The following is a 72089-nucleotide window of genomic DNA, read 5'->3' as shown; positions in this document are numbered from 1 at the left end:
AGAAGGTTGAGCTGATTTACCCTTCTTTCAGTCTCAGTGATTTCTCTTGTTGTCGGCCGCTTTGGCTGGTGCTAAGACAGCAGCTGTAATAGTAATTGGAGGAGGAACCCTGTGATCGATAAGCCTTTGGGCCAATTTCTTGGCACTGTCAAAGGTCGCAGGGTTTGATGCTAGTACGTTTCCTTGATACAGGGGTACCAGACCCTATATGTATCTCTCGATTTTTCGGCTTTCGGTGGGGACCATGTTTGGACATAGAGTCACTAGATCGTTAAATCTGGTTGTATCGGACACTATGTCGGAACCCTTCATCTTAAGGCTCCACAGTTCCTCTTCGATTTTCTGCACCTCACCCCTTAGGCAGTACTCCGTTGTCATTAGGTCTTTCAATGTCTCCCAGCCCATAGCGTTAGCCACTACCAGTGTAAGTGACTTGACATGGCCATTCCACCATGTCAGGGCCCTTTCAGAGAAGGTGCAAGTATCAAATTTTACTTTGCTTCCTTCGGGACAGGAGAAAATCTCAAAGATTGCTTATGTTCTTTCGATCCATTGGAACAGTGCAATGATTCCTATGATTCCTTTGAAGAACACCAGCTTGCAACTGATGAAGTCTTTATAGGTACACTCCCGTGTATGTGATTGGCTTTTACCATGGTTAGATTTGGTGCCCGTTCCAGCTCCACTGGTGCCACCAGAATTTACTTGAGTCATGGTTGCGGTCACAGCCGCGGTCACAGCAGCCTGGAATATCACCGCATCAAACTGCGGAGGGGTGGTAGTGGTGGAGTTTGTTTTATAAGAATGCCTTTGTTCGGACTCTTGCGAGGCGGCATCTTTTATCTATAAAATATAAAATGGAAATAAGACTTCATTTACGGTTATTAAGAAAACACAGTGTCAGAATAGAATTTAAAAGAGATGATCGTATAGCGGAAACTACTTCTGTCATTATAGCTGCTATGGAGTTACATAGAGTTCAGAAAATTCGACCTTGGAGTAGGTCTTACATCATACCAACAAAGGGAAAATTTTGACAGAATAAGTGTTTTAGTTACAGTACGGGAAAGACAAGAATATTTTATAGGAAAGTGCTACATAGATCATAGATACGAAGGCTATTCCTTAAACCAAAAGAGGAAACGAGTAGAGCATCTTCTACCGGTGATGGGTACCCCTCGGGTGAACCCTCAAGCTTGCCAGCTGACACTCCATGTCAAGAAGGTAACGTTCATAAACCCTCTGGCAAACCTGGAGTTCTATGACTTCAGCCTGAGTCACAGCAAGCTCTTGCTGCAGGGCCTCGTGATCTCTCCTAGACCTCTCACGAGCATCTTCAAGATGAATGGTGTGGATGGTATGCATTCTCACATTGGCATCAACTTCCGTGATTCGATGGATAGTTTTCCTTCCCTGTATTTCGTTTTGGGCAACTCTGCTGACCAGGATTGGCAAGACCCTGTCTGTTGAGCCTCCTTCACTCATGTCGTAAAAGCTTTTGTCTCCATTGAATGGCATGGGTTGATCCTGCTCTTGACTCCATGTTTCCAAGCTTTCCACCCATGGAGGCGTCGGGCCTTAAAAATTCGTACGAGGGTTAGGATTTGGAACAGGAGCCACCGAGGGTAGGTTATTGACTTCAGGCTCGGAGTTAGAGCCCTCCGAAAATCCCTCTGCGAGGTGATCATCCAAAGGGATTGGATGGTTCTCTTCTGGCTCATCATCGAGCCACCCACCATTGCCTTGGTTGGGGAAGTGCAGATCGTCGGGGAGATAGAATCCCACCATGTTATCTACGCGAGAATAGGGGAAAAGAAAAGTTAATAGACACACTAATTAAGATAACTATAGAATGATCTTTACCAGCTACTTCAATACTTGCACAGTGCATACCAGTTATATGTGACTAGAAATAGAATAGACCTTTGAATAAGTGACCCTAACTCCAAGTCCACAACCAAACAAGGAACAGGAAGTAAAGCAAAGATCGCATATTCTAAGTCTATGACACTTTAGTCACCTATAAACTTAGCGTATTCACTCCGCAACTATTGACCTACTGGTAAAGACCTTTTTAGTGCTTAGATTATGGTAACATAAAATACTCCAATAGTATTTTAGGATTTATGTTATGTCCTAGGATTCTCATTGTAGTAGTGTTGGTAAGTTTTTAGACTTGTTACAACATCACAACCATTCTTGGGCATATGCTAATCACTTCTCGGACTGACAGAGTTAATCAGGCTATGTCATTCCAAGAACTGACCATACATCCCCAAGCCTACCTATGTTGTTCAACAATCGTAATAGTTTTATTCTGCTCTAGTATGATACTGACCTTAGTATGAATGCATGTATGTATACTTAGTTAAATATTTTATTATTTAAAAGCATAGACCCTTGGTCAAAGTATTTTAATCCCGTTGTGTTTAGAGTTTGTATATCCTTTATGGGTTGATATACTCAATTCACTATAAACAATGTTCTAATACCAATTTGTCACACCCCCAAACCGAATCGGCGGAAAAAATCGAGGGTGGAGGACGTCATGTACAGTATCATAACAACACATAATAGTAAAAACAAGCAAAAACATCCATTGCATTAATAGAATAGTTAAATACATGTGTATTATTTTTTAAGTTTAAATGACACCAAAAATGTACAATCAAAATAAAGACGAGTCTTGGATCCACTCTGTCCTTCAAAAGCTGCATGGGTGTACCTGTCTTACTGGTTCCCTGAGAATACAACTTATTTTAAAAGAGAGTATCAGCATAAAATGTTGGTGAGTTCATAAGTATTTAGTGTCATTTAGTAGTTAAAAACCTCGAAATGCTTGTATCAAAACCTTGAAAAGTTTGTAAAGTTTTCCCAGAAAATCCTATATTTCCTGCTTATAAATAAAGTAGCGTTCTACCCGAGGCCCGACTGTTTTACATGTCTGTTCTTGTATAAAAATGTAATGTTTGCATGTGTACTTGTAATAGTATGGAAAAATATAGTAGTACTTTGTTACCGTGTAAAAGTATGTTTGCTCCCATTTATCACTATCATCTATTAGGAAAATAAAATGTTTTATCTCAGCAGTGACACTACTAACTATCAAATGATAAAAATGAAGACTCAAGGTCGTATTAAATGTACTATACTCCTTGGATATTCTTATTTCCTTTAATTCTTATTTGGTTAATTAAAGGTTTAGATGTGAATTAGTTTGTAACCATGCAGATTTACGGTTGAATACCTGACGACCTTCCGGTGTCATAAAATAGCAAGGTGACATTTTGTCACCCCTTGGCCTTCCAGTTGGGACTGTAGCTAGTGGTCGGTGTGTGGGAATGTCTGTCCCATATAGATTTACACACATGATGCCTGCTCTCCCTCCAGGAGACTCTGGTTACAATGTGATACAACAATGTATTGTTGTATCATGAAGTAGTATTTCACATTCTAGTTATCATATTCTAGTGTTTGTATAGTATATTCTCTTGTATAGTATAGTGTATGTTCTCTTAGTTTCTCATCATAGTATGTTCTTTCTGATTCTCATAATAGTAAGTTTGTATTGACTTATAAAGAACTGACTCTTGTATGTTTCATTGTACTAGCAATAGTGAGTAGCAATCTCTTAAACTATACTTATTATAGTTTACTAGTAATGGTGGTTGAATGACTGCGTATGTATTGAGCTGGAAAAAAAAGCTTTTATATCTATATACATATACATATTATATAATTAATTTCCAAACGACACTCGGACAAACAACCGAATACTCTAAGTCCACAATCAAACAAGGAACAGGAAATAAAGCGAATTATCAGTCCTAAGTCCTTTCAACCTTATTTATATAACTATATCTATATAGACATGATTTTGACAATATATATGTTTAAAAGAGTTTAATAAAGAGTTTTAGCATAAAAGGGTTTGATAAAATGTTTTGAAGTATGATAAATCTATTTGTTTGTTCTAGTTATTAATCACATGCGATTGATATAATAACTACAATGTTTCAACTTGTATTCACCCCCCCCCCCTATAAAATCATTTAAAATTATTTAAAAGGTAGATTAAGGGGTATGAACTCACCTGTAGTGAGTGGTTTGGATGAAAGAGTGATATAGGATGCTAAGTGTCAAGTGAAGTCTTAGGCACACACGGATCCTATTTAGTATACAATGACACATATATGTATAGAGTTAGGGCTTATACAACTATTCAAGTAAAGTAAATACCTTAAGGACTAGGGTACCCTTGAATGGAAAGGTAAAAACCACAAAGGATTGTGTGCAAGGTGAGTTTACGGCCGCACTTGGAGTTCATGGCCAAGTGTTCACGACTGCAAGTGTTTACGGCCAATGAGTTTACGACCAATGATTTTACGGCCGTAAAATCATGATGAAAAGTGTCAATGGAGGTGTTTTTAGGTCTTACAAACCAGAAGGAAAGGTTTTAACCTCAAGTCCAAGCCCTAGGAAGAGTTTAAGACTCATATGCACATCTAACGAGGGTTTACGGCCAAGGGAGACGCCCTTGGCCGTAAACACCTCTTATTCTTGGGAATGGATGATTTCAAAGTGTTTAGCATGTGATTCAACTAGATATCGAGTATAGGGAAGTAATACTTACGATATAGGAGCTTAAAGGGGTGATTTTTGGACTAAAACACAAATGTGTTCTTGGTGTTCTTGAAGATCTTGAAGATCTAACGCCAAAAGATGAAGTTAGTGGATTGAATCAAAGGGTAATGATAGATAAGGGATGTATTAACTAGACAAGGGATAAAACACTTACATTTTTGGAAGAAATGTGAAGATTCTTGATGATAGTTGAGAACAAAACCCGATTTCTTGGCTTGGAAATGATAAAAGTGTTGGAAAATGGATAAGTATCATATATATACGGGAGTTATCAGCGAACCAAGAGTTTACGGCCAGCCTTGAGTTTATGGCTATAAACTCCAATCCTTTGAGTTTATTTTCTTTATGCAGTGTACTAAACTCTAGAATATACTTCTTATCATTCCTTATGGTAGGTGCTAGGCTCAAAATGCTCAAATAGACTCTAAACAATGCTAAAAGTTAGCAGAAATAAGTCTAACTTTGACTGAATTGAATGGTTGTACAAGATAGAAATATCGGGTTGTTACATTATTCATGAAAAAGAAGGACGGAAGCATGAGAATGTGTATAGACTACCGAGAGCTGAACAAGGCAACTATGAAGAAAAAATGCCAAGGATTGATGACCTATTCGATCAGCTACAAGGGTCGATCTATTTCTCAAAGATCGATCTTAGGTCAAGATATCATCAGTTAAAGGTAAGAGAGCAGTATATTGAGAAGACTACATTCAGAACAAGATATGGACACTAAGAGATCTTGGTTATGTCATTTGGACTAACCAAGCTCTATGAGCATTCATGGGTTTGATGAACAAGGTTTGTAAACCATTCCTCGATAAATTCATGATTGTGTTCATAGATGACATTCTAACTTACTCGAAAAGCCAGGAGGAGCACGGAAAGCATATGCGAGAATTATTAGAAGTCTAGCAGAAGGAGAAGCTGTATACAAATTTCTTCAAATGCGATTTTTGGATTTGAGAAGTCCAATTATTGGGTCATGTGGTTAACCAAGAAGGGATAATGGTTGACCCAGCAAAGATCGAAGTTGTGATGAAGTGGGAACGACTGAAAAGTCCCAAGGAAATTTGAAGCTTTTTGGGATTAGCCGGATATTATCGAAGGTTTATCCAAGGCTTTTCTTCGATAGTTGCTCCATTGACAGCTTTGACCCACAAAGGAGCTACATATACATGGAGTGAGAAGCATGGAGAAGCATTCGAGAAGCTAAAGAAGAAGCTATGTGAAGCACCCATTCTTTCTCTACCTGATCGAGTTGAAGACTTCGTAGTCTATAGTGATGCATCTGGAGTCGGGTTGGGTTGTGTTCTGACCTAAAGAGAAAAGGTGATATCATATGTATCTCAACAATTGAAAGAGCATGAAAAGAACTACCCCACTCATGATCTGGAGTTGGTAGCGGTAGTATTTTCCCTAAAGATATGGAGGCATTATCTCTATGGCACAAAGTGCAAACTTTTCACTGATCATAAGAGTCTCCAGTATCTCCTTAATCAGAAAGAATTGAATATGAGCCAACGATGCTTGCTAGAGTTACTCAAGGACTACGACTGTAAGATACTTTACCACCCAGGTGAAGCAAATGTTGTCGTTAATGCTCTAAGCCGAAAAGTCAACCTTGAAAGAAAAAGGCCTAGAGCATTGAGAATAGAAGTTGTCTCGATGATTGTGGAAAGTATCAAGAAAGATCAGGAAGAAGCTTCATAGAAAAATGACCGAAAGGAAGAACGTTTAGGCAAAATGTTGGAGTTCAGTACAAACAACCAAGGATTAAAGGTATTCCAAGATAGGATTTGGGTACCTAAGATGGGAGGAGTAAGAGATCTTATGATGGAAGAAGCTCACAAGGCCATGTACTCTATTCATCCCGGCAGCACAAAAATGTATAGGGATCTAAAACCCTACTACTGTTGGCCGACGATGAAGCTTGATGTTGCAAGTATGTGGCCGAGTGTGTAACTTGTGCAAGGGTTAAGGCACAACATCAAAAACCGTATGGGAGTTTACAACCTTCACCTGTAATCGTAGGTAAATGGGCAGACATCACCATGGATTTTGTGACTAAACTGCCCAGGACGAAGAATGGTCACGACATGATTTGGGTGGTCGTGGATCGTTTCACTACGAGTGCACAATTCATAGCAGTCAACGAGAGGTGGTCTATGGATAAGCTCACAAATGCTTACGTGAAGGAGGTCGTAAGACTTCACAGTGTTCCTCTAATGATTATATCGGATCGTGATAGTCATTTCACGTCAAGGTTTTGGAGAAGTCTACAAGATGAATTGGGTACGAAGTTGTGTTTAAGTACAGCTTACCATCCGCAGACTAATGGTCAGAGTGAAAGACTGATTCAAACACTTGAAGATATGTTGAGAGCATGTACCCTGGATTTCCAAGGTAACTGGGATGAGCACTTACCTCTGGTAGAGTTTCCTACAATAATATTTCCACTCGAGCATCAAGATGGCACTTTATCAAGCTTTGTACGGACAGAATTGTCGTACGCCGTCTTGTTGGCGTAAAGCTAGAGTAAAGTAGTTTATGGGACCCGAAATAGTCAATCAGGCTGCTGAAAAGCTAAAGGTGATCAGGGAAAGAATGTTAGCCGCTCAGGATCGTCAGAAGATCTATGCTGACAAGAAAAGACGACCGATGACATTCGAAGTTGGAGATTCAGTTTTGCTTAAAGTCTCACCATGGAAGGGACTTATAAGATTTAGGAAACGAGGAAAGTTGATTCCAAGGTTTATTGGACCGTTCAAAGTTCTTCAGAAGATTGGGAATCAAACTTACAAGCTTGAATTACCCGAAGACCTAGATGGTATTCATAACACTTTCCATGTGTGTTATTTGAGGAAGTTCACGGGAGAAGTTCCCGGCATAATTCCAATCTCAGAGTTAAGGATAGATGAGAATAAGAGGCTAATCAAAGAGCTCGAGGTAATTGTTGACCGTGAGACTAAGAAGTTACGATGCAAGATGGTCGACTTAGTGCTTGTCCGTTGGAAACATGCGAATGGGCCGAATCTCACCTGGGAAACAAAAAGTGACATGATGAGTCGCTACCCACATCTGTTTGCTAATGCATGATTCCGGGACGGAATCATCCTAAGGGGGAGAGAATTATAACATATGTGTTCCTGGACTAAGCGTTAGTGTAGTAATGTAATAGTCAGGTCAACCATTGTAACCAATTCTGAAGTAATAAAGATGAATTATTTGAGTATTATCTGAATTATGTGAATTTATGTGTTTTATACTTATTTATAAAGGTATAATAAATAAGTGATAAAAATAAGCGTAAAAAATAAAGTGTTAGATAAACTCGATATCTATACATAAAGTTTTAGTGGTCGAAACAAGGATTATGGATATATAAACAACGCCGAAATCCAAGTTATAATGACGAAGTTATGGCCTGTCGAAGTTTCGCAACAAAACCGGCACGACACTGCGTGACGTAAAAAGTGAATTTACGATAGAGTGATTTTTAGCATTAGCGATCTAAACGAAAGTCATAGTGTTCGTTAAATCGAGATCATGCATAGAAAGAGCGCCCAAATCTGACTTCGTATGAGGAAGTTATAATTTTTCTATGTTTCGGGTCAACAGTACATAGCCCGAAGTTCAAATATTAGATCGGTCGATTTTAGTCTGACACACCAAAACAAGAATCGAATATCTCATTAATTGTAGCGCAACGGAAAAAAGACAGACGAAAACGAACGCCGAATGAAGAAGTTATGAATTTTTAACGTACTATTCATGTCCCAGACTGTTAAAAATATAACTTTAAAAATAAATTCAAAATTAGCCAACGGAGTTTAAACGAAAGTTATAGAGTATGATCCCACCTACGCGTGTATATAAAGAACGTCGAATACGGAGCTAGTATGCAAAAGTTATGAATTTTAGAATTCGTGATACGAATCTGCGAAATTGATGAAGTGGCACGATCTCAGCCGTCGCTTATTGCCTATGGCCTCGCCTTCGGATAATGACACCTAGCCTCGCCTACACCCAACGTCCGAAGTACGCCCTGCGTACGAGGATGGAGCGTTCACATACTCGTTTTTATTGGTCTGGAGATGGGCCATGATGCACCACCAACGAGCGACACGTCTCGATACGAATGCCCCGCTTCTGAGCATTATGCCCGACGTACCTGTGAGGCTCCGCCTATAAAAGGGCTGTGAAGGAAGCTTATTTTTCACACCTTTCCAACTTCTCTTTCTCTCTCTACCCCCCCCCCCCCCTCTCTAGCCTACCCCAACCCCCAAACCTTAGGGAACCCCCTAGCACTAGAAGGAAGCCCCGGAGCTCCCGAATGCTCTGAGAAAAAGAGCTTTTCGGCTCGGAAACGCTGTTCTAGCGAAGCTCGGTTTTTAATAAAAATTCATTGTAAGTGAGATACGCCTACCATACTTTAAATATAGCTTATATATAAATATAATATCGTTATTATGAACCTATAAATAAGATTTATCAGTGACTCAAATTCGTTATACTGATTGAGCTACTTACGGGAGAGGTGTCTAGAATGGTCACGTTGGGTTTGGTTGTTGGATTTTAGAAAAGCTATATGCTGAAATGGTCTTGCCTCCCAACTGTCCTACTTGGCTGATCCTTACTTGATGGATCAAGAAGTAGACTCCGAGTTAATGACGAATCTAGACTAATAATTAGTACTAATGAATATTAGACTAAAATCTAGTGGTAATGATACTACGTTTCGTCAAAGGAAAAAAAAATTAAGCAAAGCACTGTCTGGGTTCGGAATCACCACCTTAACAGGTGAGTGCATAGTTAATTTCATCTTACACATAAATATGAAGTATTTTATATAAATTACATGTTATTTGTGTACATTATCTAAATACTTGTTGTCTACGTTGGATGAAAGATTTTATACATGTTTTAAATGATTCAAATTGTATATGTATTTTATATCTACATAATGTGTTGGATAAAACATAGTTAGATGCAACAGTTGGGTGTGATGAAATAAAATGATGAGAGGTCTCGATGTTGACGATGTTTCTAGTCATCTAGTGGAGTATAGATGATGACTACTGACTTTTTTAGACGGTCCAGTGAACGCTAGCAGGCTCGCAACCTATAGGTGTTTGTGAACGATGTGTTCACCAGTGTACTCCATCCCCCTCATGGTTGCCTTTAGGACATTTATTGTTAAGGAACCCCCTTAGCAGTGGTGTCCATCCCGATGATGATCCTTAGGCTAAGTCCCTTATGATAGGTGTTTAGGGACATAAAGTGAGGATAACGGGAAAGAGTAATCGGTTTATTGTTGGTTGATGAAATTAATAAACTTATTTATTATGGGTTGAAAACCATATGTGCTCACCAAACTCCCAAGCCTGACACACTCAGTTTCTTATATTACATATAGTGGCATTCGAGCATAGATTTGATGTGTTGATGAGGGATTACAGATTATAGGCATGTAGATATGAATAAATGTTGTAAGAATTATATTGTAAAGTTTATGCTTTTGATTTGTATCGAACATGACATCCCTAGGTTTTTAATGAAATACATTTCTCCATAAATGCTTTGATAAATCTTTATCATATTTTCTTTTGGGAACAAATTTCGCAACACTTTTATTTAAAATATTACTCTGATTTTTAAACAAAGCATAAATAAATTGATTTTTTCTGGACATAAAATTAGGGATGTCTCTCACACACACACTCATATATATATATATATATATATATATATATATATATATATATATATATATATATATATATATATATATATATATATATATATATATATATATAATGCAAATGTCCATGTATTACATGTTCAAAATTATAAGTTAAAAAGTTTTTCAAATATATTATAAATGATTATATTATTGAGACTAAATATAAAATAATAATTTTTATATATAGTAACTATTTAAACAATATGATAAAATAAATATTATTAGCATCACGTTACTCAATAACTTTTTAGTCATGACTTACGTATGAATAAAATTAATACTATTTTTTAAATACTATTATAATTAATCAATTTAAAAATAACTTAGTTTACCATCATTTAATTTCAAAAATAATAATTATCGAAAATATCAATCATTTTAATATAATAATTCGAAGATAACACACAAAATAAAGCACACGATCATAATTAAAATACATGAGACTTGAAATCCAGTCATGAAACCACTTTACTTTCCATCTCCATTATCTAAACCAAACATGATATGTTAAGCAACTAAAAAATTAACAAAACATCTTCAATGTTGATACGTAATAAAATAAATAAAATAAGAAAAAGATGAATCCAACACCTCGCGCTCTATTCTGTTAAGCATGGCCCGTGTCTAAAAAGTTGTATGACGACCACCATAAAGTTAGGCTCAACTACCATATTTCAAGTAATATCAAATTTAATATTATCACTCAACTCAATAGTTTCATAATCCAACATTATTGTATATAAAAAATTTATAGCTCACGACTTAAAATTAATATGAAGCTAGCTTATTTTTGTTTACTAATTTGGATCACCTTTTTATAAATCTGAAAAATTATTATAACTAACAAAACAAGTGTCTTTTTAATATTGAAATATATTTATTAAAAATATTAGAAGGGAATTCTGGTTAATATACACATTTTTTTATTCTCTCTTATTCTCAATATTTGTTCAAAAAAAAAAAAATTCAATTTTTTATTCAAAATTAGATGGACAAACAGTTCAAAACCGGTGCCAAAAAGACCCCTAAAACATTGTTTTAGTAAAAAATTCTTTTGACTGCTGTTTTACATTATCCTTTTTATCTAATAAAATAAAATATAAATTATTATACTCATCCACCGGTTAATAAATCAATATAAAATACATTAAAACATTAAGAAACCAAAATAAAATGTTTTAAACACATCAAAAACAGCATTCAAAATCATGGCCCACATGCAGTCCTCTACGTCTTCTTTCTTCCCAATTTTTGGTATTTTTTCTTTTCTTTTTCGTTACATTCCAATTTACAAGCCACGTCCAAATAAACAACAAAATAGCTCGGGTTGGGCGAATGAGCGGTGCTTTTGTTTCGACATTCTCATTTCTCACACAATCAACACACACACACACACAAAAATACACACATCTTTCTTGTTTTCTTGCTTTTCGAACGAAACATGTTTATAAAACTAATCCCCAGTTCGTTCTTTCGATTACTTCAATAACATGGACTCTTGAAATTCATGTTCTTTCCATACTCTGTTTTCGTGAAGTAAAACAGAGTCAGAATTCCGTGTCTAGTTCCACCACTCAAATATAATAGAAATTTTCTGTTTCTGATATGAGTGTGTTTTTTTAATCCATAAATCCAGAAAGTGAGAGAAATGAATTCTATAATCGTCGGGTTTGTGGTCTATATCTGCATCTGAATGGATATTGGATATTTCTCGAGTATCTATAACTAAAACCTAGAAAAAAGAAGTGGGGATCTTGCATGATACCAAAAGGGTTTCTCCGATTTGATTCTTTTCTTGTTTTAAATCAATTAGATTCTGTCGGGTAAAGTCGGATGGATTTCTGGCCGGAATTTCTCGCAAGCAGTTGGGGTAAGGAATTTGTCGCCGGAGGATTCGGTGGAATCGCCGGAATCATGGCTGGATACCCACTTGACAGTATCAGAGTCCGGCAACAAAGCTCCCCTTCCGGCTCTGCTCTTCGCATTCTCCGGCAGGTTGCTACTACCGAAGGTCCTCTTGCCCTTTACAGAGGCATGACTGCTCCCCTTGCCTCCGTCACCTTCCAGGTTCTTATTCTTATCTTCGCTTCATCTTCATATATGAATCTAAACATCGTTTTGTTGTTGCTTCATCTAAACTTGTAATTTTCACTTTTGATAAATTATTTTTCCTTTCAGAACGCGATGGTTTTCCAAATCTACGCCATATTATCGCGAGCATTTGACTCATCAAATTCCTCCACAGACCCTCCATCTTACAAAGGCGTAGCCCTAGGAGGAATCGGAGCCGGAGCAATCCAAAGCATAATGCTTTCCCCAATCGAATTAATCAAGATCCGACTTCAACTCCAAACCCAATCAGAAAAAGGTCCATTAAGTGTCGCGAAAAACATTATAAAAACAGAAAGTTGGCGTGGACTCTATAGAGGCTTAACAATCACAGCCTTAAGAGATGCGCCTTCACATGGTTTCTATTTCTGGACATACGAATTCATGAGAGAACAACTTCATCCCGGGTGTAGAAAAAATGGCCAAGAAAGCTTCAACACCATGCTTGTTGCAGGTGGTCTTGCGGGTGTTGCTAGTTGGGTTTGTTGTTATCCTTTAGATGTTATTAAAACTAGACTTCAAGCACAAACACCAAATTCAATAGTGAAGTATAATGGGATTGTGGATTGTTTTCAAAAAAGTGTTAGAAATGATGGGTATAGTGTGTTGTTTAGAGGACTTGGAACTGCTGTTTCTAGAGCTTTTGTTGTTAATGGTGCTATCTTTACAGCTTATGAAACTGCATTACGGGTGTTTTTCAACAATGGTGATAGTAATACAATTGAGAAGCAAGAAGCCCTTCAAGCAGATAATGCTATTTGAGGAAGTTAGACTAAAAGAATTCAGAAACAACACATTATGAAGCAATGTAGTTCAGAAATCGGAAGTGGGATATGTTATATGTAAAGATGTTTTAAACTTTTAATCATAGTCATGTAAAGAATTCAAGAAAAGGTTGCAATTTATTTTGTTATCACAACTTTTCTTGTTATATTATATTGAAATTAAAGTTTTGATTTTTAGATTCAGTAGCTAGTAACTACTACCTCCATTGTCTCTAAGATTGAGCCCTGTTAACATATGAACATCATTGTAGTTTCTAACAGCCTGCACAATAGATCGAACTTGTTTGTAAGGATCTGAAGAGTTGAAAATTTCAGAATCGATGAAGACTCCATCGCAGCCCAATTGCATCATGAGAGCAGCATCTGCAGGTGTGACAATACCTCCAGAAGCAAAATGGACTACAGGAAGCCTACCGAGTTGCTTGGTTTGCGCTACAATGTCGTAAGGTGCACCCAATTCTTTTGCGAATGTGAAGACTTCGTCTTCATCCATGTTTGTTAGAACCCTAATTTTTCCCATTACTTTTCTTACATTTCGGACTGTGTCAACAATGTCGCCAGATCCAGATTGATCTCCTTGAGTTCTAATCATCGCCGCGCCTTCTCTCGCTCTCCTCAACCCCTCTCCCAAATCCCGACAACCTGACACGAAAGGGACACGAAAGTTATGTTTGTTGATGAAGTTATCCTCGTCGGCTGCAGCAAGAAGCTCGTTTTCGTCTATGTAATCAACGCCAATGGCTTCAAGTACCTGTGCTTCGACAAAATGGCCGACTCGGGATTTTGCCATCACGGGAATCGGGACAGATTCTTGGATTTCTTTAATAACAGCTGGATCTAACATCCGTGAAATGCCGGAAGTAGGTGTTGATGGTTCCGATACAATCACACAGCAAGCTCCGGCGGATTCAGCGATCTTGGCTTGGTTGACGTTAGTGACATGGATAATTGCTCCGCCACTAAGCCGTTGAGCTAGTCCGACCTTGACTGAGAAGGGATTTTGATCTTTTTTGTTGAGATCCGACACTGTGGTGTTGCCGTAAATGGTGACTGCAGAGTCGTCGGCCATCTGCTAGGTGTTTGTCGAAATGCCTGAAAGAGGAGTTGTAAAAGCAAGGGTCGTGCACAATGATTTGAGTTGGGAATCGATGTAGAAGAGTATAGGAGGTTTCAAGCAAGGTGGAAACTTCCGTCGAGGTTCGTCGGTGGCATATTTTCAGGAATATGCAGAAAAGCCATGTTGCATGATACCTATAATTGAAATAGACAATCATTTATAATTTAACAGAGCTAATATTATTAAAATAATAAGTTTGTTTGTTTAGCTCTGGAGTTTTTTTAACATGTTTCGTGCAGTAAAGTTTAAGCGTAGGAATGCGAGTTTATTGGTATTTTTTGAGGGAAATCTCCATAAAAGTTCTAAAATTTTAGTTTAATTTATGAAAAAATTTCAAAATAAATTTTATTTACAGAAAAGCATAGAATACCGGTTAAAACTTCGAAAAAACCCTTTTCGGTTGGTTTCGCAGATTTTGCGGGTATTCAGTCCTTTTTCGTTAGTTTACTCAAAATTTTAAGACTTTTCCAAAAATTACATAATAACCAAAATATTGGGATTTTTTTTAAAATTACCATGAAATTAATGGATATTATTATTAACAAATCTTTTATAAATTACATAATAACCAAAATATTGGTGGCCTAAGTACTCCTTTATTGTTTCCTGACCACTCAAACTCTCTACGTTCTTCCTATGCATTGTTGTGGGTATGATGGTGACATGAAGTTAGTTAGCATTCCTCTAATCTTGGTGTTCTTCTTATGTTGTTTAACCTAACTACCAACCAACATTCATACCTTACATGTTAACAATCATCGGCTAACACACATCTATAAAATGTGAAAAGTGAACCCTGAATGATAATTTATATGGAAATAAGTTAAGGGTGATTATCTATTTAAATTCTCATTCAAAGTTTACTTTTCACTCTCGATAGATGTGTGTAATTTTATGGTTGTTACCAGGTAATGTTTGGAGGTTAGGTGGTAGTTAGGTTAAAGAACATAATGAAAGATCTATATGTTCGTGTAATGATATTTTCTAATAACACATGATCATATAGCATCATGCTTAATAGCAAGTAGAAACTTATTGATTGTGTATTAATAAATATTATCAACTCTTGTATTGGTCACGCCTAATAGAGTACTTCTCACTATGACACCCACAACGATACATATGAAGAGCATAGAGACTTTGAAGTGGTCAACAAACAATTGAGAAGTACATAATCGACCATTTTATTTCTAGAAATTAACAACAAATGTATTTCCTTTGTTTATAATAAAAAATATATTTTTTATGTTTATAAATGATTTGTTAATAATAATATCCATTAATTCCATAGTAATTTTCAAAAAAGTCCCAATATTTTGGTTATCGAGTAATTTTCAGAAAAGTCCTAATATTTTGAGCAAACTAACGAAAAAGGACAGAATACCGGCTAAATCTACGAAACCGGCCAAAAAGGGTTTATTCGAAGTTTTAGCCGGTATTTTGTGCTTTTCTGTAAACAAAAATTAGTTTGAGACTTTTTCATAAATTGGACTAAAATTTTAGGATATTTCTGGAGATTTCCCTTTTTTGGAAAAGCCAAGAATTGTTGGTTTTTTGCTAAAGTTTTTTTTTTCTGTTTTCAGAATTTTTTAACTTATTGGTTTTTAGAAAAGCCATAAGCTAATAAAAGTATGCTTTCATAAGCTTTTTGACCCAAAGTTTGGATCTTTGTGAGTATGAAGTACTCCAAAGCATATTAGTTGTCCTTCTTGAAATCTTAAGAGTGTTGTGAGTCATAAAAATGCTTCCTTGATGGTTTCCTTAGAACCATGTAAGAGTTAAGTGGTTTTGAGTGTTGTGAAAGTAAAGATCTTGGAGATTTAGCAATCTTTAGCCATGCAAAGGCTTAAAAGTTTCGACTTTATGGATTAAGACATCATTTAGGGTTAAGATAAGTGTTTAGATGCTTTTGTCTTAACCATTAAGAGCTTATCTCGGGTTTTTGGGCCTCTGATGAGTACGTTGGGCATACGTAGAGAGTACGCTCAACATAATGGGTTTTGTGCATGGACAACTTGTACCTTGTGCTTCAAGGATGAGTACGTAGGGTGTGTACTTCTGGTATGTGGGGCGTACTCCCCAGGATGTCAATTTTGGGTCATTGGACTTTTGACTTTGGGTCATGGATAGACTAAGAGTTTTCTTGGAATTAGGTCCATGATGGTTTTTAGGCTCAATTAGGAAGATGAGCCATATTATGCCTTGGGATGTCATTTATGGATTTGGGCTTTTTGAGCAAATGGGTCGGGCCTTAGTTTTTGGTCAAGTAAGAAAAAGGGTAAAATGGTCTTTTACCCTTTAGGAAGTTAGATTATAGAGTGGGCCTCGGATTTTGGGATATCAGGTTAATTATTAATTAAGGTTGTATTTATTGTTAGTTGGTACGAGGTTACATGGTTCAGTGACCCGAGCAGTTATCTGGTTAGCAGCGGATTGAGGTGAGTCTTCCTTCGCAATATATGTGGGTTGAAGGCACCAATGTTGGCCCACTATTTATGACGGACGATTATTTTTGTGACAATTGTCAGTTATGCCTATATTTTCTTGATGACTCTGTGACTCTTGTTATGATATTATGTGGTAGTAGTAGGGGCTGAAATAGACCTAGTATCCGGTTGAACTAGACCAAAGGGGATTGCATGCAACCAAATATACTTGAAGGTATCCAGTTAAAATAGACCGAAGGGGATTGTAAGCATCCAGATATGCTTGATAGTATCTGGTTGAAATAGACTGAAGTGGTAGGCAAACACCCAGATATGCTTGATAGTATCCGGTTGAAAGACCGAAGGGGTAGGCAAGCACTAGATATGCTTGGCAATATGTTTGTTTAGCATATGGTATTTTAGGGAACTCGCTAAGCTTTGTGCTTACGGTTTTATGGTTATGGTTTCAGGTACTTTCTGTTCGAAAAGGAAGGGTCCGAATTGATCGCAGCGCATCCACCCATGTTTCCACATTGTGATGATTTTGAGATTGTACCGTGATGACTGTACTATTATAATATATACTTACGGATGTTTGAATAAAATATAATCAATGTTTTAATTGAACTAAAAATGAAATTTTACCTCATAATTTTTGGGATGTTACAAGTTGGTAGCAGAGTCTTGGTTTGATGGATTCAGACACACTCTCAGGTATGTCTAAACTCAAACTGAGGAATTTATAACCTTTTGAAAGAAAATGAGTTTATAAAATGATTTTGTAAAAGGGAATAAATTTCTAAAAGGATTTTATAAAGACAAAGGGGGTGTGATGCGTGCAATCGGCCAAGCTCAAGTAAGTTTTCCCAAAATACCCATACATGTTTATGTTATGCTTTGAATTGTGAATATGTGAATCACATGCTAGATTAGGGCTAAGGATTTGCTCAGGATTGCATGATAGAATGCTAGGAGCGATGCCTTTATATGTCTACTGTTTTGGTCAAAAATTACACAAGTACTAATCAACCAAATTGTATGAGAGGTCGTGATGTTCAAATTGTGCAATAGCTAATGATAAAAAAAATAGTGGCACAATGGGTTACAAGAAAAAGCCATTGATCCTTGCTAGGATCTCTGACACAAAACATTGGGAGGTGACAACCATCACCTGCCTTGATGATTTTATTAATGTACAATGACAATTACAGAGAATATTTTAGTAAGAATAAGTGAATAATTCCATAGAATAAGTTTCTAGTAAGAAAATAGTGTGTTGTGTGCGTGATACAAGTGTCAATTTATAGTCTAAACTAGCCAACAAGATATCCGATATTTTCGGGATCCTTTATGACCAGCTTCACGAACATTATTTGACCAAGTATTCCAGGTCTTTAGCATAGTTAAGATGATTCTTCATTAAGAATTGGTCTTCCCTTGACTACTTCTGCACATGTATTAGTTATGAACAAAATATTACCTTTATAAATATTAATAAAAATAATAACGGTAGTAGCCGGGATCCTGAGGTAGCTGAAGATCCTGGATATTTGAGGATCCTGAATATTTTGAGGATCCTGGCCCTAACAATTGCCCCCAAGTTATTCCTGGAAATATAAGAGTTAGTTTCGTAAATATTAAATGAATAATTTAAAGTAAAGAGATAAGTGGAGAGAAATCTTCAGAGTTAACCCTCAACGGCTAGGTAACTTTGAATTTCAATGGGCAGATAACTAGCTGTTAATAAACAAATCAATCTCAAATCCTCAGTATAAATAAAGGTGATCAATTCCACATTTCTTTACTTGTCTCGATTTTCTTTGCTTTCCTTGTGCTACTAGTGATTTTGATAAAGGTAACATCCTCTCTGCCTCATTTCCTTTCTACCAAATTTTCGATCATGGGTAAAAAGATGATCGTTTCTCACAAGAAGATCCTAGGTCTTCCTGAGGACGATTTCGTTGATCAAGGAGTCTTGTCTTATGACAAGACGTGCTCCTTTGATGATGGTGATATTGAAGCATTGAAGGCTATTGGTGCCTTCCCTCGTGAAGCAATCTTTAGACCTTATGACCCTTTGATCCAACCAGACTTTATTTCCCCTTCTTAGGTGTGATTTTCAGAGTATTCCTTCTCTGTTTTAGGCCTTAAATTCCCTTTTTCTAGAGTGGTCTCGGAGTTTTTCAGGATAACGAAACTTTCTTTCATCCAAGTGATGCCTATCATTTGGAGGATCTTGTACTGGGTTGAGTGTCTGAATCAGACACAAGATCTTGGCATGGGACTGGCTGAATTGGCCCATGTATATGATCTTTCAACTTTTGGAAATTCTCGCTTCCTATTCAAGGTTAAGAGTGGCAAGCCTCCTCTTGTGTTGAAAACAAAACACAATAACGGGGCTTGGAAAGGAAGATACTTCTTTTTCCGGCATGACTCCATTCCTGGCGGAGATCTCTTACCCAAATATTGGATTAAGAAGGGTAGGATTTCAATACTTTTCCATGTGATGCTGAAATCTTATTCTTATTTTGTTTTTTCTGTTACAGGTTTCAAACTCGGGGAGCTCGTTGCTACTGCTGAGGACACAGAGGATAAGATTGCTAATTTTCTTTCTCTTCCAGGGGCAGATAGATCTCTCAGACTTGATCAATCCAGTCTCCAAGAAGGATCTTCCCACACAACTTCTATGGCTATAGGTATATCATTCTTTCTGCTTGATTTGAATTGTTGTCTTAGGATCTTCGATCTTCTAAGGATCCTTGTTTCTTGCGTAGGTTCCAGGACTATTCGCAGTAGTGCTCGCTTCCCTTTGGACGACCTTGAGGATGACATGACCATTGGCTTGGTCAGGATCAAGCAGGAGAAGCTCTCTGCTCTGCCTCCTTCAAAGAAATCCTAGCTTGAACTGGTTGTGAAGACTCCGGGATCCCGAAAGAGGAAGACTTCTGAGGCCATAGATTCCAGCCTAGAGAACCTCAGCATTGATGTAACAACGTAAATTTTAAAACAAATTTTTCATTTTTACAAACGTCAAAAACCATCGTTTAATATTCCAAATTCAAATGTGAATAATGTTATCATAACAAAATACATCCCCAGATCATAAAAACAGTTCCCCCGTCAGTGTGTACAGTCATGCCGGCGCCTTCCCACGGTCCTCGCTAGTACCTGAAACACATAACACAACAACTGTAAGCATAAATGCTTAGTGAGTTCCCCAAAATACTATTTACGCACATACGCCTTTCCAGGCCCTAACCTTCCGGTCCATGTGTCTCAGGGGACTTCCATCCCGACTCAGTAAACCTTCCGGTCCTACCTGCATCAACCTTACGGTCCACATCACAACGCCTTCTGTCCCATATCAAGCATATCATACATAGCACATATAACGATTAACTTATCATATACAATGCGTATAACTCATAACATATCCGACCTTCCGGTCACACAATAAAACCCTTCCGGGTACAATATAGTGAGAAAACTCACCTCGTGGAAAGTCTAAAATCTCGCGTACTCGCTATCTCCAAATCCCAACGACAACTCTACCTCGCCTAATCATGAAAATATCATTTTAATAATTAAAGACTTCCACAACTAAACATTACCCCTTATCATCATTCCTCAGAGGATAAAAGACCATTTTACCCTTCCTTGACCCAAAGTCTTCATGTTGACCAAAACACTAAAAGTCAACAAAAGTCAACCCTTTGAGTACGTGGGGCGTACATCGCTAACCCATGGATCGGGGTTTCCACACAGTACGCTGCGCGTACTGGGAGTTACGCCCAGCGTAACCATCAGACTTTAGCATGCATCATTTCTGGTCTTAATCGGTTAAGCCATTACTCCAACTTCTAGATCCAACTTTATTTATGCATCTATACCCATAAAGTCGAGATCTTTAAGCCTTGGCTTGGCTGTAAAGGCTCCAACACTTCTTAACATCATTCTATTCCAACTCAAGGACCTAGATCTCATGCATGGTGCAACATTCACGTCCAAGATTACATTTTTATGAGTCTACAACTCAAATAGACCAGAAATATGATGAATCTAAGCTTATGGAGACCATTTGCTCAAAAAGTCTCCACCTTTGGGACTAAAACTCTAGAAAATGGTACTTGAAGCATATTACATGAACTATATGTCAAGATCCAAACTTTTTACCTTATAATGAAGCTTCAACCTTTGCAAAGCTCAGATCCACACTTGAACACCACTTTTAGCCTTCCCAATGAGCTCTTCTTCTCCTTTGCTACCTTGAAATGGCACCACCAAGCTTAGAATACTCCCAAATGGCCTAAGAACGAATACACACTCTCTTTAGGGTTTCTTTCTGAGGGATGGTGGCTGAGGAGGTGAGCCACACATTCCTTTTATAGCCCTCCGAATTAATTAGGGTTTTTAGGTCTGGACCAGTTACGCCCAGCGTAACCTTGGGTACGCCCAGCGTACCCGAGGGTGAACACGTCCAAATGAAGCGCACGAGTACGCGCAGCGTACTCCTTGTATGCCCAGCGTACTTGCCTAACATGCAAACCCTAAATGGAACAAAATCAAAGATGAAGGGCTAAATAGAAGGGTACTTGGATTTCGGGCTGTTACAATTCTTCCCCACTAGAACCAGACTTTGTCCCCGAAGTCTCACACTAAAAACAATTCCGGATACTGATCCCGCATCTCAGTCTCGGACTCCCATGTCAGCTCGGACCCCTTCCGATGTTGCCACTGCACTTGTACCAAGGGTACTTCCTTGTTCCTCAGAACCTTAACCTTTCGATCTCCACTGGTCTCTCAACATAGTTCAGGCCTGCATCCACCTGAATATCATCTAATGGCACCACTGCTGACTCATCGGCAATACATTTCCTCAACTGTGAGACATGAAAGGTGTTATGGATCTGTCCCAACTCAACAGGTAGATCCAACCGGTAGGCTACCCTACCTACCCTAGCAATTACCCCGAAAGGTCCAATATATCGGGGTCCCAACTTGCCCCTCTTCCTGAATCGTATCACTCCTTTCCAAGGAGAGACCTTTAGGAGCACAAGGTCACCAACCTGAAACTCGAGCTCGGACCGACGCCTATCCGCATAACTCTTCTGGCGACTCTGCGCGGTCAACAATCTCTGCCTGACCTGCTGTATCTGCCCGGTCGTCTGAAGTACAATCTCCATGCTGCCCATCACCCGCTGCCCCACCTCTCCCCAGCAGATGGGGGTGCAACACCTCCTCCCATACAACTGAAAAGCCCTCCCACGAGCCTTCGGAGCCTCGGCTTTCACCGGCCGAGTCTCGGTAACCCTAGCAGTAGGCGCAGATCCCTGGTGAAGCTGAGGGCACTCGGCCTTCCGATGGCCGGTCTGGTTGCAATGAAAGCAAACCATAAATCCCTTGGGGCAATCCATAGCAATGTGCCCCTCCTTGCCACACTTGTAGCAAGCATCTGATCGACATGCCCCCTCATGACCCTTGCCGCACTTTCTGCAAGTGCGGCACTTCTGGCCTCCCGTCCTCGGATCGGTGGACTTGGTCCGCTTGGCTGCCGGCTAGGACTGAGCCGACCGCTAATCCACCCGCTGAGACTCGGCCTCCTCCCTGGCTTGAGTCTCCAACTCGATCTCTCTCTTCCTGGCATTTGCCTGGAGCTCAGTAAAGGTCTGGTATGACGAGTTCGATACGAACTCCCGAATATCCCTCCTCAATACACCCAAATATCGGCTCCTGCTCAGGGCAAAACATCGCCCTCTCATGAAACTTCCGAGTGATCACATTAACCGAATCATTACCCTGCTTGAGGGTCAAGAACTCCTGAACCAACCGTTCCCTCTCCACCGGGGGAACATACTCGTCTCTGAACATAGAAGTAAATCTCTCCCAAGTCACGGTTGAAATCTCTACAAGAGTGAAGTTCGCCGTCACGAACTTCCAATAATCCTTTGCTCCCAGGCGGAGCTGGTTCAAAACGAACCGTACCCTCAGATGCTCCGGACATGAACAAGTGTAGAAGCATCCCTCAGTATCAGCAATCCATCTCATCGCAGCGATCGGATACTGTGTCCCGTCAAACTCGGGTGGCTTTGTGTTGCTGAACTCCCGGAATAGCAACGAGTCACCTCCCTGTGGTCTGGCAGCGGCCACAACTGCGGTAGCTGCAGCGGTTGCGGCCTCACTCACCGAGGCGTACCGCTAATCAAAAGTCTCCATCAATATGGTCTTGATAGACCCAAACATCTCCGGAATCTAGGCCCGGATCGCTACAGCCACCTCCTCGTGAATCATCTGACGAATCTCCTCGTCACTCACACCGCTCGTACCAGGTCTGTGGCGTGGTCCAACCATAATGCCTCTGAAATACAACATAAAAATATCAGAGACTCCATCGAGCATAATCGCACTCGATAACGCAACCCTACTCGGTCCCCGATACCCAAGGATTCTTACTTGGGTTGCCCACTGACCCGATGTCTTCAGTATTACGGGCCCAATACTACCGACTACACCGCATCAACATTCACCCCAAGTCCTCCTCCCTGAACCCCGAATCATGAGTACTCTATTCTTGCTATGCACTGGCTACCCACTCGCTCTCAAAGCCTCTCATAGCAGCAGGTTCCCCTAGACTAAGGCATCACAAATCAGGCCACCCTAGTCCTAATATGAATACCTAGTCTACTAGCATGCGTATCATATCATAACATATCTCATAACACATATTGTAAGGGTATTTTGGGGATTTTACCATTTGGGCGCTGGCTGACCGTACACACTGCTTCTCCTTTGGTTGTTACGAAATCTCTTATCCAATTTTTATTGCTTTTATTAATTAATTAAAAATTTTCCTCAAATCCCCGGTTTGAGTTCAGTTACGCCCGAAGGTGTATCCGAATCCCTCAAACCAAGGCTCTGATACCAACTTGTAACAACGTAAATTTTAAAACAAATTTTTCATTTTTACAAACGTCAAAAACCATCGTTTAATATTCCAAATTCAAACGTGAATAATGTTATCATAACAAAATACATCCCCTGATCATAAAAACAGTTCCCCCGTCAGTGTGTATAGTCATGCCGACGCCTTCCCACGGTCCTCGCTAGTACCTGAAACACATAACACAACAACTGTAAGCATAAATGCTTAGTGAGTTCCCCAAAATACTATTTACGCACATACGCCTTTCCAGGCCCTAACCTTCCGGTCCATGTGTCTCAGGGGACTTCCATCCCGACTCAGTAAACCTTCCGGTCCTACCTGCATCAACCTTACGGTCCACATCACAACGCCTTCCGACCCATATCAAGCATATCATACATAGCACATATAACGATTAACTTATCATATACAATGCATATAACTCATAACATATCCGACCTTCCGGTCACACAATAAAAACCCTTCCGGGTACAGTATAGTGAGAAAACTCACCTCGTGGAAAGTCTAAAATCTCGCGTAGTCGCTATCTCCAAATCCCAACGACGACTCTACCTTGCCTAATCATGAAAATATCATTTTAATAATTAAAGACTTCCACAACTAAACTTTACCCCTTATCATCATTCCTCATAGGGTAAAAGACCATTTTACCCTTCCTTGACCCAAAGTCTTCATATTGACCAAAACCCTAAAAGTCAACAAAAGTCAACCCTTTGAGTACGCGGGGCGTACATCGCCAACCCATGGATCGGGGTTTCTACCCAGTACGCTGCGCGTACTGGGAGTTACGCCCAGTGTAACCATCAGACTTTAGCATGCATCATTTTTGGTCTTAATCGATTAAGCCATTAGTCCAACTTCTAGATCCGGCTTTATTTATGCATCTATACCCATAAAGTCGAGACCTTTAAACCTTGGCATGGCTGTAAAGGCTCCAACACTTCTTAACATCATTCTATTCCAACTGAAGGACCTAGATCTCATGCATGGTGCAACATTCACGTCCAAGATTACATTTTTATGAGTCTACAACTCAAATAGACCAGAAATATGATGGATCTAAGCTTATAGAGACCATTTGCTCAAAAAGTCTCCACCTTTGGGACTAAAACCCTAGAAAATGGTACTTGAAGCATATTACATGAACTATATGTCAAGATCCGAACTTTTTACCTTATAATGAAGCTTCAACCTTTGCAAAGCTCAAATCCACACTTGAACACCACTTCTAGCCTTCCCAATGAGCTCTTCTTCTCCTTTGCTACCTTGAAATAGCACCACCAAGCTTAGAATACTCCCAAATGGCCTAAGAACGAATACACACTCTCTTTAGGGTTTCTTTCTGAGGGATGGTGGCTGAGGAGTTGAGCCACACATTCCTTTTATAGCCCTCCGAATTAATTAGGGTTTTTAGGTCTGGACCGGTTACACCCAGTGTACCCGAGGGTGAACGTGTCCAAATGAAGTGCGCGAGTACGTGCATCGTACTCCTTGTACACCCAGCGTACTCGCCTAACAGGCCAACCCTAAATGGAACAAAATCAAAGATGAAGGGCTAAATAGAAGGGTACATAGATTTCGGGCTGTTACAATTGAGGATGCTCTTGGGAAGTTGACCTCATTTTCCCAGGCTGTAAGTTTCCTGTGTAAAAGAATTATTTCCGTTAGTTTATCCTACATGTTTCTTCCTTTGCTGACATTGCATTTCTTTCATGTCTCCAGTCATGTTTCTCAATTCACCAATGATCTCAGGATCCATGCTGAGAAGGCTGAATCTGCTCTAAAAGAGCAGGAGAAAATCTGGAGGGTCACCAATGAGGATCTTCTCTGGAGGGTGGATTTGTTGAGAAAATATAAGGTTGAGAAGGAGGAGGAGCATTCTGCAGAACTTGAGAAAGTGATTGTCAATGCGAAGGCAAGTGTTGTGGTGGCTATCCTGGAGGCTAAGATCAAGTTGGTGGTGGATCTTGAGCATTCAGGATCCTGGAATGTAGTAGGATGGCGCGAGGCACTAGCCAAACTAACTAGAAAGCCTGTCACCACCTGCCGAGGATCCTGTACCGCAGCAAGATGTGGAGAACGAGGGGAAGAAGGTGGATGATGGTCAGGCTAAGGTCTAGGCCTTTTAGGTGGTTAGGGTAGCGTAGTTCTTTGATGTAACTATTTAACCCATGTAGGGATGTAAGCCTTTTATTTTGAATACAATTGTTAATCTTTCCTTTATCTGCATAATATGTTACTAAGATCTATGCGTAGTTAGGATCATGAATAAGTTTCAAAATAAAGTTCTTTTGGTAAATAACGAATAAAATGATTCGTTAAACAACTAAAATAAATGACTTAGAATAATAAGAACTGACTTTGTTAAGCAATTAAAAAGTTTATTTTGATGTTTGACTTCTAATCTAGAGTTTCCAAAAAGTATAAAATAATTTTTTTAAGAACTAATTTTGGAAAATCTAAGTGTTTAAATCTTCTCAATAGTAAATGACTCTGAAGTAATGAAAGTTTATAAATCAACAATTGGTGTAGGATCTTGAAAAGTTTAGGATCCTTTATTTTATTTGAATATCTCAAGGTTAAGAACAATGAAAGATGGAACCTGCTTGTCTTCGAGTTTTTCCTCAAGATTCATAAACTTTTCAATATTAGAATTTACTGAGGATAAATATCAAACTTAGGAAAGAACTTAGGATTGTTGTTGACCTCTGATGATAACGTTTCTATTGATGATGATCCATACTGAAGAGGATCCTTAATGATTAGATTATACATGGGAATAATTTGTTTAGGTTATAGACTTTGGCAAAATTCTTATGTAACACCATAGGTTCAATAGATGATATGTTAATGTTATATACTGGGGAGGACCCCAACTTGTGATATAATTCATGGGAAAAATCCTTACTTATTATAACATGAAAATGTTATGAAAATTCCTAATGTATGATAACATGAAGATGTTATAGACCTTATGTATTCTCTGGGGCAAGATCCCAATTTTGGATAACAAGAGAATGTTATAAACCTTAAGTAACTTCTAGGGTAAGATCCCAATTTTTTATAGCATGAGATGTTATAAACCTTAAGTAATCACTGGGGTAGGATACCAACGTGTGATAACATGATAATGTTATAAACCTTGTGTGACTTCTGGGGTAAGATCCCAATTTTGGATAACATGAGAATGTTATAAACCTTAAGTAATTTCTGGGGTAAGATCCCAATTTTGGATAACATGAGTATGTTATAAACCTTAAGGATCCTAACTTATGTTCAAAGATAAGAGGGTTGCCAAGACACTGAATCGTGAAATTATCCCCTTATCTGTATCCTATAGTTAGATATCGTGCGTCCAAGCGAGGTGTATAAACCTTAGTTTGTGTGAAAGAGGTAATTAGCTCTATAAACCTTAGAGGGGATTAAGTACCCTTAAATGTATGAGAGATGATCAGTCTCTAGCTTGTGTATTTGATAGTTTAAAGATGTCACACCCCAAAAACCAAAAGCGGAAACGTCCCCGGGGTTGACTCCAAGTTGTGTATCAAATCCAATGTACATAGTAATCACAGTAAACAAACATTACATTACATATATATGAAAGTTTACATTTGTTCAAAAGTAAAGTTATACAAGATATACATATGCATCATATAAACAAAAGTTGAGACGAGTCTTCCACGCACTCCGTCTTCATCAAAAGAGATCACCGGGTACCTGTCTAACTTGGACCTGAGAATACAAGCGATTGGAAAATCAGCATAAAGCTGGTGAGTTCATAAGCGGTTTTGGTTTATGGAAATGTATCGGTTTCCTTTAGTTTCCGAAAAAGTTGTTATCCAAGAAAATCCCATATTTTCTTATGTGAAATTGGTTAAGTTATCATTTGTTACCAATTCGGTTATGTATTGTATTTTACCCCAGGAAAATCCCATATTTTCCTAATTATAAGACCGGTTGTATATCACAAAGTATAGTTTAACACACAAAACTATATAATGAAAATCTTGGGATTACTATTCCGAAAGACATATAAGATAGTTTGACACATCTGAAAGTGCAGGTTTAAGATCATGGGACTATCATCCCGGACTAAACACGAGATAAGTTGATGTATATATGTAAATGTAGATTGAAACCATGGGATCACTATCCCGAATAAGATACAGATTTGGAAAACCATGGGATCACTATCCCGTATAAGATATAGATACAAAACCTTGGGATCATTATCCCGTATAAGATATAGATTTAGAAAACCATGGGATCACTATCCCGTATAAGATATAGTTAAAGACCATGGGGAAAGACATGGATTTAGAAAACCATGGGATCACTATCCCGTATAAGATATAGATACAAAACCTTGGGATCATTATCCCGTATAAGATATAGATTTAGAAAACCATGGGATCACTATCCTGTATAAGATATAGTTAAAGACCATGGGGAAAGACATCCCGTACAAATTATAAGTATAAAACCATGGGATCACTATCCCGAAAGAGATCTAGAAACAATATCATGGGATCACAATCCTGAAAGAGATATAAAATATAGATGCAAAACCATGGGATCACTATCCCGAACGAGATATAGTTTCTGAACCCAAACTGTGAATAAGCTGGTATTAATACATATTGTGAGTCGGGTAACCATACTAATACGACAACGTGACCTCCTTGACGTTTGTCAGACGTCGAACGATATCCAGAAATTTGTCACCCTAGGCGTGCCCGCCTAAATGTACCTAGCAGTTAAGGTGTGGGATTGTCAGTCCCGAATAGATCTATTCACAAATTCCGCGCTCTCCCTCCAGGAGACTCTGGTTACACTTCCGGGGAGGATTTACTGATCATCCATAAAGGGTAGTGACTATCTCACAAACTAGTACTAAACTATTCACAGGGTTCTTGTAAGATATCGATATACAGAAGATTATGAAACATAGTACAGGAAAGTATAGATACATACATGAAATTATCTGACAATACATTAAAATGATACGGAGATAAACTGAATCATACATAGTTTATCTAATAACTTGATATAGACATCAGTATACGATAGAAAGAATAGTAAAGACCCCCAAATTATTCCCATAATAATTTGATTAGTTTGATTGTTTCCTTAACTAAAATCCATTTAGTTGAAATCGAATAGTCATTCCTTATGCTCAGCATAATACATAAGGAGTAAAAGAGTTTATAGGTTTGTCAGATATTGTTTGAAACACATCAATGTTGTGATTGGAAAACAGTTATAGTTTGCTTGTATTCCCCCCCTGAAAACATTGAAAACAGTGAAAAAGCCGTAGGGGTATGAACTCACCGGACGAGATACGAGACGGTTTGAATGCTAAGAGTTGATCCGGAACTTGTAAACACACGAGGTTCCTAATTATCATGTAAAGATACACATTTGTATCTAATTAGGACTTAGATTGATTGTTGGATAGGGACAAATGCTTCATGTCGCGATAACACTCCGATACAAGTGTTTGGAAGGACCCGGGTGGCGTTTAGGGACATGAATGACACAAGGGACTTGGGAAATGAGTTGGGACATCAAAGGAACACCCCCCTTTAGAGAGTTTATGGCCAAAACACCCATCCCCATGAGTTTACGGCCGTAAACTCATGATGGGTGGTTTATGGTGCAATTTGGACTTCCAACACTTAGGGGATAATTTCTAAACTTGGTTTAAGGACTTGGAATGATTAAAAAACATCAAATAGACCCCATTTATGGGAGTTTACGGTCTAGCATGGCTCCAAGGCCGTAAACCCCTATTTACCCAAGAAAATGATGTTAAATGGTGCTAGAACAAATCACATGTGATTGGTAGAATTTATCCAAGGCCTATCATGAGTTTGCAAGGGACTTTTGGGGTGTTTATGGAGTTTACAGCCCATGAGACCCCCCTCATGGCCGTAAACTCTTCTATAGGGTGCTTCAAGGAGTTTCAAGGTCTAAAACTTGCATGAAAGGACTTCTAAAATTCATCTAAGGGCCTTAGGGGTGTTTAGTTTGCATTCTAACACCAAAATTTTGGAGTTTACGGCCCAAGAACAAGTCTTGGCCGTAAACCCTTAGAAATCCCATGAATGATGTGTTTTAGGCCCTCAAAGTATTTTTGGTTGGTCCCTTGATTTATTCCAAGGCTTTTGGTGGTGTTGGATGGCTTTCTAACACCTTAGAATTGGATTTATGCCAAGTTTTGGGGAGTTTATGGCCCAAGCACTCTCCTTGGCCGTGAACTCATCTAAATCCCCCAAAATTCATGTTTCAAGTGTCCAAATGCTAGAATCAAGGTCCTATAATTCATATATAGGCCATAGAAGTGATTTGGAAGGGTTTAAGGGCATGGAAACCCTAATTATATGAGTTTACGGCCCAAGAATGATCCTTGGCCGTAAACTACTTCTAACATCACAAAATTCAAGTTTTACATGTTTAGAGTCCATATCTTGAAGTACCATAGCCATATCTAAAGTCCAAACTAGTCAAGGAGGGGTTTAAGGGCTCAAAACCCATCATTTTTGGTGTTTACGGCCTAGGCATCTTCCTGGGCTGTAAACTCATACATTGTGTCCCATTTCATGATTAAGTGTCTAATTTGGAAGCTAAACATGCTATAGATTGAAGCTAGGAAGGTACCTTAAGGATTTGAAGCCTTAAAATTGAGTTTTGGACCCTTAATCTTTGGATTTTTGGAGAGAGGTTAGAGAGAGAGTAGTGAGAGAAGGAAAAGCTTCAAATGAAAGCTGAAACACGTTTATATAGTTCCTAAAATTTGCACGCGGTGGAATTCTACCCGATACCGACGCTAAACGCGGCTTTTGGTTGCACCCGATTGAGTTTCCGTCACCCAACGGGAACATAATAAAAACTCACGAAATAAATGTTTTTGGACTAATAACATAAGTTCCTGAGTGATTTAGACACTCATTAGAATCAAATAAACATATAAGTTTATACGATTAACTCCAAAGAGAAAACGGAACGAATCCGATAACGGCGACTTTCCGGGTAGAACGGGTTTTGGCGACGAACAAATTTCGGGTTGTTACATTATCCCCCCGTTAGAGGGAATTTCGTCCCGAAATTCAAAGAATAGGATATAGATCATGAGTTTGAAATGAAACTCGAATGGATTCGATATTTTGGATCATCACTTTCTCAAGTGGAATCGGGTCTCTACGAAGATTTCGAAACATACGATGTGGAATTAAACTTTAGACGTTCGAATGAAATTCCCGGAAACTCTTCGGGACAAACATTTAGTAGAAAGAGCTACTAACTTCTCGTTTCTCGATGATCACAGAAACGAGGAATGTGGTAATTCGTACCAGGAAAACTCTTGAGTTTTAAAGCATGAAACAATACGAAAGTTCGATGTCGAAGATCATGAGAGTTAGGTCAAGGAAGAGATATAGACGGGCGACCCTCTCGAAACCAGGATAACAACATGAATGAGACTCCGTCATTCCATGTTAAACGTAGCATCAAAGTATTATCGCGAAAGGTTTCCCATTTAACCGAATGGAATAGAATAGTCCTCTGGACCGAGGATTCAATCTATAGGTACGAAGTTAGTGTTCTCCATCTCATCGGTTAGTCGTCTCGATGATGCACATTTCGATCGCATACGAGGAATTGAGCTTAGAAAACATTTGAATAGATAGATAACAGGTTTCCTTCCAAACACGGGAATCGAAAAAAAATTGCAGGTATAAGAGTTATCAAAGAGAAGTATACCTGCGGCGACAGAGGGATCAGTGGTGGTAGTTGCTTTGGGGCAATTCCTTTTGAAGTGCCCTGCTTCACCACAATTGTAGCAGGCTGGGCTGATTCCTGCTCCCGATGATTGGTTTGTTGATTTGGCTGGTTTTCTGCAGGTTCGAGACAGATGGCCCTTCTTGCCACAGTTGTCGTAGCTCCTTTCGCGACATGGACCAGGAATGTGGTGATAGTAGTTGCACTTACCACACCAAGGAAGACTGCCAGTGTATCCACTGGTGGGAGTTTGGGCTGTAGAACCGACAGCTGAGACAGCAATAGGGGCAGTAGCAGCATGGACTGCTACCGTTTGCTGTTTCTTGGAAGACCCTTTCGTACTCGGGGCCTTTCGCTTGTTCCGAGATTTCTTTTTGCTTTCACCTCCACTTGTGTCTGACTCGGGAGTGGTAGTTTCCTCATCTGAATTGTCTTCGTGATCGATCAAGATTTTCGCAAGGCATTTAGCGCTGTCGTACGTGTCTGGCTTCGCAGCCAAGACATTCCCTTTTGTTGGCTGGGTCAATCCCCAGATGAATCTCTCGATCTTTTTACTCTCCGGGGTAACCATTCCCGGACAGAGTAATGCCAGGTCATCGAATCTTGAAGTATAAGCTGTTATATTGGAACCCTTCATCTTAAGGTTCCAGAGTTCGTGTTCCAGTTTCTGAATTTCGCCTCGAGGACAGTATTCTGCAAGCAGAAGCTCCTTCATAGCTTCCCAACCCATGGCATTTGCTATGGGTAAGGTTAAGGATTTGACTCGGCCGCTTCCACCAAGTCAGGGCTTTATCAAGGAAAGTGCAGGCGGCAAACTTGACTTTATCAGACTCCGAACAGGCACATATTTCGAAGATTGACTCGATTTTCTCGAACCATCGAGTCAAGGAAATGACACCTCCAGTGCCATCAAAGGTTGTGGGCTTCGCGTTCATGAAGTCTTTGTAGGAACCCCCTCTTCGGTGTTCCTGGCTGTCTTCTGGATTTTGGTGTTGGGGACCACCTCCGGAGCCACCGGGATTCATTTGAGACGTAGCTGCCACTATTGCATCAGTCAGAACTGTTTGAAGTGATGCGAGATCAAATTGAGGAGAAGATGGTGGCGGAGGAGGATTATCGTTGTTCTTCGAGCTGGGTCTCATTCTCGGAGTCATCTTGATCTAAAAAGATCAGGAAAGAGAGGATTATAAGTCCTCTGAATTGAATCAAGAGATATTGAACAAGGGATATCTCATCAAGACAGATATAGCATCATACTAAGCGATAAAGCAGGAAGGAGTTATCAAAACAGAACATTTTATCGCTAGTGGAATGATCAAGTAACATCACGTATACGAGGATTTTCTACGAAGTATTGGCTCGAGAAATACTCCCATAGTATTTCATGGTTGCGCTGCAGCAACGATTCGTTGTTTGGAATGTTAGGTAAGTTTTAGGCATGCTGCGTACCACAGTCACTCCCAAGCACATGTTGGCCGTGTCTCGAATGAATATAGTTGACCAGGCTATATTGACCCTAGACACGACTACATAACTGCCCAGGTTTAACCGCAGTGTACAACACCCATTTACTTATGTTTTGTTCTACTTGTAGTTACGGATTTCGGTGGTTCGGTATACTTGTATACTTTTGAAAATACTTGTAGTTTTGAAGATACTTTTAATTCAGAGCACTGAGGCCCTTTAGTGTTTATAGTTTTATACCATGTAAGGTTTGGTATAGTCTGTTCACTATAAACAAGGGCTCTGATACCAATCTGTCACACCTCGAAAACCAAAGGCGGAAACGTCCCTGGGGTTGACTCCAAGTTGTGTATCAAATCCAATGTACATAGTAATCACAGTAAACAAACATTACATTACATATATATGAAAGTTTACATTTGTTCAAAAGTAAAGTTATACAAGATATACATATGCATCATATAAACAAAAGTTGAGACGAGTCTTCCACGCACTCCGTCTTCATCAAAAGAGATCACCGGGTACCTGTCTAACTTGGACCTGAGAATACAAGCGATTGGAAAATCAGCATAAAGCTGGTGAGTTCATAAGCGGTTTTGGTTTATGGAAATGTATCGGTTTCCTTTAGTTTCCGAAAAAGTTGTTATCCAAGAAAATCCCATATTTTCTTATGTGAAATTGGTTAAGTTATCATTTGTTACCAATTCGGTTATGTATTGTATTTTACCCCAGGAAAATCCCATATTTTCCTAATTATAAGACCGGTTGTATATCACAAAGTATAGTTTAACACACAAAACTATATAATGAAAATCTTGGGATTACTATCCCGAAAGACATATAAGATAGTTTGACACATCTGAAAGTGCAGGTTTAAGATCATGGGACTATCATCCCGGACTAAACACGAGATAAGTTGATGTATATATGTAAATGTAGATTGAAACCATGGGATCACTATCCCGAATAAGATACAGATTTGGAAAACCATGGGATCACTATCCCGTATAAGATATAGATACAAAACCTTGGGATCATTATCCCGTATAAGATATAGATTTAGAAAACCATGGGATCACTATCTCGTATAAGATATAGTTAAAGACCATGGGGAAAGACATGGATTTAGAAAACCATGGGATCACTATCCCGTATAAGATATAGATACAAAACCTTGGGATCATTATCCTGTATAAGATATAGATTTAGAAAACCATGGGATCACTATCCCGTATAAGATATAGTTAAAGACCATGGGGAAAGACATCCCGTACAAGTTATAAGTATAAAACCATAGGATCACTATCCCGAAAGAGATCTAGAAACAATATCATGGGATCACAATCCCGAAAGAGATATAAAATATAGATGCAAAACCATGGGATCACTATCCCGAACGAGATATAGTTTCTGAACCCAAACTGTGAATAAGCTGGTATTAATACATATTGTGAGTCGGGTAACCATACTAATACGACAACGTGACCTCCTTGACGTTTGTCAGACGTCGAACGATATCCAGAAATTTGTCACCCTAGGCGTGCCCGCCTAAATGTACCTAGCAGTTAAGGTGTGGGATTGTCAGTCCCGAATAGATCTATTCACAAATTCCGCGCTCTCCCTCCAGGAGACTCTGGTTACACTTCCGAGGAGGATTTACTGATCATCCATAAAGGGTAGTGACTATCTCACAAACTAGTACTAAACTATTCACAGGGTTCTTGTAAGATATCGATATACAGAAGATTATGAAACATAGTACAGTAAAGTATAGATACATACATGAAATTATCTGACAATACATTAAAATGATACGGAGATAAACTGAATCAGACATAGTTTATCTAATAACTTGATATAGACATCAGTATACGATAGAAAGAATAGTGAAGACCCCCAAATTATTCCCATAATAATTTGATTAGTTTGATTGTTTCCTTAACTAAAATCCATTTAGTTGAAATCGAATAGTCATTCCTTATGCTCAGCATAATACATAAGGAGTAAAAGAGTTTATAGGTTTGTCAGATATTGTTTGAAACACATCAATGTTGTGATTGGAAAACAGTTATAGTTTGCTTGTATTCCCCCCCTGAAAACATTGAAAACAGTGAAAAAGCCGTAGGGGTATGAACTCACCGGACGAGATACGAGACAGTTTGGATGCTAAGAGTTGATCCGGAACTTGTAAACACACGAGGTTCCTAATTATCATGTAAAGATACACATTTGTATCTAATTAGGACTTAGATTGATTGTTGGATAGGGACAAATGCTTCAAGTCGCGATAACACTCTGATACAAGTGTTTGGAAGGACCCGGGTGGCGTTTAGGGACATGAATGACACAAGGGACTTGGGAAATGAGTTGGGACATCAAAGGAACACCCCCTTTAGGGAGTTTATGGCCAAAACACCCATCCCCATGAGTTTACAACCGTAAACTCATGATGGGTGGTTTATGGTGCAATTTGGACTTCCAACACTTAGGGGATAATTTCTAAACTTGGTTTAAGGACTTGGAATGATTACAAAACATCAAATAGACCCCCTTTATGGGATTTTATGGTCTAGCATGGCTCCAAGGCCGTAAACCCCTATTTACCCAAGAAAATGATGTTAAATGGTGCTAGAACAAATCACATGTGATTGGTAGAATTTATCCAAGGCCTATCATGAGTTTGCAAGGGACTTTTGGGGTGTTTATGGAGTTTACGGCCCATGAGACCCCCCTCATGGCTGTAAACTCTTCTATAGGGTGCTTCAAGGAGTTTCAAGGTCTAAAACTTGCATGAAAGGACTTCTAAAATTCATCTAAGGGCCTTAGGGGTGTTTAGTTTGCATTCTAACACCAAAATTTTGGAGTTTACGGCCCAAGAACAAGTCTTGGCCGTAAACCCTTAGAAATCCCATGAATGATGTGTTTTAGGCCCTCAAAGTATTTTTGGTTGGTCCCTTGATTTATTCCAAGGCTTTTGGTGGTGTTGGATGGCTTTCTAACACCTTAGAATTGGATTTATGCCAAGTTTTGGGGAGTTTATGGCCCAAGCACTCTCCTTGGCTGTGAACTCATCTAAATCCCCTAAAATTCATGTTTCAAGTGTCCAAATGCTAGAATCAAGGTCCTATAATTCATATCTAGGCCATAGAAGTGATTTGGAAGGGTTTAAGGGCATGAAAACCCTAATTATATGAGTTTACGGCCCAAGAATGATCCTTGGCCGTAAACTCCTTCAAACATCACAAAATTCAAGTTTTACATGTTTAGAGTCCATATCTTGAAGTACCATAGCCATATCTAAAGTCCAAACTAGTCAAGGAGGGGTTCAAGGGCTCAAAACACATCATTTTTGGTGTTTACGGCCTAGGCATCTTCCTGGGCTGTAAACTCATACATTGTGTCCCATTTCATGATTAAGTGTCTAATTTGGAAGCTAAACATGCTATAGATTGAAGCTAGGAAGGTACCTTAAGGATTTGAAGCCTTAAAATTGAGTTTTGGACCCTTAATCTTTGGATTTTTGAAGAGAGGTTAGAGAGAGAGTAGTGAGAGAAGGAAAAGCTTCAAATGAAAGCTGAAACACGTTTATATAGTTCCTAAAATTTGCACGCGGTGGAATTCTACCCGATACCGACGCTAAACGCGACTTTTGGTCGCACCCGATTGAGTTTCCGTCCCCCGACGGGAACATTATAAAAACTCACGAAATAAATGTTTTTGGGCTAATAACATAAGTTCCTGAGTGATTTAGACACTCATTAGAATAAAATAAACATATAAGTTTATACGATTAACTCCAAAGAGAAAACGGAATGAATCCGATAACGGCGACTTTCCGGGTAGAACGGGTTTTGGCGACGAACAAATTTCGGGTTGTTACAAAAGATTACACCGTTGATATAATGGAGTTTCTTAAGTGTTAAGACGCTAAGATCTTTGTGTGTCAAGATCCTTATGTTTCAGGATCTTCAATCTTGAGGATCCCTGTACTTTAGGATTTAGAGGATCCTTATATTTTAGGATTTTCAACCCTGAGTGTCCTTTCATTTCAGGATCATTACTTATGGAGATATTTAGTTGCACGTTGTTCTGCATAGCAAACGTTAGCTAGGGATGGGCGTTAGTCTAGCTAATGCCCCTCCGACGCTTAAGTTAGTAATGTGACTGAGGAGAAGTAAGCAATGATAAAAAGTTCAAGGTAAGGAGCATGTGTACCTCTGTTTTGTTGAGGATTAATCGGCCCTACTTACATGTAGTATGCTTTGAGGTGTATAGCATTCCATGATCTTGGTAAAATGTCTCCTTCGAGTGTTGCTAGCCAATATGATCCCTTCCCCGCTTCAACATTTATGAGATATGGTCCTTCCCATTTAGGAGCTAATTTTCCTGCACTAGGATCCTTGGTGTTTTGAAATGTTTTCCTTAATACCAAGTCTCCTATTTGAAACCTTCTGACTTTTATGTTTTTATTGTAAGCCTTGGTGATTCTTTGTTGATGAGCAGTAATGCGTATTTTGACAAGTTCTTTGAGTTCATCAATAGTGTTAAGATCTTGTGCTACGATCTTGTCGTTATTCTCTTGATCTTGCAGTAAGTATCTTGCCTTCGGGATCACTACTTCGGTGGAGATCACTGCTTCTGTCCCAAACACCAAGGAGTAGGGGGTCTGACTTGTGGCTACTTTGGAAATAGTCTTATCTGCCCATAATACTAAAAGGAGCTCTTCTACCCATCTTCCCTACTTCTTATCCAATCTTTTCTTTAACTTGTTTACTATGATTTTATTGCTGGATTCTTCTTGACTAGTAGCTTGGGAATGAATAGGAATGGACGTTATCATCTTGATTCCCCAACTTATGAAAAAGTTTTTTGTCCTTTTGCTTATGAAATGGGATCCATTGTCGCATATAATTTCAGTCGGGATCCCAAACCTGGTCAATATATTACGTTTAATAAATGACACAACCTCTTTGTCTCTTACCTAAACGCAAGCTTCATCTTCGATCCACTTGGAGAAATAATCAGTCATTACTAGCATGAAAACTTTTCCTCCTAGGGTTATGGGTAATTTTCCCACTATATCCATTCCCCTTTTCATGAATGGTCATGGAGAGATAATAGGATGTAGGGGTTTTGTCGGTTGATGCAGGATGTTGCTATGTCTTTGGCAAGCATCACACTTTTGAGCATGTATAAAAGAATCTCTCTTCATGGTTGGCCAATACTATCATGTTCTTAGTATCTTGGAGCATAAGGATTTGGCCCCGGTATGATTGCCATAGTCTCGTTCATGTATGTCCTTCAAGACTTCTGCAGCTTCAGGATCTTCCAAGTATCTAAGGTATGGACCTGCCATAGAATTTTTATAGAGTTTACCTTGGATTACCACGAATCCTGATACTCTTGTTCTGAATGCTCTTTCGCTTTTTTTCTTTTGTTGGGATCGTGCCATTTTGGAGATACTCCATAATGGTTTGGGTCCATTATTGTGGACTTCTTTGAGTATCCTGTTCATCGAGGTCCCTTCGAGGAGGGATTTGAGAGTCAGGATCTTCAATAGCGGCTACGCTTGTTAGTTTTTCAGGATCATCAGATTTGTCAGAGAAGGTTTCTATGGCTGGGGTTACTATGTGGGTTATAAGAATCTTCGTTTCTGGTGGGATCCTAAGGGAGGATCCTAAGTTGTCTAATGTGTCTACTTCTGTGTTTTCTTCTCTGGGAACTTGGGTTAGGCTAAATTTCTCGAAATCAGGAGCTAATTTTTTGAGGATCTTCAGATATAGTGCTAATCTTTCACCTTTCACTGCATAATATCCATTGAAATGATTAGTTAGTAATAAAGAATCAACAAATACCCGAAGATCCCTGGTTTGAAGATCCTTAGCCAATTGTAGTCCCATGATGAGTGCTTCGTATTCATCTTTGTTATTGGTAGTGTTGAATTCGCATCTAACTTCCTGGGGTAGGATGCCTCCCTATGGAGACTTTAGTATGATCCCTAGCCTAATTCCTTTTTTATTCGAAGCTCCGTCTGTGAACAATTTCCATTTTCCCAAGTGTTCATCTTCTAGGAGTTGCTTGGCTTCCATCTCATCTTCGTTTCATAGATCATCACTAAATTCAGCCACAAAGTCTGCTAATGTTTTTGACTTTATGGCGAATCTTGGTTCATATCTAATGTCAAACGTGCTTAACTTTACCGACCATTTTGCCATCCTTCCTTACATTTTTGGTTTTCTCTTAACATTCTTAATAGGATAATTAGTTTTTACATGTATAATATGTATTTCAAAATAATGTCTTAATTTAGTAGAAGCAGTTACTAAGGCAAGAACTAGTTGTTCGAGGTGAGAGTACCTGGTTTCAGGATCCAGGAGACTTTTACTTACATAGTAGATAGTATGTTGGTCTCCGTTAAGATCCTTGGCCAACACAGTACTTATCGCATTTGAGGATACTGATTGGTAGAGGAGAAATGGTTCCCTGTCTATAGGCTTTACCAGGAACGGCACGGAACTCAAGTATTTTTTGAGTTCCTGAAAAGCTTTCCCATGATCTTCAGTCCATTCAAACCTCTTTTTCTTCTTCAATATATCGTAGAAGGGTTTACATCTTTCTGAGGATCTTGAAATGAACATGTTGAGTGTCGTCACCCTTGCGTTTAACCTTTTAATGTCTTTTGTTGAAGAAGGAGATTTCAGCTCAATGATTGCTTTGATCTGCTCTAGGCTTGCATCTATTCCTCTCTTGGTTACCATATATCCAAGGAACTTGCCCGACTTCATTCCAAAGTGGCATTTGAGCGGATTCAACTTCATATTGTATTCGTCTAGGATGTCAAATGCTTCTTTAAGATCCCTGAGATGATCTTCAGGCTTCATTGACTTCACCACCATGTCGTCAATATAGACTTCCATGGTGTCCCTCAGCTTGTTTTTAAACATCCGATTCACCAATCTTTGATATGTTACACCTGCATTTTTAAGACCAAAAGGCATTGCGGTGTAACAAATATACATGTTGGTGTTATAAACGATGTATCTTCTTGATTGGATGGTTCCATCTGGATTTGTTGAAATCTTGTTGAAGCGTCCATGAAGGTTAAGAGTTTGTGGCCAGTCGTTGCATCTATCATAGAGTCAATATGCGATAGAGGGAAAGGATCCTTAGGACAAGCCTTGTTAAGATCTGTGTAGTCTACACATACTCTGCATTTGTCGTTTTTCTTTTGTATGAAAATCATGTTTGCTAGCCATCTTGGGAACTTTACCTCCTTGATCATTCTTGTCTTGAGGAGCTTCTCTACTTCTTCTTGGATGATCTGATTCCTTTCGGGTGAAAATTTCCTTCTCTTTTGGTGAATTGGTATGAAAGAAGGATCAATATTAAGTTTGTGAGTGATAATATTCTTTTCTATACCTGTCATATCTTTGTGTTTCCATGTGAATGTCTTGCTTCTAGTTCTTAAGAAGTTTAACAGATCTTGCTCAATTTGATCAGGCATTGAGGATCCTATGAGGACTTTAGTTCAGGATCCTTGATGCCCATGGGCACTTCCTTCACACATTGCTCCTTCGTTTCTAGAACGTGTCGTGACCCCCACCTTGATTGTTATGCTTGCTGAGGTTTGGTCGTAGATTTCATAGAGGTTTTATAACATTCTTTCAGCTCTTGTTGATCTCCCATGATCTTTATTATTCCACACAGAGTAGGAAATTTTACACACTGATGATATGTTGATGGAACCACTTTCATCTCATGGATCCGCGGTCTACCTTCTATCACATTATAAGAACATAAGGTGTCAATAACACATAAATTTTGTATAGATTTTACCCCTTCTATGTATATTGATAGCTTTATTTCCCCAATCGTGTGTTTTTTTCCCCTCTAAATCCTATGAGGACCAAGGATCTCTTGATTATTTCTGTTTTTGGGATGTTCATCCATTTTAACGCGTCTAGGAGTACGATGTTGACCGAGGATCCTCCATCAACAAGGATCCTACTGACGAAATGGTTGGCCATGTACAGTGTTATCACGAGTCAGTCATGGTGAGGATCCTGAACCCCTTCCCTGTCCGTCTCGTCAAATGTGATTTCCTTTTCACTGCTAGCCATGGTATTCTTTTGTGCTCTATCTTCCTTTTCTGTTTTAGAGACATTGGCGTGTCTTTTGGCCTAAGAATAAGAAGTACCACAGATGTTAGATCCGCCTAAGATAACGTTAATTATCTTAGCGTTAAAGGGTGGAGATCCTAGTTTCTTTGGGAACTTGTGACCATCCTGGCTGTTCTCCTTGGATTTTTCTCCTTTTCACCCAAGGATCTCTTTGAGGTTTCCCTTGATAAGGAGGTAGCTAATTTCTTTTCTTAGGGCTATGCAGTCCTCCATCATGTGACCGAAGTCTTCATGGTAAGCACACCATTTGGACTTATCTTTCCAACTGATGGACTTGTTATCCCTTTTCGGCCATCTTGTTCGTCTCCAAGATTCTACTTAGCATGAATTATACCTAAAACATCCACATAAAAACAATAGTTAGAGATCTTAGAAAGTTCCTATTCTTCTCCTTCGTCCTCGAGGGCATTGACCCTGTGATGATCCGGTTTGGAATAGGGCTTCGATTTATAGGATCTTGGGGTTGAGGATTCAGCCTTCCTGTTGGGGTTCTCATATTGACTTGAAGGGTTGCTTCTTTTCTGGATTCTTTTGTCCTCTTCAAACCTTATGAACCTCAATGCTCGGCACCTGACTTCGTCCAATCTTTTGCATGGGGTCGTCACAAGGTCTTCATAGAAGGGTGAATCCTTCCTTAGTACCATTTTGAAGGCCTATAGAGTAGTAGCCATGTCGATGTTGGGGATGCTCAAAGCTTCCCTACCAAACTTGTTAACAAAATCCCTAAGTCTTTCATTGGGACTACTCAATAGAGATCACTAGTGATTTTCTCAAAGGTTCTGCTGCAAGAAAACTGGTTATTGAAAATATTGACTAAGTGTGCAAATGAAGTAATATAGTATGGGGGAACGTTTAGCAGCCATTTGAGAGTTGACCATGTAAGGGTTGAACCAAAGCCTTTGCATAGGCAAGCTTCCTTCAAGTGCCCCGGGATGGGAATGATCTCCATCCTTTCTCGGTATTGTGTTATCTGCTCTTCAGGATCTGTAGTTCCATCGTAAAGCTTCCTGCTAGGAGTTTGGAAGCACTTAGGAACTTTGGTATCGGCATCGTGGGAGCAAATATCGAGATCCTGTGACTTGTTGGAGATGCTTTCGGTATGGGTTAGACCACCCTGGGTACGCTTGAGATCATTTGTCTCAACTGTTGAAGTTCCCTAGCCATGCCTGGATTTATTCCTGCATCAACATTAGTATAGTTAGTATTAATAGTATTACTGTTTAAGAAGTTACTAGAATCCAGGTTTCTAGGAGTTGAAAGGCTCACTGAGATTATTGATCATAGATGCTCAGTTGTCCGTAGTTGTCCCCCAGGGTGACACCACAGTGGTAGGAATTGTGTTCTTCTGGTGATTTTCTGAGGATCCTGCACTATCAAAGTTCAGGATCCTTAGTTGTACAACTGTGGGAGTTGTTTCCTGGGACTTCTGAAATTCCGCCTTCATCCTTTCCACCTCCTTGAGCAATGTTCTATTCTCCTCCTTCTGTTGGGTCACATGTTGCATCATTTTCCTCATCATAGCAAAGAGTTTTGCAGTAGTGGCCGAGGCAGTCATATCCTGGAGTCCTGAAGATCCCAAAATTCCTTGGTTAGTGACCGAAGGTGTGTTTTTCTTAGATGTGTCAGGAATTTTCCTCTGAGTAGGGGGCCCACTCGAAGGAGGTGGTAGGTTTATGGTTGGAATGGAAGGAATGGAGGATGAAGAAAGGATCGGTTGTGTATAATTTGAACACTACGCCCCCACGGTGGGCGCCAGATTGTTTTGGTCGAAAATTACACAAGTACTGATCAACCAAATTGTATGAGAGGTTGTGATGTTCGAATTGTGCAATAGCTAATGATAAAATAAAGTGACACAATGGATTACAAGGAAATCCCTTGATCCTTGCTAGGACCTTGATGATTTTATTAATGTAAAATGACAATTCCATAAAATATTTCAGTAAGAACAAGTAAATAATTTTGTAGAGTAAGTTTACAATAAGAAAACCATGTGTTGTGTGGGAGATACAAGTGTCAATTTATAGTCTAAACTAACCAACAAGATGTCCGATATTTCTGGGATCCTTTATAACCAGCTTCACGAACATTATGTGATCAAGTATTCTAGGTCTTTAGCATAGTTTAGATGATTCTTCATTGAGAATTGGTCTTCCCTTGACTACTTCTACACATGTATTAGTTATGAACAAAATATCACTATTATAAATATTAATAAAAATAATAACGGTAGTAGTCGGGATCCTGAGGTGGCTGAGGATATGGATATTTGAGGATCCTGAATATTTTAAGGATCCTGGCCCAAACACCTACTGTACGAGCTTGTATAATTGCATGCTAATACTGATCAGTTAGTGATAGGATGGCCTATTTAGTTTATGTTTGTTATGATTACTCGATGCTCAAATGCTGCTTGCTTTGTGCTTTTAGGAGTTTTCATTAACCTCAGCTAACTAGTGAGCAAGTATATTAAGTTGCATATTGTTGAGAATAGGTAATTTTATAAGGTTAGATTTTAACTCTATTGTGCAGCTCTTGTTTGAGTCCAACCGTTGTAGTGTGAGACCTTTCATTCAAAGAATTATCTGGTGCCGGTGATATGTAATTGTATTCATGATCTATTTAGAAAATGTTAGGGGGAGTTCCTTATGTAGCTGAAGGCGGGGAGTAGTGTGGTGGTTGCCCCAGGTACATCGGTCATTTTTAGGGTTTTGGCCTGGTAAGCCAGGTTTCTTATCGCCTGGATCTTCCTGGGTTGTTTAGTTAGATCCATTGCATGTTCCATGTCTCTCAATTGCATAAATGTTTGGTGGATGGATTGGCTTGATATGTGATGCCTTGTGGCCTAAGAGGAATTGGATGTTATGCTAGATATGAAATCTTTCTTGGTAGGAAGTGAGATTGAGATGTCCTCTGTTTCTCTGTGACTTGGAGTGTTACTGCATGAATGTTGCTTGCTTTGTTCTTTGCGAGACTCATGATGATGTGATTTAAATATTAAGTAAATTTGTTAATTCACATGGGGCGTAGGTTAAATAATCTCAACGTGACAGATTTAACCCTACTGCACAACTCTCGTTTGAGTATAACCGTTGTAGGAATGAGTTTTTCACTCGAAGGATTATCTAAGCTTTGATGCATGTGATTGTATTCATGAAGTAGTTAACTAACATTATTGGGAGTTCTTCAACAGCTGATGGAAGGGTGAGGTTAGAAACTTAGGAGAAACTACAATTTGTTGTAATGGGTTAGCCTACATTGTTAAGCGATGTATATTTATTTGAGAACATGTGTATAAGAATGGATAGGACGGATGCGGACATGAATGGTTACTTAAAGGAACAAAGATGATTCTTAAGGAAAGTATGGATATGTGTGAATGGTAGTATTGGGCCCATACTACTAGAAGCACATGATTTATACTTAATTCGAGAAAAATTTAGGGGATTCTAAGGAGCTAGTTAAGGAATGAGGCATGGTTTTGCACCATGATTCGTTGTGGTTTATTTCTGCATTTATCAGTTTATCGGGTATGATTGTCCAAGTTGAGGATGGGTCATATGATTGTTTAGGCCTCGGTGGCCATGTCAGTTGGGTTGCAATGGTGCATAAACATGGAAGGTAGTTGATTCCAAGGTCTGGATAGCCTTGCTCAAGTAGTGATAGTTGAGTCACGGAACTCAAGAAGGAAGCGAGTGTGAAGAATGGCTTGAGGATTGCAACCGGAGATTAAGTGGTTGGCAGATGGATTGGGATGTCACTATCATCCTCAGGGGTTATGTACTTCCATCTTTCTGCGATTGGAAGAAAAGGGGATTGGTCTTGTGATTTTCAGGGATGGGATGTAGTCCCGACATAAGTCTAGAAGATTTTACTTTTTTGGTCGATCGATATGGCAGCATAAGAATGCATAAAAGGGTATTATGGTGCGGTTGCTTTGAAATGAGATCAGGGGTTTGCTTTCTTGAAATTAACTAGTTCAAGTGCTAGTTGATTGTTTTAGGAAGCAAGGGAAGTGAATCAGCAAGAGCAACTTTTGTTGTCTCTAATGTATCCTAACTAAGAGAATGATGCTTCTTATAATTATGAGTAATGCTCGTAATAAATTGTTTGCTGGGGAATTAGACGGGTATGGCAGTGTAAAAATGCACAAAAAGGTATTGTGGTGCGGTTACTTTGAGATGAGGTCAAGGTTCTGCTTTCATGAAATTAACTAGTTCAAGTGCTAGTTGATTATTTCAGGAAGCAAGGGAAGTGAATCAGCAAGAGCAACTTTTGTTGTCTCTAGTGTATCCTAACTAAGAGAATGATGCTTCTTATAACTATGAGTAATGCTCATAATAAATTGTTTGGTGAGGAATTAGACGGGTATGGCAGTGTAAAAATGCACAAAAAGGTATTGTGGTGCGGTTACTTTGAGATGAGATCAGGGGTCTGCTTTCTTGAAATTAACTAGGTCAAGTGCTAGCTGATTGTTTCAGGAACCAAGGGAAGTGAATTAGCAAGAGCAACTTTTGTTGTCTCTAATGCATCCTAACTAAGAGAATGATGCTTCTTATAATTATGAGTAACACTCGCAGTAAATTGTTTGTTGGGGAATTAGGCGAGGCATGTGGTACTTCATCTGTTTCTAGATGCAGAATTTGTGTCATGAGTGGACATAAATAGTGCTTGTGCATCTACATGGGATTCTGATATTAGAGGTGGTCATGATTGGGAGGTTTTGGAGGTTTCCATTTGAGATCCTGGATAACTTTGTGTTCACTTGGTCATTATCGGGAAGACCGGTTTGAGATGTGGTATGTCTACAACATCATTTGGTGGTAGTTCGAACCCTAAGTGTGGGAGAACCAACTATTTTGGTTGAAGGATCATTTCTATGGTTGAAGCTCTTCAACCAAATTGCTTCCTTTGATGCTTCACTTGTCGCTATGTACTCTGAATCACGAGTAGAATCAACTATTGTGTCTTGCTTGAAACTTTTCTAAGTAACTGTTCCTCCATTTAATGTAAACACCCAGCCAGATTGAGAACAAAAGTTCTCTCTATCTATTTGAAAGCTAACGTCACTATAACTAGTCACTCTCAATGTATAACTGCCACCAAGGACTATAACCATGTACCTTGTCCTTCGCAAATACTTGAGAATGTTCTTAACTACTGTCTAATGAGCTCTGGCAGGATTTCCCTTATAGCGACTGGATGTCATAGCGTACATGATCGATCCTAAAACCGAAGCATAAGGGGCTCGACTCATATCAGTTATCTCTTCATTCGTACTTGGGCTTTGAGTCTTACTCAATTTGGTATTGCTTTAAATAGGTAGATCTCCTATCTTGGAATTTTCCATACTAAATCATTTTAGGACCTTATCCAAGTATCTACATTGACTAACTCTAATTAATCTGTTATTTCTATCTCTTCAAATTTTTATCCCAAGAATATAGGCAGTCTCTCGTAGATACTTCATAGCAAAACACTTTTCAGGCCAATATTTTACTTCTTGCAAGGTTGTAATTTCATTTCCAATGAGTAGTATTGTAACATCCATGAAAATCATGCCAATTTAAAACCTTTTAAATCACTCAAAAACCAACAACTATTACAAATTTGTTTTCAAAATAGTTCCATGTCAGAGTATCCCAGAAACAAAGTCATAAAATGCGAGGAGGTGCACGATCACGCCTTCTCCTTCCCGCGATCATCCAAAGTACCTTAAACAAAATCCAAAACTTTAAGCCCAAAGCTTAGTGAGCCCCCCCCCCCCCCCCCAAAAAAAAAAAAAATACTGATACACAGCAAATAGCACATATATAAATAACAGCATGTAATGGGTCCACAACTCTACAGACAAGATTACCCCCAAGCCTATAGTGTGAGTCTGGCTTGCCTTTCGAGCCCACAACTCACAACTGGCTTGCAATTATGCCCATAACATAAGTCTAGATTGCTCTCGAACCTACAACTTATGATTGGCTTGCTCCCTCAGTCCTTGGAGTGGAATACAAAAGATTAGCCCGCAGTACGAGTCTGGCATGCCCTTCCTGGCCCTCAGCTCGTATCTAGAATGCTCATGACTCCTCAGTATGAGTCTAGCATGCGCTACCCGGCCCTCAGCTCATATCTAGCATACTCTAGGGTTTGTTGGCTATCACACGGAGCAGTACAACCTTAACCCATCCTACATAACATGTCAACATATAACTGCTAAAGATACATACAGATAATCGAACAGTAATGTAGGTAGTCCTACATATCTACCAAACTGACATAGCAACTAGCATGCATAACTAACTCATACTCAACATATCACTAACTACTAGGATATCAGATCCAATGGGGCGACCAAGGTGCCTTCGACCCTTAAGTATAGTGAGGAAAAATCACCTCGCAAGTACATCCACCAATGATTCACTTTCATAAATTCCTAAATTATTAAAATACCCCTAGAAGTTAATTTAGTCAACCATTGGTCAAAGTCAAAGTCAACGGTCAAGGTCAACAGTCCATGTTGACCCAACTCTTTGAGTATAGCTCACTGACTCGTCGAGTCCTTCCAAAACTCGAAAAGTCGTGAAAACCCTAGTTGACTCACCATGTTTCTAGACAACTCGTCGAGTCCATGCGGTGTCCAAATGTCAGGAAAACCCTAACTGACTCGCCGAGTCATCTCTCTGACTCGCCAAGTCCATGCAGAAACCAAAACGGCTAATCTTCATCTAACTCGTCGAGTTGACCATGCAATTCTTCGAGTCCCTTCAGTTCATGTCTCATTCAGACATTTTTAAGCTACCCTAAAGCTCCAAATTGTAGATCCAGCTTCCTAAGGCATAGTTATCACGTAAAGTTGCGAACTTTACATGCATGCAAGCCCTTAAAGGCTTAAAACACCAAAATTAAGTCTAGAATGAGGCTTAAGGCATGGTGAGAGGCTATTATAAGATAAAGTTGATAGCTTTATGAATTTGGGGCCTAGAGGAGTCCAGATTTGAGACCATGTCCTTGTAACAAGCTCAAACCCAAGAGTGGCTTCATTAAACCCCAAAAATGACCATAAATATCCATAGAAGAAGATCTAAGAATGAAAGGGTCAATGTATTAGCTTTTTACCACAAATTTGTTGCTAAAACGAAGTAGATGACATATCCACTTCCTCCTTTTTTATCCAAGCTCCTCACGCTTCAAGTTTCCTTTCCAAGATCAACAAATAATTGATGGGTTTTATACAAACAATCCTATGTGTGCATGAAACCCTTATTGGATCTATGTTTTCTAAAATGACCCAAAAATCACAACTTCATTTTTAAAACGTTACTTAAACCACAATTGTCAATCCATAACATATTTCTTAACATAAAATCAGAGTGTTAATTCAAGACATGTTATTATTATCAGAGTAAAACATCCTAGGCTGACTATCTATAGTGTGTACCATGCGATCATCCCGAGCTCTTCCCTCTGCTACCGGAAGTACCTGAAACCAAAACTGAAAACTATAAGCACGAAGCTTAGTGAGTTCCCCAAACTACCACATACCATACACATAACTGCATACTACAAATACTGGGCCTCACCCATTACCTCGGGCCTCGCCCGCTACAACAGGCCCCGCCTGCTCTAGGCCCCACCTGGCTTCGAGCCCCGCTCGGTGAACATATTTGTTTCTCTTAGGCCCCTCCTGTCTTTGGGCCCTTCCCGCTAAACATATACAAACATATAACATATCGCATAACACATAAACCATAACTACTCTATTGCATTGTTGTACTAAGGCCTCGCTTGTCTTAGGCCTTGCCCCTGTCCTGTTACTGATGAGTCATGGAACCCCTTCCACACTCCTGCTGATAGTGAGATATAGGCTCAGCCCACAGTCGCTCCTTTCCTAACTTGGGCCTCGCCCCTGCTTGGCTATTGATGAGATATGGAACCCCATCCATACTTTGCTACTGGTGAGATACGGGACCTCGCCCACACTCACCTCCCTACTAGGCACATTTGTAAGTATCACACAGACAACAAGTATACTCTATCATGCAAACCATTCCTTGGGCACCAGCCCGACATTGGACCTTGGTCCTGAATATCATACTAGCAAACAGTGCCTAGGGCTAACCCCCGGGTCTTCCTACTCACAACTACATGGGTCGGCATTGTGGTCATAGACCCATTCACACAAAGGGAAACTCACATGCACTGTTGAACTCTGCTGATAACCCTCTGGCTGCTATCCGACAATTCCCCAAACTGCTGCTCCTCTAGCTCCCCGAGCTACCAATACCAACATAACACTTAGTCCCAAAATGTCCTCCAAAAGTCAAACTAGGTCAAACTCTGGTCAAAGTCAATGTCAACAGTCCACGATCAAAGTCAACACTTTTAGCTTACTGGACTCGCCAAGTTGCTCCATCAACTCACTGAGTTCTCAAGCTCATAATCCTAAAATCGCGAACCAACTCGTCGAGTTCTCCCTTGATTCGCCGAGTTCCCTCACTGATCTAACTCGTGATAAACCGAGTCAACTCGTCGAGTCATTCTCTTACTCGCCCAGTTCTAACACGACTCAACTCGGGATAACCCGCTCTAACTCGTCGAGTTCTCCCTGGACTCGTCGAGTTTCTCTATCTGTTGGGCTAACTTAATGAATTAATCCCTTCCATTCCAGATCCAAGACTAAAACTCCAAATACTAACTGGAAACGACCTCTTGAGGGTAAAGTTTCCAACTTTACCCATTAATATCCTCAGTTAATGGGTTTCCATGCAAACCCTAAGTCTTAAGGAAATAGATCTTGGTCTACAAGCCACCATACCCCAAACTCAAGCACCCATAGACAAATCAGGACCCAACCACCTTACAACCATGCAAAGATCCTGCCTTTTTCCTCCATACATGGGCCTTTTGGGCTAGAAAGGCCAAAACAACATCCCATAAGCTTGCATTGGGTATCCTATGGCATAAAGCTTGCACCTTTATGCCATAACAACCCTCAATGGTTCTAGATCTAAAGACATAATCCTTTGGGACGTCAATTCCTCACATGCTAGGGTTCTTGGACCAAAAACCTCCAAAACTGACAAAGAAGAGATCTATCAAAGTAAAGGTCAAGATGAGAACTTGATTACCAGAAAATGATGAGGACAAGATAAGATTTCTAGATCTACAACACCTCCTCCTCCAACTCCTTCTTCTTCTTCAAAGCTTCAAGAACACTTAAGAACTCTCAAAAATGGTTTACAACACATGGAAGGCACCAGGGTTTCGTTCTGGACTTGAGGGAGTATCATGGAGGCTGAAGAGAGGCTGTAATGTTCTTTAAATAAGGTACAAGGCCCAAATTTAGGGTTTTCCCAAAACCTGGCCAACTCGCCGAGTCATTCCTCTGACTCGTCGAGTAGGTCACTTAACTCGCGACACTATCCGTGCTCCTACTCTTCGAGTCACTCCATCTACTCGATGAGTCCCTTCCTTAATTTAAGGTTTTCTTTTCCTTTCTTGGTGTTGCTGGATTAGGGGTGTTACATTTTCACTATTAGACATACAACTTTATGAACACAAAAAGAAACCTAACATGCATCTATAATTTTCAAAATTCACAAATAAGAATAGAATACATACCTTTTGTTGTTATATAGTAATAACAACTAGTTCCTTGAATTTCCTTAGCTCTTGAAAGCAAGTACCACAAGTGTAGTACCTCTAATGGCTCACAAACACACTTGAGTGAGAGGATGAATATGATGTTGGGTTTTGAGCAATCAAACACTTCCTAAGTGTGCATGCAACCCTAATAAACCTTGGATCTATGTTTGTCTAAATACATGCAAAATAATAAATTTTCCAAGGTTTATAACCTATCTAACATGGCATGGGGAACAATTCAACATAAAAGAGTTAGAAGAGATTACATACCTTTTGATGAGTTTGGTTCTAAGGAGTTTGAGGGCCAAGCACCAATAGTGTGAATGCCTCAAATGGAATCACAAAACACCACAAACTCTTGGAAAACTTTGAGAGAGTATACACACTCTTGTATTTTCGGCCACACACATGCACACACACACACTAGTTCACTAGTTTTTCCTTAGGCTCCATTTCATGCTCCATAAGCATGCTTATATAGTGTGCATGGTTAGGGTGAAACCCTAATAACCCATGTCTTTTCCTTTCCAAGGATCCATGGGTTAAAAGCTCCATGGATCATCCATGGACTTCCACATAAGCCTAGCCCATTAACAAATGAGTATTAGCCCACACTATATAAAACAAATAGCCCATAATCTAATTAGTCTTCCTTTTAATCTCTAAATTAGTTCATAATTAATTTAAGACTAAAACTAATTAAATAATGTAACTTCATATTAATATATTATAACTTATAATATATTAATAAACATATGTGTATAACTCTCACAAAATTATCCATAATAGTTTGGATGAGATGCAACCCAAATGGACCATGCCGGTCGGGTCAAGTATATACCAAATAAGTTATGGACTTAGACACCTTATCCAACAGACTCCCACTTGGATAAGTCTAATAACTGTATTTGCCTATATAACTTCAGGAACCAACCAGCAATCGTAGCTCTCGAAAACTCCGTCGAACTATGAAGCGCCATTTTAAGACAAGTGATCACATAATCCTCTGTTCTCATGATATCAGCCGGACAAACACATGGAACTATGTCTTGCTTATTGTCTGGCAGTTGTTTCTCGATTTTCCGATTTGTTTGATGAAGAACTTTACTAAACACATCGGTTTAGTTCTGACCGGGCCCGGTACATAGATCAACACAAAATCATCGAGGGGCCCAGATATCGCTTCTATTTCTAGAAGGAACAGATAAACTTCAACTCATATGCTTGTTCTAATACTTATTGAATTGTACACAAAGGCACGTTTTATAACATCAAGTTACTGATGCGTTTACGTGCAATCAATGCACAACCAACTCATAGGTAACAACTCATATCTCTAGGTTTGAAGATTTATATGATATTATCGTCTCACGATCACTCGAGATAAATTCCATGAAGTGATACAAGTGAGCGTGGGTTTATACCAATACTCATAACTTATGAGTACTCATGAATGTTGCAGCAACCATTGCCATGTCTAAACACCTTTAGCCATCTACAAACCCAATTCATGACAATCTTGATTCATACCTACTTCCGACGTATGATCGATTGTGGAGGTTTGAATAAATTAATTATTCTGGAAGTCAAAACATGCAAAACTGAAACAATAGTAAATAATTGACAATGATAGTAACACTTTACTCATAAATAAATCACAAATTTTATTCATCATCAAACGTCGATTACATTTTACAAGTTTCAGGAAAACTATCTAATCTGTAAAACTAATATCGTCCCTCAGCCCGATGCGTCTCGCATGCTGATAATGCTTAACCCTCGTCAGTCCCTTCGTAAGGGGATCTGCAGGATTCTCATCCGACGATATCCTCCTTGCCACAAGGAGTCCTTCATCAATCTTGTGTCGTATGAAGTGATATTTTCTGTCAATGTGTCGGGATCTGCCATGATCTCTTGGTTCCTTGGCTAAGGCAACCGCACTATTGTTGTCACAGAAAATCTCCATAGGTTCCTTAATAGCTGGTACAACTCCAAGGTCTCCGATGAAGTTCTTTAGCCATATCACCTCCTTCGCTGCTTCACTCGCTGCTATATACTTTGATTCACAAGTCGAATCAGCCACCGTCTCCTGCTTGGAACTCTTCCAAGAGATTTCCCCTCCATTTAAGGTAAAGATCCAGCCTGACTGAGAGCGGAAATTATCCCTATTAGTCTGAAAACTAGCATCACTATACCCTAATACTCTCAAGTCATCACTCCCACCAAGGGTAAGGACCCAATCCTTAGTCCTCCGCAGGTACTTGAGAATGTTCTTTACCGCAGTCCAATGAGCCTTGTCAGGGTTCCCCTGATACCTGCTGACCATGCTCAAAGCAAATGCCACATCAGGGCGGGTACAAGTCATAGCATACATGATCGAGCCAACTGCGGAAGCATATGGTAATTGGCTCATCTCAGCTATCTCTGCCTCTATACTCGGACTCTGAGTCTTACTCAGTTTGGTATTGCTTTGGATCGGTAAATCTCCTTTCTTGGAATTCTCCATGTTGAACCTTTTCAACACCTTATTCAATTAGATACTCTGACTAAGTCCAATTAGTCTTCTACTCCTTTCTCTTAATATCCTTATCCCTAGGATATAGGCAGCCTCCCCTAGGTCCTTCATAGCAAAGCACTTCCCAAGCCAGGACTTAACCTCCTGCAAGGTTGGGATGTCATTTCCTATAAGTAGTATGTCATCCACATACAGTACCAAGAAGCTAACTATACTCCCACCAGCTCTGACATACACACAAGACTCATCTTCGCTTCTCGAGAAGCCACGTTCCAAACTTGATTGTCATACATGGAATGTATCTCGCTGTCCATAGCCTCCTTCCATTTAGCAGACTCCGGGCCTGCCATGGCTTCCTTAACACTGCTAGGTTCATCCAAATTTACCAATGTACTATCACTGATAAACGTATCACCTTCCGTAGTAATATGAAAGCCATAATAAAACGAAGGTGTGTTCCTAACCCGTGTGGAACGCCTCGGAGGTACAAACTCGTCAGCTGGATCAACAGAAGTTTCCTCCTCAGGTTGATTGCTAGTGTTTGAGGTTCCTTCACCAATTGATTCTTGAATTTCTTCAAGATCAATTTGCCTCCCACTGTCTCCTTGGCTTATAAATTCTTTCTGGCAAAAGACCCCTCTTCTTGCTACAAAGACCACATTCTCACTGGGTCTGTAGAAGAGGTAACCAAAGGATTTCTGTGGGTAGCCGATGAAAATACACCTTTTACTTCGGGGTTCAAGCTTATCATGAGTTTCACGCCTCACAAAAGCTTCGCAACCCCAAATCTTGATGTGGTCCAAATTGGGAACCTTCCCAGTCCACATCTCATGAGGTGTTTTGGTAACCTTCTTTGTAGGGACTAGATTAAGGATATGGGCGGCAGTCTCTAAGGTATACCCCCAAAAAGAGATTGGTAACGAAACTCGACTCATCATAGAGCGAACCATGTCCAACAAGGTTCGATTACGCCTCTCAGCCACACCATTCAGCTGTGGTGTCCTGGGAGGAGTCAATTGTGAGACAATCCCACACTCCTTAAGATAGTCAAGGAACTCGGTACTAAGATACTCACCACCTCGATCGGATTGAAGCATCTTAATGTTCCTGCCCAATTGATTTTCTACTTCCTGTTTAAATTCCTTTATCCTTTCAAAGCTTTCTGACTTATGTTTGATTAAGTAGACATACCCATATCTACTAAAATCATCAATAAAAGTCACATAATGCCGATTAGCATCCCTTGTGGCGGTTTTGAATGGCCCACATACATCGGTATGTATTAGGTCCAACAAACCCTCACCCCTTTCACAAGTTCCAGTGAAGGGTGATTTTGTCATCTTTCCAAGTAGACAAGATTCACAACTATCATCCGATTTAAGGTCAAATGATTCCAAGACTTCACTCTTTTGGAGTTGGCCTATGCGTTTCTTGTTTACATGTCCAAGACGACAATGCCACAATGATGCTTTATCTAGGCTAGTAGAAGAGTCAATATACAACACATTATTTCCTAAGTTGTCTACAATCGACACAGTTTCATACACACCATCACAAGGTAATGCTTTAAAATAAAACACATTTTTAAAGAAAGCATTAATACCACCGCATTCATTATCAAACGAAAAGGTAAAACCTTGTTTGTACAAAGCATGAAAAGAAATAATATTCCTCGCCATTTCAGACGAGTACACACATTTATTCAAATCTAACTTTAACCCATTATTCAGCAACAAAGTATAAACTCCAATCTTGGAAACAGGTGAAGCCTTCCTATTCCCCATGATCAAGTTTATCTTCCCGTGCTCCACATTCTCACTTTTTCTTAGGCCCTGCAAATTAGAACATATGTGAATACCACATCCTGTATCAAGCACCCAAGAGTTAGAATATGTTGATTAATTAGACAATATAGTGTAAATACCTGCATAGGTGAGTTTCACTTTCCCATCCTTTAGATCCTGAGAGTACTTAGGGCAGTTTCGCTTCCAGTGTGCCTTTTCATGGCAATAAAAGCATTCAGCATCCTTGGGAATGGCAGAAGGAGTGACATAACCGCTCTTGGTCTTTGATGAGGAGCCTTCAAGAGACTTTCCCTTGGTAACCTTCGAAGGGTGCTTCCTCTTCTTCCCTTTGCCTTGCCCAATAGCCAAAACAGGGGTAGATGTTGGAGTAGGAGTAGTAGAGGTAACAACCGCTTTACCCTTAAGACCGGATTCCGCGGTCTTCAAGAGTCCTTGAAGCTTGCTGAGAGTAACTTCCTCCTTGTTCATATGATATGTCATTCTAAAATGATCATAACAAGAAGGCAAGGAGTGCAAAATGATGTCAATTGCCAACTCCTCAGGGATGCTAACATTCAGCTTCAGCAAACGGTCCACATACCTTTGCATCTTTTGCATGTGGGCCGTGACGGATTCACCGTCCTTCATGCGGGTAGTTATTATGGAGGAGATTATTTCATTCCGCTCCTGACGAGCACTCTGATGGTACCTTTCCATCAGGTCTTGGTGCATCTCAAAAGGGTAGAAATCTTCATATGACTTTTGGAGCTCTACTGTCATCGTGGCCATCATGATACATGCCACCTTAGTAGCATCTCTCTCATGAGTCCTGAATTCAGCGATCTCCTCAGGAGTAGCAGTAGACTCATCAAGTTCTTTTAACTCCTTATCGAGGACATATTCTTTGTCCTCATAACGAGTAACCATCCTGCTGTTCCTAATCCAATCCATGAAATTGGAACCATCAAAGATGACCCTCCCACAAAGATTCATGAGAGAGAAAGAACCAGTTGGGTTAGAGCCCGAAGCATTAGTTTTGGAAGACATCTGAAAGAAGAGAGTAAGTTTAGATTAGATATATAGAATCCTTAATAAGACACCCAAATGTAATATTAAGGCTAGGATCCAATCACAATATATTACACTTAGAAGAGGGATGCCGTAATCTAAGTAATAATATATTTGAAAGGTAGGTGAATGACGATTCACCAATTTCCACCATGAAAACGAAATGATTTATTAGGTTTAATTGGATTTGAAATTCCTAGATTCTTTTGAGATTCATTGAACTTTTCAATGGCATGTTTCAATCTCGATTGTGCCCTTCAAGTTTTGTGACTGGGATGCCGAGGATCACAAAACAAGGTGTGAATAACCATGCTAATTCACTTGGTACCCTTAATATTATCACCTAATCAATGTTCCGGTTAACCACACATGCTCCATTGATCTATGACAAACATTAAGTCACCCTTCGTGATCCTTACTAGTCCTAGTTAGTGTGCCGGTTAACCACACACGCTCCACCAACGACTTGGTAAGGTACAAAGTGTGAATTCCATGGACTAGCACCATGTTCACATTTTCCTAAGGTAACTAAGATTGGGAATTAAAAGAGTTTAGTTACTTTATAATATTCATTATACTTTTAATGAGGATTTAAAGTCATTGTTCTACCCGTTCGGCTAACAACCCTCCACCGATCAAGCAAGCGGTGGGTGAGAATGGACACCCATTAAGTCGCCATTTTATAGGCAACAACCTTATACCCACCTTATAGACCGGCTTCGTGAATGAGGCCTACTAACAGTAAAACCACTTATTCTTATACATATATATAATAATTAACCATTAATGTTATAAATAGTATAAGGGTTGAATTTTAACTATTAAAACTCTAAGGGTTGGAATTAAAGTTTATTAAAGTGTGTGAAACTTTACATATTCCAAAACTTGAGGGCAAGTTTTGTAACTATGCAAAACTCTTCATTTCATAACTTATGAATTAAAAGGTTCATAAAAATGAAGACTCTTCATTTTCATGTAACTTATGTGTTTTAAGTGTGTGTTAAATAAAGGTGACCTTTGGAAATCCATAACTTGAGGACAAATTATGGACCCCATTAAAACACATAAATGATCAAGAATTAATTCTAAACAATTCAGCAAATAATTCCTATCATTTTCTAAATTCATAAGAACATGAACATGATCATCAAAAATTTCAAGAATTATATGAACACATAAAATCATGGAATTTTGATATATGCTATTGTAAATGGATTAGAACAACCATTACACCAACTAAAATAAGTTTTATAACACCACAACAGTTTAGGGTAATGTTTCTAGTCCATTTCCAGCAGCAAAAGTCGAAAAACTGCACTCTTTCGATCCTACTCGTCGAGTGCATGAACCTACTCGACGAGTAGGTTGAAGTTTGCCTTGGACTCGTCGAGTCCCCCCCATGGACTCGGCGAGTCCATCATGCAGACAGCAACGATTTCTACTTTTTTCACTATTTTGCATCAAGTATCAAACAAGCAAGCCTAGGCTCTGATACCACTGTTGGGTTTTGAGCAATCTAACACTTCCTAAGTGTGCATGCAACCCTAATTAACCTTGGATCTATGTTTGTCTAAATACATGCAAAATAATAAATTTTCCAAGGTTTATAACCTATCTAACATGGCATGGGGAACATTTCAACATAAAAGAGTTAGAAGAGATTACATACCTTTTGATGAGTTTGGTTCTAAGGAGTTTGAGGGCCAAGCACCAATAATGTGAATGCCTCAAATGGAATCACAAAACACCACAAACTCTTGAAAACTTTGAGAGAGTATACACACTCTTGTATTTTCGGCCACACACATGCACACACACACACTAGTTCACTAGTTTTTCCTTAGGCTCCATTTCATGCTCCATAAGCATGCTTATATAGTGTGCATGGTTAGGGTGAAACCCTAATAACCCATGTCTTTTCCTTTCCAAGGATCCATGGGTTAAAAGCTCCATGGATCATCCATGGACTTCCACATAAGCCTAGCCCATTAACAAATGAGTATTAGCCCACACTATATAAAACAAATAGCCCATAATCTAATTAGTCTTCCTTTTAATCTCTAAATTAGTTCATAATTAATTTAAGACTAAAACTAATTAAATAATGTAACTTCATATTAATATATTATAACTTATAATATATTAATAAACATATGTGTATAACTCTCACAAAATTATCCATAATAGTTTGGATGAGATGCAACCCAAATGGACCATGCCGGTCGGGTCAAGTATATACCAAATAAGTTATGGACTTAGACACCTTATCCAACATATGAGAGAGAGGAGGAAGGGTAAAAAGCTCCAAAACTCGACCACTACAAGAAAAAAGGCCTTTTACGACGCTCATTGCGTGTCGTAAAAGGCTCAGACGACGCGCAAATGCGTGTCAAGGAAGGCCCTGTCATAAAGAGAGACGACGCGCATTTACGACGCTCATTTACGACACTCATTTACGACGCGCGTTTACAATACGCAATGCGTATCAAGGAAGGCCCTGTCATAAAGGAAGATGACACGCATTAGCGTGTCATAACCTTACGACGCGCGTGTTAATGACACGCAATGCGTATCAAGAAAGCCCCTGTCAAGAAAGGCCATGTTATAAATGAAGATGACACACATTTTTGCGTATCGTAAATTTAAATGTTTAAAAAAAATAAATTTATATATTTATTAATTTTTAAATTAAATTTGCATTTAATTTCTCATAATAGAAATAAAATACCATATACAAAAAATACAATCCATTGCATAATATAAAATAAAATTTCATACTCAAAAAATAAAATAAATTACACAAATTGTAATGCCATACAAAGAATCATTCAAATGTTAAACAAAAATAAAACATTGCTAACATGGGTTATACATTCCTATAAAACTAACAAATAATCATACAACTCTTTTTCTTACTGGAAAGGAATGTCAAACATGATTACAAGTCTCCCTTAATCTTGATTACTCACCTGCTTAAGTAGAATGTTGTTGTTGAGAAGGTTACCTAGCAACAGAGAAAAACACAACACCTCTCCCACAATCACAACATCATTTACAGAGAAAGGTTGTCAATTACTTTCATTAAGACTTTCATTCAATCACAAAAATATTAAATAAAAGGGTGAAACAGTAACTTACTTGTGATAAGTTGATCTCCCTTAGAGCAAACACAGCTAAAGCATTGAACACAGAGAAAGGTTGTCAATTGCTGATCTTTTCAATTTTAGTCCCAACTCATTTTACTTGGAACGAAGAGTAAAAACGTTACAAAAACCTCAAATAACGATCAAATTTGCAAGAGAATTTTGTAGGACCCAAATTGAACAAAATCAGCCATACTCGAGGACCAAAAATGTAATTTTTGCAAAAATAAGTGAGAGAAAGCACCTCAATTTCCTTCACTTCAAATTCTTGGGTGTGTGACAAACAAGAGTTACCATAAGTTTCTGAGGCCAAACTTGACCCATTCAATCTGGGGAAAAAAATATGCAAATTGCCAAATTACCATATTATCCCTCAAAAAGAAAAATAGGAATGATGCAAGTGCAACACTCTTACAAGTCACTATCGAGATACAATGCAAAATGATTTCCCCCACCAAGCGCTAAATACTCAGTTGAACAAAGAGTAAAATACCGATTCACCCCTAATAAATGCACAATTAACATAATAAATCCCAAATAAATATTAAAATTATAAAAGATTTTTTTATATATTATCAAGAAAATGCAGTACCTGTGGGGCGATATATAACAGGATGCCCTGGTGTATTTGTAAACACAAATGTATCATTCGATCCCTGTATAGTATTTACTCATCATAGTGAAAAAGGGTAGAAAAGTCTTTTGTCAACATATAGAGAAACGAAGACAAGACATTACCAGTAGACTTAACCCATGGCAAAGATTGCTTCTTCTATATAAGGTTGAAAGAGATATGCCATGCCTCCATGTACTAACATATAAAAAAGATAATGATATATCAAGATTCAAGAATAATGTGAAACTGAAAATATGATGAAGATGAAATTTTACCTGTATAGTAAGACCCATTTCTTTCCTTGACTGAGAACAGGGAGTGCAACATAAAGATCAGAACGTGTATTTTCTGTCATAAGTTGTGAAGGTTCTGACATTTTTGGAAGTTTATCAGAAGGAAAATCTGAGAACAAGAGCCTCAACAAGTGCTCCAGTTCCACCAACAGGGTATTCTAAACTACAACCTGGTTTATACCATTCTGCAAACATATAAATCTGCAAATATGTGGATATATATACAGGCAAAAGATTAGACATTTAGAGAACTATAAAATATGAAGGAATAGAATGGATTCTGTTTGGTTGGAATGGAATGGATGAGGACATGTGGTAATGGAATAGCCCATTCCATTCCTTCCTCAATTCCATCATACCAAAAAGTAAAACTACCTTAAAAGAAACTTTTTAATGTATGATATGATTATGTACCATTTCTGCTGAAAGAACACCATCGGATTTCACTCCAGCAAGTAAGAAAGACAAAAGATCCACCCAATTTCTAATGAAAGGATCTTTGAGTCCCAATGAATCAACTATTTCTGAAAAAGGGCGTAAAAGCTTTGTGGCACCAAGAACACCTTGAGGTCCCATTTTTGCAAATGATTTTAGGAGTGGATATGCATATCTAACTCCAGCAGCAGAAACAACTCCCAAATCACCTTGAATAGATAAAGGTGGCAAAGCCATGGCAGCTGTGTATTGTACTGTGGGGTATTCCTTCTTGATTTTAGATTTCACTTGGATCCATGATCTTCCTGCATATATATACATGACCATAAATTATTATATGACTTTAAAGTTGAAAAATGATATCAACTTTAAAAAGGTTAAATGCAAGAAAACTTATTTACAGATTATATAGAAAAACTTATTTCTATCATTACTCATGATTTTGTTATTTTTCAAAACAAAATAATAACTTTCAAATCATACATCCAAACACCCCCATTAGCATTAAACCAATTCATAATCGTTTATCTACTAAAATAATTATAGTCAACATATTTATTCAAACAAGGAACCAAAAAGACCTTACCCTCGATAACAAGCCCATAGTAAAGCATAAAAATCAAGTTGTTCCATGGAGAAGATGTCACTTGTTCAAGCAACACCTACAAATATATAGATCAAATCGCGAATTAGGTGTCATATAATTCAGTTGTAAGATTGTAAATTTCCATTGTTATCCTTATTATCAAAGGTTCTTAGGATACGTTTTTGGCAACTGTTGTCGTGTCTTTTTTGCCCTTGAACAACTTATCCAACAATAAGTGGTAGAAATGCCCAAATGGTCCAAGATATGCACACCCAAAAAGCTACAAACACTCCCGCATTAATATTCTATACTGATTCTTATATATATATATATATATATATATATATATATATATATATATATATATATATTTGACTGGTGCTTTTTCATTTGTTGCAGAGAGAATAAGTTATGTGACTTTCATATCCTGATATTTTATATGTGACACCCCGACCTTACGGATACTGTCATTTATTCTTAGTATTCTTTAATTCATTAGGAATGGTGAAAAGTTTAACAGCAGAACATGGTAACCTGCTATCTGGTAACACCAATGGTTCCTAAGTGCAAATCAAGAAAATAAGAGCAACAAATATCGCAGGTTTCTCTCCCTCCTTGAAATTGAGCACAAGTCTAAAACAAAAGAAATATGATGAAATTGAACACAGGGCCTAAATTCTTTGAGAAATTTTCAGAATTCAATGAAGAACCATACATGTTCAACAGAAAAATCATAAATAAAAACCTATATATTATCAAAAAATCGGACCTGATGAGAAGAGGAAAAAGGAAGAAGCGTACCTAATGAGAAGGGGAAGGAGACTTCAAAAAATTGGAACAGATGAGAAGAGGGTCGTCGACGATTGGTTGTTGCAGGAGAAGAAAATTGGCGTTGAAGTAGGAGAAGAAACGATGGAGTCGCTGATTTCTTCCTTTGGTAGGGCAAGGGTATAAATGGAAACCCTTCTCCCTTTCTTCCTCCTTTCTCAGTCAGTCGATTTTTTCCATCTTACCCGATTAGATTAAGCTTTCCGAGTCAGATACACAAATTTAGTTCATCAAACGTCTTTATCTGATCGGGTCATCAAAAAAAGTCGTTGATATCTGAGATTCGATACCTTGAACCAAGAAATCCCTAAATCTCTATGAGATAGGAGCGCCGACACCTCGATCGATTTTGTTGAGAAGCATCGAGCATAACACTAAATCTTTTGGGAGTCGCAGTCGCATGCCAGGAGAAGTGAATGTGATGTTGCAGTGGTCTGTTAGAGATAGACAGAAAGGAGGGACATGGATGGAGGAAAAGGGTGGCCTGGTGGTTCTAGGGTTTTTATACAAATGGTGGTGTTAGTAACCAACGATGGTGATTGACCATGGAGTTTCGAGACCTTGACTTTAATGGAGCTATTGTTCTACTTGATATGGAAATCACTCTAAATTTGTAGCTGTAATACAGCTCTTCTATTGATTGAGAGGCTAAGAAAGTACTTGAGGAACTGAAGATAGAGGGAAGTAGATGAAGGGTTTTCGAACTGAAACTGTAGTTCCAACAATAGTCATGGTTCCAAAAACTGTACCCCTTTGATCAATTTCATGGCCTGGTGACCAAAAAACCTTCGATTTCACTAAGAACCGGAACCCTAGTTCCAACAATAGTCGATTTTTGGTATTTGATTGAGAGAGAGAGAGAGAGAAGAACGATTGAAAGAAGGTAGAGGAGAGCTTGGCGGGGTTTTTAATTTTTTCAGAATTTCATTTCCCCCTTTCCCCCACTATTAAAGGATGGAACGCGCGTTCCATTAAAAAATATAAAGCGACATCCTTAGACGACGCGCATTTTATTATAGGTGCCCTCCGTGTTTTTTTAGACACTAATTTAAGGGCGCGCAATAATGCGTGTCTTCTATCCTAAATTTTTTTGAAGAGATGACATTTTTCTAATGTCACTCTCCTTTGCGTAACATAGATCAATGAGCGTCGTATTTTGCGCGTCGTCAAAGGCCTTTTTTCTTGTATTGGACTCTACTATGGTTTCTTTAAGGGGTGCCGAATTTTAGTGCCTTAGGGTGCTATTTATACTTAAAGCCAACTAGGGTTTCAGAGTGGAAACCTTAATCCCTTAGCTTAGGGCCTAAGCAAGTCCATGGAATCCTTATCCCTTAGCCTTGGACGAAAGCTCCAAGAGCCTTCTAGGATTTTCGGCTCTTGCCTAATAAGTTGATCCACTAGCTCAAGTCTCAACTATCAAATAATTACAAAACAGCCCCTGCACTTTTAATTAGTTCCTTTAATCCTAAAGTTAATTCCTATTTATTTTTTATTACATAATAATTAATAATATTATTCCAAGTTAATATATTATTCATATAATATATTAACAAATCATATATATACCCCAATTTATTATTCTTAATAATAAATCAGCCTCTCTCCTCAATAGTAATCCTGTCTAGTCACTAGTATGAAGGCAACCCAAAAGAACCATGCTAAAAACCGGGTCAAGTACATACCAAACATAGTTATGGACTTAGACACTAATCCAACAGTCTCCCACTTGGATAAGTCTAATAACTATAGGTGCAAGTACGACTTCAGAATCCTATGAGCAATCGTAGCTCTCAAAAGCCGCTTTCGAACTATGACTTGTCCTTTAGATAAGAAATCGTATAGTCCTCCGTTCTCAAGATATCGTGCGGACAATTACATGGAACATAGTCATACTTATTGTCTAGCAGTTTGTTTCTCGATCTCTAATCTTTCTGACATAGAACTTAATTGAACACATCAACTTAGTCCTGACCAAGCCCGTCACATAAGTCAAACCAAATCATCGAGGGTCCCTATATATCGCTTTTAGCCTTTTAGGATAAAAGGAACAGATAAACTTCGACTTATATGCATTTACTATTCACTCATCAAATCCTACACAACAATGCGTTTTATAACATCAAGTTACTAATGCATTTATGCATTATCAATGCATAACCAATTTGAAAACAATAACCATATATCTAGGTTTAAAGACTATATGATATTATCGTCTCACAATCACTCGTGATTAATTCCATGAAGTGATTCAAGTGAGCATGGGTTTTTTCAATACTCAAATCTTATTTTATAAGTACTCATGAATGTTGTAGCAAACTTTTGTTATGTCTAATATGCTTTAGAAAATCTACAAGCCAATTCATGACCATCTTCTTTCATACCTACTTCCAAAGTATGAGTGATTATGGACAGTTCGAATAATCTTATCATTCAGGAAGTCAAAACATGCAAAGTGTAAAAATAGGTAAATAATTAACACAAGACAGTAACTTTACTTATAAATAATACTCCTTTATTTAATTATCAAATGTTAGTTATAATTTATCTATTACACATTTCGAAACGATCTAATCTATACTAATATCGCCCTTCAGACCAATGCTCCTAACATGTTGCAAGTACCTAACCCTACCCAGTCCCTTCATAAGGGGGTCTACTGGGTTTTCCTCTGACGATACCCTCTTCACTACGAGGAGCCCCTCTTTTACCCAATGTCTAATAAAGTGATATTTCATGTCGATATGCTTGGATTAGCCATGATTCCTCGGTTCCTTGGTTAAGGTAACCACACCTTCATTATCACAAACAATTTCCATAGGCTCCTTTATGGATGGTACAACTCCAAGGTCTTCGATGATGTTCTTCAACCATATTGCCTCCTTCGACGCTTTGCTCACTGCTATGTACTCTGATTCTCACGTTGAATAAGCTACGGTTTCCTGCTTGGAAAATTTCCAAGTCACTGCTCCACCATTCAGGGTAAAGATCCTAAAATTTAGGGTTTCCATGCACAACCTCTACTCGTCGAGTCGGGGTCCTCCGATTCGTCGAGTAGAAGTCATAAAATCACGTGGGCTGACTAGGTTCGACACAACGAGTAGGGGCCCCCAACTCATCGAGTTCTTTCAATAAAATGAATATAAAGCTTTTAAAAATATGCCTAGGAGTCGGGGTGTTACAAGTATGTCATTAACACACAATACTAGAAAAGTTACTATGCTCCCACTTGCTTTGACATATGCACATGACTTATCTTCACTTCTAGAGAAACCAAACCCTTTGAGTTTTTAATGGAAGCAAAGATTCCAGTTGCGAGATGTTTGTTTCAATCCATAGATAGATTTCTCAAGCTTACACACTCTATTGGGAAACTTTTCATCAACAAAACTCGTTAGCTAACTCATGTAAACATCTTCAACCAACTTCCCATTAAGGAAAGCGATTTTGACATCCATCTTTCAAATTTCATAATCATAAAAGGTAGTCATGGTGAGCATTATCCTAATAGACTTTATCTTAGCCACTTGTGAGAAGGTCTCATCATACTCAACCCCTTGGGTTTGATTAGATCCCTTCGCAACCAGTCGTGCTTTGAATGTGTACACATTACCATCAATGTTGGTCTTCTTCTTGAAGATCCATTTGCACCCAACTGTCTTTAGAATAGGATCTTAATTATTAAATATGGGAGAAATTGTAAAAATCTCAGTCTTAGGCTACAACTACCATCACTTCATAGCCTCCCTCTTTCCACCTCGTGGTGTCCATCCAGATACAATTTTCATTTAAGTGCCATGCCACATCGTGGCCATCAAAACACCATGTCATGACATGTGATTTTCCCCAAAAACCTTATCTTTAACCCCATTAAGCCTTCAACTGATCCATTATGGAAAATGAGTGTTACACTTTACCACTTGTGTACACAAAACAACGAATAAGAAGACAAGAAGCCAAGTATAACACTCAAATCCAGGTATCCCATTTTTACCTTCAAAGTATTTCGTTTTTGGTAAATAAGGACCCTCTGTACACTAGGCATACATATGAGTACGCTTAGCGTACACGTGTGTATGCAACGGGTGGCTGAGGCTCGTACGCGGGGCGTACGAGCATGTACACGGGGCATATGAGGCTAATGAAAAAACCCTAATTTCTTGGTTTGGACACTATTTAGACACACGTATATCATTTGGACCAAACCCTAATCAGCCTCCATAACCTCTTTTCGTCCTAAACCCCTATTTTTGAAAGAGAGTGTGGGTTTTGTGCCTTAAGGTGTTCTTGGTGCCCATTCTAGTGGATTTAAAAGAAGGAGGTGATGTTCAATCCATGAATGTGGGAAGAGTTTGAGGACTAGGCATTTAGAGTATCTTGGGGAGATTTGGAAGGTAAAAAACTTGTTCCTTGTTTATCCTTGTTGTTTGTTGAGTTAGGGTTTTCTAAAAGTCCTCTTTTGAGTCCATAAATCCTCTCTTGGGAGTTTGGGCAATTCCAGAGGTTAGGAAGGATATATTTGAGGTCCTTTGGCTTGATTATAACATAACAATCCAATTTGATGACTTCCATGGCTCCATGAATGAGTTAAGACCCTTGGAAAGGTCTTAATGAGATAGAATGGGTTGTTGGGAGCATATATGGCATGCAAAGGCATAAGTTGCCAACTTTATGCCTTAGGACCCTTAAAACGTCTAAGATCTGAAGTTTGAGTGAAAAGTCTTCATGCATTAAGAACTTAATGGAGTTGGATGCAAGACAGCTTGTACACTGGGTGTACAATGTTATAAAATGCGCGTACAACCCATGAACACAGTACGATAAGTGTACTGAAGAAGTACGTTGGGCGTACGTTCTCAGAGAGCCTTGGGCTTCCGGCGGAGCTTTGGACCTTTGGGACCTAATTGTTTTGGGCCTGGATTTGTTGGGGTTGTGGGCCTGAATTTATTATTTGGGCCATTGTTGGCATGTTTGGGCCTTTTAGGCCTTATGGCCCAACATATAATTAGATTTTGATGCTAGGCCCATTAGTGAAGGAAAGACCTTTGGGCCATCATTGAGGGACTTGGACTTAGGATTTTTGGCCCATGTCTAGGTTGTGTCATAATCCTAATTAGGGTTATTTGTATATTGAACAGTGTGAGATTTTGGGCTGGTATTCGAGCAGCTATTGTGTTCAACAGACTGAGGTGAGTCTTCTCATTATACCAATAGGTTGAAGGCACCAATGTTGACCCATTGATATGAAGTCTCAATAGTTAAATATGAAATGGTTTTGTTATTTGGCATGTTATGACTTATGTGAAGACCATAGGAGGAGCCCATGACACTTGGTAAAGACCATGAGGGGAGCCCATGACCCACAGATGTAAGACCATGTGGGTAGCCCATGACATTCCGGGTGAAGACCATAAAGGGATTCCATGGCAATCCTATGTATATATGTTGCATGACATTATGTGGTTATATGCTCGTCTATTTTGGGTGCTCACTAAATGTTTGCTTACAGTTTGTTGGGTGTTTTAGGTACTTCTGGGTCTAAGGGCAAGGATCCAGCTTGATGACGTAGCAGGCACTCTCCAGTATTTCACATTTCTTGTTTTAGATACTCTGATATTACGGACATAAGTTTATGTAATGTAATTTTGGAAAAACAAATATTGTTCTGATTTCTGAATATTAAATGAAAATTTTTATCTAAATCTTCAAGCTTATACACCAAGAAAATAATATGAGCTATAAAGTTATTGGGTATTTTATAGATATAGATCCTTAAGCATAGATCGGCCTAGAACTAGTCTTAAGAAGTATGGAAGGTGATAAAAAAATACATATTTATTAAGGATCAATCCCAAGTGCTCAAACCATAAGGTTAAATACGAAGCTCCTTTGACATGACTACGTTTAGAAAGGTAAATGAATATAGAGAATTTGAGCATATATGGTGATTCAATTTTAGTATCAAACAAACTCAATGGTCCTATGAAGCAAAATATGAGAACCTACACAAATACTTTCATAAGGCAAAGAAGATTCACACCCAACTTCAATATATATATATATATATATATATATATATATATATATATATATATATATATATATATATATATATATATAACCCAGGTATTAGGATAAACAAAGGGGAAATCTCCATTTTAGTCCTATTATTTTGCCCGTGTTTACGAAAAAGTCCTAAACTATTAAATGTTAACGGAATAGCCTAAAATACCAGATAAACCGGCGAATTGACCCAATTTACTTGGTTACCACTCTTGCAACCGGTGACAAACCGATGTGGCACTATTTTGCTTACATGGAAGCTGACTCGATCATACCTCTCTCTCTCTCTTTCTTACGTTATTTACCTTAGTTGTTACGTTATTTAAGAGTCCACAAACCCTAAATCGACCAAATTGCAAGTTTTGAATATGGACTCCTCCTCCTCCGTCTCCAACAGTAGTACATATAGGTCAGCCAAGCAAGTTCGAAAAAGGTGTGATTGTGATGAACCAGTTGGCAGGTGGACTTCATGGAAACCGAAGAACCCTGGAAGGAGATTCCTTGGTTGCCCCAATTACAAGGTGAGTGTCTTTGAGTCTTTGAATGTGAGGTTTTTATCTTCATGGAAACCGAAGAACCTTATATCAGTTAAATGTGAGGTTTTTATTTTCAAATCTTTGAAATTTCCCTTAAACACCATAGTTATTACACTATGCAAAATGTTATCCAATGCAGGAGAAGGAGAAGGATTGCAAATTCTTTGAATAGATAGATCCTCCATTACCAAACAACTGGTACAAACATATGATATATGATTTTCACAACCAAGGAATTCATGGAGTCAATGATGAAGAATTTGAAGACTTTATGGATGAAGATGTGGAAGAAGTAATGCAACAGATTCCTCTGCAAGTGGAAGGTGGAATGGTTGTTAAGGGATGGAAGATTTGGTGTTTGGTTGGTTTAATTGCAATTGTTTGGCTAATGTTCATGTAATTTTAGGATGCTTACTTATGTTTCTATGTAATGTGACATTTCCCTATTTCTTTTGGAATGTAATGGTATGAATTGTGGAAAAATTGATCTTCTAATGTAATGGTATTTGAGTATGTAATGGTATCTGAGTATGAAAATGCATATTTGGTTTGATTGCAATTATTTGGATTATGGTTGTAGTTTTAGGATAGCAAATAACTATAGGAAACTGCATTACAAAATAAGTATAGGAAACTGCATTACAAACCATACAAAAGTACATACCAAACTGCATTACTAAATAACCATACCAAACTACATACCAAAGTATGTCATAGTGTTTGACTTTCCAAAAAATTTACAAAAAGGGAAATTTTTACATAAAGAGTTATATAAAGCCAACACAATGACTTAATTACAAAAAAGAGCTACCATTGACTTATTCTAAATTAAGTGCTTTGCTTTCAGTCATCCCAAATTTGCTGACCACTTGATTTAGAATAAGTCAATGGTAGCTCTTCTTCCTGTACATTGACCTCTTCTTCATTGACCTCTTCTTCCTAAACATTGACCTCTTATTGAACATTGGTTTCTTGAATAACAAAACAAATAATTTCAAAATTTGTCTTTGATTTGAAATTCCCTTAAAAAGAAACACTCACCAAATTTATAGATCCAAACTCCTTCAATTGAGATTCATTAATTCCAAGAGTATACATTATTTCAGCATCATTGTAGTTTGATGACCTCAAATTTATAATGGAAATTACTATTATATCCATATCTGATATATCAATTCCATCCCCCTCATCCACAACATCAGGTTCAACCTCAACATCAGGTTTAACCTCATACTCAGGTTCAACCTCAACATCAGGTTTAACCTCATACTCGGGTTTTACCTCAACATCAGGTTTAACCTCATACTCGGTTTTAACCTCAAACTATGGTCCATTTATACTTTCCCCCATCTCACCTCTACCACCTCATCTTCCACCTCTTCCTTCCCTTCCACATTTTCTCCAATCGGTAAGATTAGGATCCAACTTAGGCCTTCCCATATTCTTCTTTGGTTTTGGTTCAGGGATCACCTTGGTATTTTTGCAAGAGACTTTATTGTGACCGTTTTGCTGGCAGTTTGTACATTGGACAGTTCTGCCCTTAGATGATACTTGTGAAAAATTGTCCTCATGTTCAAGAACATGCCTCTTTCTCTTGATGGCTGGCCTTCCTGGCATCCTTCTTTCAATAGGTGGGAGGGGCTTTGGATAAGGAGATTTCACCCACATATTGCTACCATTGATTGGTAGTATGTTACAACCATATGTTAACATATATTTCTCTTTACTAAACCAATTACTAATGTAGCTCACAGGATCTTGTTGTGTATATATAATGGCATCTTGGGCATGTACACAAGGTATCCCTGATACAGCCCACAAATTACAAGTACAAGTATGCTCTTGTAAGTCAACACCATAAGAGTAAAAACCATTCCTCACTTCAAAAGCAGTTACCCCGCTAGGATGAACATACCAGGTCCTGTAATTAAGAGTACATAAACATATGAAAGATAATATTATTGAATTAAATTTTAGGATAACTTACTTTATAGTTTCACCAAATGCTTCCATCTTCTTAATTGCTGCTGGACATATTTCATTATCCTATTTTTGTCCTTCTTCCTTCAGATTATAAAATCTTTCCATCATGTATAGTCGTATTTCCTCAAGCATGGCTAGTAGAGGCTTTTTTCTAGCATCCACGATAATTGCATTAAAACATTCATCCATTCCATTTTCTACTGCCTCACACGCCAATCCTCCACCATAAAAGGCCCTGCACCATGAACCGGGATCCCCTACCATTAGATGTTCATAAGAAGATGGACTAATATCCCTAATCTTTTGCATTTTCATGTTGAACTCCCCTTCAACAGTTGATTTTGCAACAGCCCAGAACATATTTTTAAACTCCACACCACTATACACCTTCCTGAAGTTGGCATATATATGCCTAACACATTATCTGTGTTGTGCAAGTGGTAGGACTTCCTTTGTAGCCTCAAGAAACCCCTATTCATAACAAAAAAACAATTACATCAAATAACAAAAACAATTACATCAAATAAACGAAGTATGAAGTATATAGTAAAGAAATAGTAAAGTTTTTGTGAAGTACCTTGTGCTGATCGGAAATTACTGCCATACCCCTTCCACCATCCAATTCTAAATCATTTGTTATCAATTCCAAGAACCGTTTGTAGTTTAACTTGTTCTCTATGTCAACTACAGCCCAGGCAATGGGATACACTTGATTATTTGCATCTCTCCCAATAGCAGTTAACAATTCTCCCTTACATTGACCTTTTAAAAAAGATCCATCTAGTCCAATAACCCTACAACAACCAACCTTCCATCCTTCTTTTGTTGCCTTAAAACAAATATATATTCTTTGGAAAGTAGTTGTGTTATCCTGGTTTTGACTCACAGTAATTTTAACTGAACTACCTGGATTTGATCTCAACAACTCACCACCATAATCCCATAGTTTAGCATAGTGGTCACTCAATCTCCCTTTTATCAAAGACATGGCCCTACACTTTGGTCTATAACACTTTGACCAAGACACATTGTAGTGGAATCTGCTTTGGATAATTACTTGCATTTCCTTACACTTCAACTTGGGCTTCCTAATAAGTTCTTTCAGAAATTGGTTTCCTAACCATGTTATAGGGTTGGTATTTCTGTAATTCCTAACACACCTATGTTTGTCAACAAGTTTCTTAATTTGAAACGACCTCTCTGTGTTCATCTACGAAGCCCTAACATTAAATGGACATTGAATTTTTTGTGGATCACTAGCACATACAACAACTAGCCTAACACTGTCACATTTCTTGAACTTTATCTTATAACCAGTATAAATAGCATGGTTAGTTAAACATAACTTCAGTTGATGGGGTGATTCATACCTCTCTCCCAGAAGTGGTCTCATCTTGTTTGTTGAAAAATGTTCT

The 72089-nt window shown here is 38.7% G+C and overlaps 1 protein-coding gene, 2 long non-coding RNA genes and 1 pseudogene across 3 annotated transcripts; 1 reads left to right on the top strand and 3 right to left on the bottom strand.

Annotated features, from left to right (window-relative positions):
- Window positions 1-11687: 11687 nt before the first annotated feature.
- BAC2 (Mitochondrial substrate carrier family protein) lies at window positions 11688-13459 on the top strand. Its single transcript, XM_078991478.1, has 2 exons — window positions 11688-12455; window positions 12567-13459. Exons 1-2 carry the CDS (start codon window positions 12222-12224, stop codon window positions 13257-13259), a joined length of 927 nt encoding a protein of 308 aa, XP_078847604.1. The 5' UTR covers window positions 11688-12221; the 3' UTR covers window positions 13260-13459.
- Window positions 13372-14550, bottom strand: LOC145042953 (pyridoxal 5'-phosphate synthase-like subunit PDX1.2 pseudogene; annotated as a pseudogene).
- A 45033-nt stretch (window positions 14551-59583) lies between these two features.
- On the bottom strand, window positions 59584-59948 carry LOC145038869 (uncharacterized). Its single transcript, XR_013679606.1, has 3 exons — window positions 59930-59948; window positions 59753-59840; window positions 59584-59666 (listed from the first exon to the last, which is right to left on the bottom strand). It is a non-coding gene; the product is annotated as an uncharacterized LOC145038869 (long non-coding RNA).
- Window positions 59949-60927: 979 nt separating this feature from the next.
- On the bottom strand, window positions 60928-61543 carry LOC145038868 (uncharacterized). Its single transcript, XR_013679605.1, has 3 exons — window positions 61446-61543; window positions 61268-61343; window positions 60928-60986 (listed from the first exon to the last, which is right to left on the bottom strand). It is a non-coding gene; the product is annotated as an uncharacterized LOC145038868 (long non-coding RNA).
- Between the last annotated feature and the right edge of the window lie 10546 nt (window positions 61544-72089).

The sequence above is a fragment of the Lactuca saligna genome, chromosome 4 (assembly GCF_052625555.1).
Source record: "Lactuca saligna cultivar CGN05327 chromosome 4, ASM5262555v1, whole genome shotgun sequence".
NCBI lineage: Eukaryota > Viridiplantae > Streptophyta > Magnoliopsida > Asterales > Asteraceae > Lactuca > Lactuca saligna.
This window is presented reverse-complemented; position numbering and strand designations above follow the sequence as displayed.

What these genes read in the sequence shown, in the direction of transcription:
- BAC2 (XM_078991478.1), top strand. Translation starts at nt 12,222, where the DNA reads ATGGATTTCTGGCCGGAATTTCTCGCAAGCAGTTGGGGTAAGGAATTT. An exon ending in TTGCCTCCGTCACCTTCCAG is followed by an intron (nt 12,456 to 12,566) that starts GTTCTTATTCTT and finishes TTTTCCTTTCAG; the next exon opens with AACGCGATGGTTTTCCAAAT.